Source organism: Ricinus communis, chromosome 6 (genome assembly GCF_019578655.1).
Source record: "Ricinus communis isolate WT05 ecotype wild-type chromosome 6, ASM1957865v1, whole genome shotgun sequence".
NCBI lineage: Eukaryota > Viridiplantae > Streptophyta > Magnoliopsida > Malpighiales > Euphorbiaceae > Ricinus > Ricinus communis.
This window is the reverse complement of record NC_063261.1, coordinates 18,415,669-18,487,757: the sequence shown is the minus strand read 5'-3', so window position 1 is coordinate 18,487,757 and position 72,089 is coordinate 18,415,669. Positions and strand designations below refer to the sequence as shown.

Sequence of the window (72,089 nt, the reverse complement as noted above, 5' to 3'; positions counted from 1 at the left end):
AGTTTTTCATGTTTATATCAATAATCAAACTGCTGAAGAACATGCCGATATTTTTTATTGGAGCCATGGGGCTGGAATTCCCACTTACAGAGACTACATTGTCAATCTTTCTAGACGTGCCGAAGGCATAAAGTATATACAAATTTCGTTGAGAAGTGAGAAAGAATCAACAGCACTACCCATTTTAAATGGTTTGGAGATTTTCAAGTTGTCAGACCTTTCACACAATCTTGCAGGACCACATCCTTTTGGTGTAAGAATACACCCGCATCTGAATCTTTCAGACTTTCAAGATCACCGTGTTTTGATGCTTTCAAGGACAGCCCGCTATCTCAGTCTCAGCTTTTTTGCAACATCTTTTCTCTGCTCGCTTCATTACTTAGTTTCGAAATCTGGGCTATTGAGAAAAACTTTAAAGCAAGAGCAATCATCTGACTGTTGTCGTACCTTCTCAATTGCTGAGATAAAGGCAGCAACCGACAATTTTTCAGACACTCTGCTCATTGGCACAGGCGGATTCGGGATGGTATACAAAGGATCCATTGACAGTGGCAGCACCAATGTTGCTATAAAGCGTGCCAATACAAGTTCACACCAAGGACTAAAAGAGTTTCAAACTGAAATCACAGTGCTTTCAAAGCTCAGACACTGCCATGTAGTATCTTTAATTGGCTACTCCATGAATGACAAGGAAATGATACTCGTTTACAATTACATGGCTCAAGGTACACTAAGAGATCACCTGTACAAGGCCCATAAACCTCCACTACCTTGGAAGCAAAGGCTTAAGATTTGTCTTGGAGCAGCAAGAGGACTGCACTACCTGCACACAGGAGCAAAGAATACCATCATTCACCGTGATATCAAGAGTACCAACATACTATTAGATGAAAAATTGGTAGCAAAGGTTTCAGATTTTGGGTTATCAACAAGTGCATTGAGACAGTCTAACACACATGTTTCAACTATTGTAAAGGGCACTCTTGGTTACCTAATCCTGAATATTATCGACGTCAAAAGCTGACAGCAAAGTCAGATGTGTATTCTTTTGGAGTGGTTCTGTTTGAGAGTCTATGTGCTAGGCCTGCTGTGATGGCGATGAGGGATATTGAAGAGGAAGAGTATTATGAGAAAGTGAATTTGGCAGAGTGGGCATTACACTGCTACCAAATGGGAACTCTCGATCAGATAATTGACCCATATTTGAATGGGAAGATTGCTTCTGAATGCTTCAAGACGTTCACTGACATAGCAAGGAAGTGTTTAGCAGAAAGGGGAAGTGAAAGGCCATCCATGGGAGATGTGCTATGCAATTTGGAGCTTGCACTGCAGCAGCAGAATGCTGCTGATATGGAAGAAGACAGGGCTCGAGAAGAAGCAAATGGAAGGACGAACGATGACGTCTCCATAATGATTGATGGTCATGAACAATGCATTTGCTTTGATCATTCAGACCAAACTCCAGGGCTGGAGTTTTCTGAAATCATGTTTCCCATTGGACGTTGATGAAAGTCCTTTTGCACCCATTTTCAACTAGATTCTAAGACGATAAAGCAAGTATTCCTTTATGAATTACATAGCTACAAGTTTAAAAACATACTGTGTGATTTAGCTTTTCTCCACTTTGAGGGGTTGAGGTTATTTCTGTATATTCTGATACGTCAAAAAATGTGGTGTATGTATGACATTTGACATTTCATTTTTTTTATTATTTTTACTTAAAGGATTATATAAATATTGTTAGTATATAAGTGTTATAATATAAAGGGTGATACACGATAATATGCTAATAAACTTAGAAATCATATCTCAAAGTGAGAAACCACCAAATCATAGGGATTTCTTTTGTTTATTTCCCTAGTATGGGTATTGAGTAGATAGTCTACTAGTTTTTGCTATCAATTCTTATATCAATTTGATCATCAACAAGCTACATCTAACCACCCATCTATGAAGAAATTCTAGTTAGGCAAGAATTTTAAAAATATGAAATAGACTTGGACACGTATTTTTTTACTTTAGGTCCGTTTAAGTCCAAATTCGAAAAGTCCGATTATTTTTTAGACGATTTTAAAAATATTATTTTTTGAGATTCACCCAACAAGTTAAGTTTAACCCAGAACTTATCTATTTTTTTTTTTTTTTTTATGATAGGCCGAGTTTGGTCAAAATTTTAAATCTACATAGTCGAACTAGATTCGGGCCTAGATCTAAATATTTCAAGTTCGATGCGAACTCGGTCCAACCCAAAATTTGTACGGGTCTACTAGTCATCTAAAACAACTATGAGTGGTGATTAATTGTTAAATCAAAATGGCACTAGCTTGGACTGGAAAACCATATTCTGAAAACTCATATAAACTCTATAATTGCTAAAATGTGATACGCACATCTGTATAGGAAATTTGTTTAATTAATGCTTGTTAAACCGCCCATATCATAGCATGAAATCAAATAAAACTTAGTATTATGTTACCTTATGGACATAATAGATTTTGGCCCCCTTTATGGGTTGGGTTGGCAAGGACCTGACCCTTTGCGGCTGCAATATGGGAAGTTTCATGCGTTACAATTTATTTCTCTATCTTGTGCCATGGCTTCTATAGGAACATGACCTTGAGGCGACCAAAAACCAAAAGAAAATAGCCACCACATCCTTGTTCCCAAATCACAAATAATAAGAAACTTTATCTTTTTAGCGGGTTGGAGTATGACGAGATATTATTTGTTATGTTAGAGAAAGTATCTTTTTAATCTTCTTAGACTATATTTGGTAGGATGTAATAAAACATGAAATAGAATCACCATTACATTACATGCTTCATTATTTTATTTGGTCATAATTTTTTTAGTGTAATATAATGACAAATATTTAATATAATTCATTATTCTTATTTTGATGTAATGCTTAATACACTAAAAATTTGTGTAATTATGATTACTTTTTAAATATATTTATATTTATTTTATTTTTTTATTTTTTATCCATATAATTTAAACACCTTTAACCACCATCAACCATCATTATTCGGTGACCGGGAACCAGATTCCGGCAATCGATGATTAAATTTCGATGACCGATGACTGAATTCAAGTGACCATCGATCAAATTCTAGCGATCAATGACTGAATTCTAGTGACCGATGATCACATTTTGACGTCTGGATTTCGGTGGATGATGCTTTTTAAAAAAAAGTTTTATATTATTTTTAAATGATTTATTTTAATATTTTATTTTTACACCAATTATTATAATATAAATTATAAATAAAAATAAAAATTGTGATTACATTACATTGGAACCTCCACAAATAAGCTTGAGAATCTCTTTTGAATTGCGGAACCCCAACACATTAACATGAAAACCCCAACACTTCATCTGAATACCTTCCAATAGTGAAAGCCATAATAACCTATTTATTCACTTTTGTCTCACCATAATTGCTTAACCATAATAACTTATAAGGTTTTGGATGTGGAATGAGATTTAATCTCAATTTTTCTACCATTAAAGTGCTCGCAATGTTTGTAAATTACCACTATTAATAATGACGTGGGAATGTCTTATCTTGTACATGACATCTTATGTGAAACAGGTTGTTCCTTTGTTGCTCATAGCAAACCTCCTTTTGATAATACATTGGATTGGAATTCCTTGAACTAGTAGGATTTGCATCATCAAGACTCCTTGTTGGAGTAGGATTCATTGTGCTAGTTTGGTTCGTATCACATCACATATATCTTTTTACCATAACCAAGAATGATTATTACATTACATTACAATTTTCATTAAATTACATGATTGATTATATTACATTTCATTACTTTATACTAAATATAACTGTAATGTCTTGTGAATCAGATACTATGTTGTGTTTTATGTTCTTAAAGCCAACTTTAATACTTGATTTTAGAGGTATTAATCTAGGGTGTGACTTATTCAACTATGAGTGAAAACTGAAAACTGATGGCTAAATTATTAGAAACTATTGGTTTCATTCTATTATTTTTCTAAATTTTTTAGAATTTAAATCGTGAAGAACTTACATAAGAATTTGACAAGTAATTGGATATTAAGTATTGGATCATTAATTTCTTACGTAATCTAACAAATTTTATTTACAAGTTGTAATTTGACTCATGTTTCTATCCGATTATGATCTTATGCTCGCCAATAATTGTGTGGTTTGAATAACTGTAAATTTAGCCTTATGGTTTACGACAAGTCTCTATGTCTGTCTGTCTCTCTTAATATTTGATCTTTTTGATAGATTTTATTGCTGCTAGTTGTTTAATGACTTTATCCAGCAGTTTGATTTTGCTATGATAATAATTGTTTCATCTAATGATATTTTGCATGGCATTGATTTATGCATATTGGCTAACTGCTATTATTTTTCATTGGTAGTGAAATTTATTTGTCTGTTTCTCACTTTCTCCATTTTAGTACTATCCTCATTTATTTGGAAATTGGAGACTATATTGTTGGTTATAATATATTAATCAATTATATATATTTTTATTAAGAATTGCTTGAGACTTGAATGTCTACTTGTGTTGGATGTTACTCTTTGGCTTAATGTATTTGCAGCTCGTTGAATATGATAGGATTAGTCATTTTGCCCCTTATCCTTTCATAAAAATTATTTAGCCACTTCAACTTACCAAAATTATAGCTCATTAACACTTTTTTACTTTATTGGACATATAATCCACTTATTCTTGCTTATGTGTATAAGTGAATCATCATTCTCTTCCCTTCTCTTAAATTTTTTTTCATTTACATTCTTTCAAACTTAAAAGTAACAAAATAAGATAGAATAACCCAAGCTTAATATAACACAATTACATTTTGATCTTATTTAAACTAAATAAATAAATTAAGATTTTAAAAAATACTTTTTCAATATTAAAAACTTTTCAATTTTAAATTTAAGCTAGTTTCCCTTTTATTTATTTAAATTAAATGTAATTAAAACATAATAAAGAATTATCTTTTTAAAAAAATTCTACATAAATAAATAATTTTTTTATATCTTTTCGATCTTGCCAATAAAGTAAAAATGTGCTTATAAGTTATAGTTTAGGCAAGTTCAAGTGGTTAAATGGTTTCTATGGAAGAATAAAGGGTAAAATAACTAATCATGCCAAGTTCAGAGGGCCACAAATGTATTAAGCCTACTTTTTATCTACTCTGCCTTCAAATAGTTGAATATGCTAGTGATAAGCTGCTAGATTCATGAAAATCATTTGTTTATTTCTTGTTTCAAAATCATATCCACAACAAACAAATTTAGCTGGTAGTTCTTATTATGAGCAATGATAGTAAAATGCAGGTAATAGAAGAATCTTCAAGGTAGTATAAGGAATATGTTTAATCCTTTGTTTATCGTTGATATGGACTTCTTAACATAGACAAGTACAATATTTTATATATGCTCTTCCTTGCTCTTAATAGAATCTTGAAGGGGTGTACAAGTCTCAGATATCTATCTACAACATATGTAGAAGGAAAGCATTTTTGGTATAATTCATTGTACCTAGCTAAAGGGAATTAGGTATGGATATCTTGAAAAACTTTATAAGTTACTCTTTTTGTTCTTCATAAACTTATTCTTTTTGCTGCCATAGTATATAACCACGTATGCTTCTATAAGTATATGTTGTTTTTGTATTGTCTTTTTTATGTGCATGTTTCATTTACTTCCATACAAACAAAATGTCATTCTTACAACATGAAAAATTGATATTTTTTTCTTTTCAGTTTGATTATGGAATTTCTAATATATATAAAAATTAACAATTTGATTTACTATACCTTTTTATTTGTTTACATGAAAATAGAGATTGTTATTGTACATGCTCTCTATCTTGGAACTATCATGTTTAGATAAACTATTTGCTAGGTATTGTTATGTCTTACTATGTTGCTTAAAATTATATATTTACAACATGAATAGTCTAGCTTACCCATTTGAGTAACTAGATCCTCCACCATTAGAATTGGATACCCAGTAAAAATAGGTATGCAAGAAACGGTGAGAACTCTCCAGATGGTTTTTTGTGCCCTATTGGCTCTCTTCATCATTCTCTGCTAGCTTTAGTATCGGAGTACTTTGTACCATCCATTCTGGTGTGATTGATTTTAAATATTGATTTTTGAAACTTTTATTAGATTTATTTATTTATTCATTATTTTTATTTTTTTATAAGAACTTTTCATTAAGGAAAATGAGTATATGCTTAAGCATTAATAAATTATTGATAAATATATATAAATACCATAATTCAAACAAGCTTTTGTTGATGACAATAAGTTCTTAACCAAATTAAAGTTTCCCATTATTGCTAATCCTTGTTGATAGGAGGTCTTGTCAATAAATTTACAACAGTTCTAAAATCTATTCTATGGAATGTACCTTACTAGACCCAATGTGTTTCTCTTTCTGGAAGATACTTCTGATAGTTGATGTACAAGATCTCTTAACATAAAACATTGATAATAGGGCAAGTTACTAGGATGATGACTGCTATCTGTTTATAGCCATTTACTGCTTTGTTATTGCAGTTGTAATCTGTTGAAAGAAAAAAAAAGTAAGAGACAAATTAATTAATTGCTAGAGCATATAACTTTTCAATAGTGGTAAAGAGAACTTACCCCAGTTTCATTGGTTTTGGTGGTGCTTGATTGCTATGAGGTTGTGGTTGGCTCAACTGAAGATGAATTGGAGCATGTATATCGTACCCATTGCTTAAAGTGTATGGTGGGTGAGAGCTTTTATTTGCTTCTCTCACATCCCTTTCTTCATTTACCTAGGATCAAAAACTTTTTCTTAAGCTTCTAGCTGGACTATGATGTTCACTTTATCAAGTTTCAAGGAAGATTCTACTGGTTTACTGCTTATTGATCAAGTGTGTTTTCAATAGGCTTTAGGTTTCAGGTTAGGTGTTGAATCCTCTAGACGTCACCCTTTATAAAATTGTTGTATGTAGGATCCCGTGTGTAGAAAAGACATTAAGTTTAGAGTTGAACAAGAGATGAATATTATCTATACATTGATACTTATACAATATAAATGAATACCTTCTTGCGTAATTCAACATTTTCTTGATAGATGAGCTCTACTTTCTTATGCAGTTTTAGGTTTTCTTCATAAGTGAGATTTCCCTGCAATGAGGTTGATAAAAAGAACTTTAAAATGAAGATTTCCTGACATGAAATATGAAGTTAATATTAAAGAGAACCTTTATGTTTAGTTCCCTGATTTCATCAGTTAAAATCTGGTCCTGCAAAATAAAAATAAAATATTTAAAGAATAATTTGTGTAACACACTTGCATATGAAAAAAGACATTTACTCACATAGAATAAAGTACTAATTTACTAGTAAGGATTCTATACCTTTTTCATTCGAACACCTTTCAGACTCATCTCTAGTTGATTTTCTAAATTTTGTAGATCTTTGGCACTTAGCCCAGAAAGTTCTTCTCCCATTAGTTGCCTGCATATGATATAATGGATGAGTAAAATGTGTTACCAATGTATATGAGTATTTGGCAATATTGAGTGGTTACATTTTGTGGTACTAGGTAGAAGTACTACAAATCTCGTTCAGTATTATTATCTTGTTTAATGAGGATATCTTGTCATAGTCTTGATGATTTGGCATCCATAGTGTTGGAATATGTCCTTAGTTATTGTGTGTTTTTGAAGATAATGTTTTGTGGAAGTTAGTTTTAGCTTAAATGACTTTACCATGTTATGTGCCTTTGTGGGATGGAATAAGGTATGTTCTAGCGGTATTACAATCCTAGGAGAAACAAAATTGATATTGCATTTATTTATAAGCTTACCAAATATACTTGTTCAGAGTGTCATGTAGGCATGGAAAAGTATCATCTATACCTTGTATTTGATAAAGTTGAAACTGCAATAACATTGTGGCAGTAGAATAGTGAAATATAACTAAAGTTTTAATTATGCTTTAGCTGCTAACATACATTAATACTTGACAATGTCGGGAAGGTAATTTCTTATGGTAGAAGGTAGAAGTGATACAACTCTCATTTAGTATTGTTATCTTGTTCTGTGAGGGTATGTTTATTGCATTTATGAACTATTTGTAATGCTAGAATATGTTCTAAATTAAATTCTCTGCTTTATAATTTCCTCGAGCTCTTATTGGTCCACCATCATTTAAAATAATCTAGAACTTACAAAATTGCTAAGCATTTTGGCTCTTTAACATTTTCTAAATTAGACCTTAGTCCAATTCTTAATGCTATCATATTTTGTCACCCATATATCTATGCTACCCCAAAATAAGTACAATATGTTGCACAATTGATGATTCCATTGAATATTAAATAAGTATTATAGACTACAAATCCTTAAGAGGTGTGTGATACAATTTATAAGCTAGTGACATAGATTAGTTTTGTTTTAGTAATTCAAAAATTTGGGCATAAGATGAATGTGTGAGAATGTAATGCATGATAAGGCACATACAAGCTATCACCATGTGCCTAATATTTCCCACTAACTGTCAAGGTTCTAAAACTCAAGCTTTTATTCAATTTCTCTTTCCTTATTTTTCTTACTTCATCCAATTAATAAGCTATTATCTAGTTTGAGTAGTAGAATTAACTTCAAGTTGATAAACTAATTGAAATTCACTACTTTTAGCCCATACATGCACACATCAATAGGCTATTAACTAGTTTAATTAGTAGAATTAACTCCAAGTTGATAAAGTAATTGGAATCCACTACTTTTAGCCCACATATATATATGAAAATTTGTCCAACAATTATTTATGATACTATAAACCAATAGGGTCTTCCAGGCTTAATGAAATCCTAATTTTGTTGCAAGGCTTATACTTTTCTACTTTTAGCTTATTAATTGTCTTTTAAAATCCCTAGTTTTTAATTATTGTCCAAGATGTTATTCATACTTGAATGCCTCATCACTACTTTATTTTGTCTCTTTGAATGCCTTATCACTACTTTTCTTCGTCCCTTTGATTTGTAATGCTTAGAGTCTTTAGATTTTGATATATTTGTTTCTTTAAAATTTACTTGGGAATTTCAACTCATTGATTCATTAGATTGTAGGAAATCTTTGTTTTGATATCTTGAGAAGTTTTTGTCTTGAAGGTTTGTTTACTCAGAAGCATTCTTGTCCCAAATAAGGAATTATATATTACGAACCATTATAGTAGATTATATCTTAAAAGTTGATGAAATTGGATGGTCAAATGGTAGTCCTTTTTGTAGTTTGAATAAGGCTATAAATTTAAATTTTGAGCCTACTTGTTTTGGTAGTGAAACAAATTAGGTCTTAGTTGGATTAACCAATTTCTAATTGTAAAAAGAGAAAAGGACATTGTTATGCTATAAGAGAGTTATGGCTTGGTTAAATGCATCATACTAGCAAGGGGAGAAATTGAACTTTTTTAATTACCTACTATCAAAACACATGAGTATGATTTAACAAGAAATAGTCACAATGAAAATACTTGAATAATAGTTACTAGATGGTTGAATTTTTCATGTTTAGATGAATCTTTTTAAACTATGTTAAAAAAGCAGAAAGCCTAGTGATTTGGTACCAATATCCTAAATATCGCTAATAACAAACATGATTGTCTTGGTTTTTAATTTATTATGATTTCTTGTATTTCAACACCTTAAGATAATGACGATGCATTATTAAAAATTTGATTATCATGTGATTATTTTTTGTACCTATGACTTTCTTGCAAGTACTGTAATTCCTTCCTTAAGCTTGCAGCCTCCCTCTGCCAAAACTATAGAAACAATATGGAGCACATTATATATAAGATAGCAATGATATACCTAAAAGGGAATTAAAGACATTAAAGATAAGAAATAATTGATGGAGAATTTGGGCATTGCCATAAAAATGATGGGCATTTGACACAATCATAAATTTATTTATGATGTAACTTGAATTTCTGTGTACATTTTAAAATATTTGTTGAAAATGCTCTTTACCTTGCAATGGTTGATATTTTGGAGAATGGTTGTTTAATTTAAAGGTAAAACACCTATCATGACCTAATGGAGTTTTGAGTTGATCATTTGTTGGAGTGCTTTTTATTTTATTGTATTTGGTTAAGGGGGGAATAATGGATGGAAAGAAAAAAAAGATAAATGGCGTAGGGAGGAAAATTACCTTTTTTTTTTTAGTTCGGTATAAAAGATATATATGGAGGAAGCAAACAAATAACGCCAACTTATCTTGTGGGCTCACCTTATTTGTTCTTTCCAAATTCAAAGGATTGGTGGGAAGAAGAGTGGGTTTTTAATTAATCTACCGGTATTTCCCATTATGATATAATTAAAAAAAGCACCGGTTACTCTAATCTTTAGTTCAACTAATCAGAATCTACTTCATATTTGTTGTTAATATTTTTATGGTCATAAAGTTAGAAGAGTGCTTCATACGAGTTCATTTACTAGTTTTACTGATTGATTATTCAATTTATCCCACTTTTAGTACTTCTTAATTTATGGAAGCATGAAAAGTTTTTATAATAACCACTCTTGAGCATTACCTTTCAATTGTAAAGCTTAAGCCTGCATAAATTACTAAATGAATAACTAAAGGCCGTGTTGGGCTTCCAAACCTCGCCTATGTTATTAGGTTAGTAACTCATGCAACTCAGACTTTATTAATAGTATTTGAGAAACATGCCAGTTTGGGTATGAAATTGAGTATTGTGTGGAGCTAAGTGCTATATCATGGGAAGTTGGTTAGAATTAGTTCTAGAATCCATACAAGCCACTACTAAATTTCACGACTCACCTAGTAGACTATGATTCTAGGTCATACTATAGTTTGACTCTAACAAGAATGTTAGAGCTTTGAATGGAAGAGTCTGAAAAATGATTTTGGATTTTATATATTTATAAGAGCCTAAACAAGTTAGTACTAATATTTAGGAGTTAACTTTTACGCCACATGGATAGGCCCAACCCCTCCTTTAATAGTAATTTATGTAGATTCGAGCTTTAAATAATTTAATATTTATGTACTTAGTAAAACATATTAAAAAATGAAATAAATAGAGAATTGACAGCTTTCGATTGAATTTAAGATGATTCTTTATTGCATATGACTTTAAAGGTATTTTTGCTTGCATCTCTTCTTTCATTCTTTTATGTTGCTTGTTTGGGAACTCAAACTAAAATTAGCCACTCTTACAGTCATTGGGGTTAACAAATAGTTTAAGGCTCTTTACAAATTCAGTATATAGGGTGGCAAATTGCCCTATTTAGGCACTAGCATCCTAATGAGATATACAATGGTACATTACATTCTTGATGTTGTATAATTGTTGACATTCTTTTACTTTTTCTATTGCCTTCTTGTTTTAAGTCAACTAAGAATGAAAAGAAAAGATATAGTCTTAGATCAAGTGTCTTTGATTTTCCATGGAATGGAGTCACTACTCCATTTTCGGTTTCAAGAGATTGGGATAATATGGATTTTGGGATTTTCATGAGAAGTAAAATTTTGTAGTGTTAGTTGGATTTAAAGAGTGAGGTCAAATATGTTTAGGTTCGACACACATTATAAAGACCCATTGCATTTATAAATGATGCAAGAAACCAGACTCCTGATGTTGATAGAATGGTAGATATATGATGTTTGCGTGACCTAGATTGAGTAGCCTTTTAAATTGTTTGGTCGAGCATATGGATGGCTATTGAGGATTTGATTTGGCACAAGTTGATATAGGATTGAAATTTCCCTTTTAAACACAACGATAGTGTTTTAACTTTGATAATATAGCGATTATAACAATTGATGTTAGAGGAATTGTTGATGTATAGTGAATTCTTGGCTGAACACTCTTATTTCAAAGACGTTGGAATCAGAATGCTTTAGAAACTAAAGTGGCTCTTGAAGTAGCATAATATAGGGATATTTTTGTAGAAAGGGGAGTACCTACCTTCTTTTTCAGTACTTCATCTAGGTCATTTGAGGTCCTTCTCTATCTTTTGCTCTCTAGCAACTTCAAGCCCTAAAGACTTTATGCTGATTTATGGATCTTTTAACAACGAGCTTGAAAAACTATTTGAATTGCATCTTTCTTAGCCTATCTTCACTTAACATTTTTACCTGCTTGCTAATATACTTAATTTTTATCCAACTTTGTTTCTATGTGCAGTGTCTCTATCTTTGCACTAAATTTTGTTCTTGAATAAAGTCCTAAGTAAATTATATTAATAGTCACTAAACTTTGCACTTTGTAATAAAAAGATACTAAATTTTTTTATTTGTAAATAAATGGATTTTAAATTTAATAACACCAATAAATCTTTCCGACGCATATAAATAAATGGTTACTAAATTTTATACTTTATAACAAAAAGATACCGTCTATATATTTTGTCCTTACACTTATTGCAAAAACTTATGGCATTATTAAAAATTTAAATTCAGTGACCATTTAGCTACAAATTAAAGATTTGATACCTTTTTTATTATAAAGTGCAAAATTTGATAACTAAAGTCCCTACAGTGATAGAATACTCGAATATATAAGGAGTAGTTGAATTTGTCAGTAGGAAGTATTAATAGCCTCAAGTATTCACATACTGACCTAAATGTAGTATTGAACGATGAATTTAGATGTCTAACATGATTGTCAAATTAGGTCGCAGAGCTTGTGCGCTTTCTAGATGATTGATGTGAAGTGGTATTGCAGAGATTGCCATGGGCTTGACAGAAGAGAACCTGCAGAGTGTGTTGTTAGAAACAATAGTAAGTGAAGTTGGATTCTCTGGGATTGAACTTCAAGCATTAGTTTATATATCACATATCATAAGTTTTGAGTTTCTAGAACTGTTTTGTGCCAAAGAATTTGCTTCCAAATCTTGTGAAAATGAACTGTAGGATATTCACACATATCATGTACTCAATTGACTTTGTCAGTGGTGCAAGTTTCAATGTGGAAGCTTAATGTCTTGTCATTGTTGTGGTGGGTGAATTAACTGGTACAAGTTGTCCAGCAAGCTATAATGTTTAGTAGCTTTAGGTTAATGATAGCAGTAAAGCTAACATTTCTGGTTCATCCCTTTTTTTCCGAATAGGGTTCTGATCTTTATAACCTGTGTCCATGTTCATGTTAAGAGACGGATGCCTCTCATAAATGATTTTGTATCTTTTGGTATCCTCTCTTCCAGGTAATGAGGACTGCAACATGATATGAGGTTTTCAGTGAGATCATTTGTGCAATGTTCTCCATGTGTAAATCAACTTAGGCTATATGAAGACCTATTAACCTGTGCATATATATCTGGGAAGTTTTCCAAACACCTTTACATTAAAGTTATCTTTGAACTTCTTTTATGTCTTTCTTGTTCTAGCTTCTCATTTTACTCAAGATGAACTTTTGTCGGAGATATTGAATATGAACAGGGGTATTGGAATAGGATCCTCGAATAGAAGGAAAGTTGGTGGAAAAAATAGATGTGTCCATGCTGGAACATGGATCCACTCAGTGCTAGTACTGAAGGAGATGATATAGATCTGGAATATCCAAATATACTGATTGTTGATGAGATGCATATATGGCTTGGATCTTGATAGATAGATTGTAATGTCTCTTCATAGGAATCGAGTTCTACAAGATGGACAGGGTCGATGGTTTTCCACAAGATACCCTTTTTGATTTCACTAATCATATTCAGAGGTTTCGTACGAGAGAGAGAGAGAGGAGGAGGAGGAGGAGGAGGTGGAGGAGTTTTCGTTTTTGCACTAGAAATGGGGTGTTTTACAGCTAATTAGGTGAGCTATGTACAGGACAAAACCACCCTAGGGGAGGAACCACTTCCAACATCTCAAGGGACGAGATCAAGCTATCTTCACAGCCTGTATGAGTTTAAAATGCATCATCCTCAATAGCCAAAAAATCTTCAGCACTCCGGGTATTCCTAGTTTTCCTGTTGTACTTATTGGAAAAGGTCCTCTTCTAGAAGTGTGTATGTTTTCATAATATCATATCAGAGATGATCCTGCTTCCTTCACTAACAATTAGACTACATATGATTGAATGACTAAATTCTACCTTTGCCTTTGGTGAAGTTCTGAAGTCAATGTTTCTCTTTTTCTGATTACATCTACATATTCATTAAAACCAGCCTAGCCCATGAAGATGTTTTGAGGAGAATAGGGCCTTAACCTTAAAATTCTACTCTACAATCTTTCATCCATGTGGCATATTTAGGTAAAGTTTCTCTCATCTGAGCTTGTTCTTAGAAATAAATCTTAAATGTTCTTTTATTCTTCGCCGTACAATACCAAAATGTTTCAGAAATTACATGTTCTAGTTTAACCTACTTTGCCTTAGAATATGAAAAAAGGAATCAAATCCTAAATAACCTAAATACTAAAACTTCTGCAAGCTTTCAATCAAATAAATCCCTTCTGAAAGGGTTAAACATGATTTGGTTGGTATTATAAACAGCTCAAAAAAATCCAGCATTAACAATATAGAACGAATGAAAATAAGATGTTTCCAAAACCAAACAATTGGGAATTAGATAAGGTGACTGAACAATATTATTATTCAAAATTATTTATCTAAATATAATGATGAACATTCTGTATGCTATGTGAGCTGGAGGAAACTCGACAGATAATTCCGTTTTAATGGTGAGGTATGAGAAACTGATATTTTTGGTGTTAGCCAGATGAATCTTAATATTGGTGATTTAAGTGAGAACTAAGTTTGCTGTGTTAAATGAAGGATTAGAGTTCTGATAATTGTGAAGTGGACTTTACTTCAAATATGGGCAAAAGGGCATTGCAGTGGTTACTGTTACTGTTTTTTTTGTATAGAGATTATTGGGTTGGTTCATAAAGATATTCATGTAGGACTTAAAATTTAGATGAATATGTAATCTCTTTTTGACAGTTCAAACTTTTAACTTAAAAAGTACATTTTTCTTCATTGGATGTTCAAATCTTCTACTCTAAGGTCCTGCATAAGGGAAAAAGGAACAACTGATCGTAAGACTTCTGCGAAGACATGGCTGGAGAAAAGAGGAAAAGATCTTCTCGATATTGATTAATTGAATTGTTCAAGTACGTATTGTATTTCGTAGTTGTAATGGTTTCCTTTGAGGAATGTCACCGCCACCTCTTCAATTTTGTAGCATACTCAAATTTTCACATTCACAATTAGCAATCAAAATGACTTTCTGACGACTCAGAATGACTCATCTGTGTTTTTTTCTTAACAAATTCACGCTAGACATTTTCTGGTTACCTTTTTTTTCTGTCACAACAATAACAATTTGGTGGTATTGTAGGGTTTCAATGGAAGCATTGCAAAGCTTGATAAAAAGAGGCAATGAGAAATTTTGATGTTTTATTGTCTTATTCTTTTTTCTTTTTTTGCTAAAAATAGTTCAGTACAATTTTTCATGCTTTAAGTATTAGCATTTGTTTGCGGGATGTGTTAAGAGATATAAAGATGTTGTCAAGAGCTCACCTAATAGCTTAAACTTTCGGACGAATTTTAAGCTAATGGTTTCTGATAGATGCTGGTAACTTTTCAAAATAAAAGGGGAGCGACTTGTTATTGCTTGTTAAATTAGAAATCACTGCACTTGTGCTGGAAACTTCAATATATCTTTTTCCGTCCAATATTCTCTTCTTCTGTTACTTAAAGGGTGCATTTCTTTTCATATCATTTTTTATTTTCTGGCTGTTGATTCCCAATTTCAAAGTAAATCAATGGAACTAATGTCAAATGACATGGCTTTTATGGATGCCAGAAAACTTAGAGCAGCAGCAAGTTGGAGCATTATTTTGATGAATGGTTTACCTTGATTTCTGAAGCAGGATTCATCAGTTGCTGTTGTTCCTCTTTCAGCTTGTTGTAACGCTCAATGACAGAGTTCATACTGAAAGTGAAGAAGCAGGGAGTCAAGAAAATCACCGAGGAGCACAGACCAAACAAGTGGACAAGCATTTATAAGTAGACATATACACTTAAAAAATTCAGAGACCAAACCCTTTGAGAAAAAAGAAACAAGAAAAAGAAAAAGAGGAACACTGATTAGAAAGAATGAGAGGTCATTAAAGCTTATTTAGTTTCAAATATTATCAAGCCAAATTATAGGTCAAATACCAGTACTTCATCCAATTAATTTATGAAGATGTTTTTTTAACCTGATCATATTGTACACTGCTATACTTATTTCTTTAGTTCAACTTGTCCATATTGTAGAATACCGTATTTTCATACAAAAACTAATTTGTGGTATCATGGTGTTAATTAATCACCTGAAGATTCTTGACTACCTAAAATCAAATTTGAAAACTAATGAGCTCTAAACTATCAAGAGATATAAGTACAAGCTAATATAACGCAATAAATTTAAATGAATTTTATTTTAAATAGTGTAACGGTAATTCTATTATGTGTTTCATTACATCCTAAAAATATGATTAATAATGAAAAAAACACCTCTAAAAAAAATAAATAATAAAAAGAAACAAGTGTTGTCCAAATGTTAGAAGGCTATAATTTCAATTCAAAGACCATTTTTCTTTCTAGTTTCTTTTTCCTCCAACCATATAAAAAATAATGCATTTTGTAATCCTTCCCTCTTATTTTATTTTTTTCCTTCCTCCTTATCCATCCTTCCAATCAAACATACCGTAAGGTTAGGTTAATTTCTAGTCGACTATTCTCCAAATTAACAATTAATGGGTTTTAAATCAGTTGTATATAAAACATACACCTTATCTATATAGAAGTTCATCTTCTCCACAAATGACAAGCCATCTCACACATGCATAAGGAAATTTAATATCATGTATATTAAGTAAAGTATAAAGTAAAAAAAAAATTAACATTTATTTTAACAAGTAATTATTCTTCATTTTAGAATTTAATTATTGATATTAATTGGGCATAATTCAATTGATACTAAAAGTATTTTGAGGTTCAGAAGTAATATATACAACCTATTGTAATAAACTATTTGTGTTGTGAAAGTCCGATATAAGAAATCACAACTAGCCCAAATAGAACAATTATTATTTCCTAAAGTATATATGCAGATTGATTAAAGATTCATGTGTTCATGAACAAGTTGCACATGCTGATACAAAAGATTATCCATTTAAGGTTAAGTTCAAAACAATATAACACATCGGTTCATGATAAATTATACTTTATATAAAACTAGATCAATATATGCAAATTAGGCAAACAAGAGTTCATTCAAACTACTCATTATCAACAAGGAACCTAGCATTTCAAAATCAAAATCAATTAATTACAATTTAAATTGATTCTAAGATTCTATTAACATATAGTTTAGCAATCTTGAACAAACAAAACGACCAATCATAGAAAAGGAAAATAAAAAGAGAGTTGGTTGTACACTGAATCGATTTTCCATGTGAATATCGATATAGAGTGACAATCTAATTAATAAAAAGCTAACATGTAAAAGAATAAAATAAGAAAATAGGCAAAACAAACTACTAACAAAAAGAGAACAATTTGTTTCTATCACTTAGTTAAATTCCATTCACTTTTTTTTACATGTTAGTCTCTTATTAGATTATCACTCTATATCAGATACTGACATGAAAAATTCGATAAATGTATAATTTTAGAAAATGATAGCCAAAGAAAGAGTACCACCACACAACCTGAATAAGAGTCCTCCTAAACCCCAAGTGGCAAATATATAGTGGAATTGAAGCTCACAAGAGCTAGCAAAAGCAGCTAAATATATCCTAAGTGGAGATGACCAAAACACAATTTGCAGATGAAGGGTAAGCTGGCAAAGATCCCTAAGTTACCTTAGAGAAAGAGTTTTCTTTTTCTAAGAAAAAAAGAATAAGAATTGTACATGCTACTTCCAAACAGCACAGCAACTTCAAATAATCATAGTTATAAATCGAGTAGAATTATAGAAAAGTTATAGAATCAAGGAGATATCAACTTCAAACTCTTATTATTTTCTGTATAGTTGGATGCTAATTTATTAATCATTACGGAATAATTTGGTAGTTTATAGATATTGCTAATAGAGTTTTCAACTCATTAATTTGGCAATTTATTTTATTTATAGTAAGAGCTTGTTTAAAAATAAAATAAAATTTGTACATAGAGTATATATGTAAAGATGTTTTAATTATTAATGACTGTTTTACTTGTGAATTTCAAGAGACAAATAAATAAAGAATGAAGAATTTGTACTAAATAGAGGAAACTTAAGTTGAAATTCCAATGCTTACAAATTGAAAAGCTGAAATATTAGTTAATCGCTCTGATTTTGAGTTAAATTGTTTAGGTTTAGGTTGAAGAAATATATTTTTAAACTGAATCTAACAGTTCGACTGTTCTATTAACTGAACCATGAGCAATTCAAGTATAGTACATTTGAAGTTCTGATGCACCAAAACTATGTATTCAACATATTTGCTTGATTAGCATATAGGAGGTTGTAATATCATACTTTGATCATATGTTCCATAATTATTATAGTATTAAAGAGGGAATAAGATTGTGTGATGTATGAGGGCGGATGGTATTATCACAAAGCTTGCTTTCTTTATTCTATTTTAGGTTTTGGTATCTAGGAAAATAAAAGATATAGATTTAGAGATAACTATTTTAACTTAGAGCCACTTAAGATTTTTAGATCATCAAAATATAATGATCATTTAGATGAAGTTAGTTTGTTTATGATTTCGTTTGGATATGGCAATAATTTTGAGTGCTAATGGGGATCAGGGTTTATACATGGTGCCTTAGGATTTATTTTAGGGTAAAGTTTCAGTGTATACACTGAAATGAATAGGTAAGTTACATATGATATAAGTATTTAAATGTGTATATTGAATGAGTGACACATATTTAATCATTTAATACTAATAATTATATAGTACTTATGTATCGATTGCACTATTTTATTATGAAGAAAGATAGATATTACCGTGGGCTCCGTATATAAAGAGATGACCTTCCTCAAAGTAGCATAATTCTCATCATAAAAGTAATATACTTCATTAGTGAAAATTAATAGATTGCAGATTGAATATGGAAAACTCCCCATTGCCCCACACTATTGAAAGATCAACTAGACTAACCCTAATAAGGAGAGCTTTAAATAGTCGTTCCATGATATGTAACATTGGATTCGAGAGTAACTTTTTTTTTTTTTTTTTACTTGTATTCTCCATGGCTTCCAGACAGTTCCTTTTCCTTTTTCCAGTTCATCAGTAAAATTTATTGTTATCCATGTTTTCTAGATGCTATCTAACTTGGTTTTCCTTAGGTATACCAAATGCTTGTATATTAATCGGGCTAAGTATCTAGAAATGATTATTATACATTTAGTTTCAATCTGACCATTAATTTTTAATTTATTCATTCACATTTTGTTATGTTATAATTCAGTCATTTTTGTTTTATACTAATTAAAAGAAGTGATTAGAAGAGAATAATGAGATGTGTCAATCTCTCTATGACAGAAATGATTAAAGTGTACAAAAATAGAAGTTGAATAACTAAAACAATATAAACTAAAATTCAATGACTAAATTGAAACTAAATGAAATGTTTAGCGACGGTTAGTATAATTACATCAAGAGGAGGGGGAGGGGAAAAAGAGAGAGAGAATTTTTTTTTTTTTTTTTAAATAGTCGTTTGATTATTGTCTTCTGATGAAGTTATTATTGAGAAATGACTCACAATTCTAGGACTTGAAAAAGGTAATTACCTAGTTTAAGTGGCAAAAAATATTCCTTAAATTTATGAAGGTTTATTTTCCATATTGTCAGAACTCTTGTTATATTGTTATATCCTAATCGAGCACGAAATTTTAATAGTGGAGGACCAAATGCAATTATCCCTATCAATTGAAGTATCGAGAAAGAGATTATTCAGCTCTAGCCCAACGTTGAGGGTTATTATTAGTTGTAATTTAGTAGTGTGGTTGATATAATAAATAACTTAGTTATATCTAAAGGAAATTGAGATTACATGCTATTCTCTTAAGACCATAGTCCTAATTAGAGGATAAATTATGTAAATATTGTGTTAATTTTATTTATTTATTATTTATTATTTAATGCTCTTGATATAGTAGATCGATCTATAACATATACCCATTTGAACAATAAGAAATTATACTAAAGTTTATACTTCATATGACAGAAGTATATATTCACATCTGAAGTGTTAATTTTACCTTTTTCTTTTGTTCTTATTAATAATTGCCTTTTCATTTTAACTAAATGTATTTCTTTATTTTCGTTTTTACTTCTAAAGTAGCAATTAATAAAGTAAAAAAATGTGTAACTATCCTAATTAAACCATATTTAGCTTTCCTGAAAAAAGAAACCGTATGCATTGTTGTAAATTATAGTGAAGAAGATTTCTTGAAAAAGAAAAAATCCGGACAAAACACTCAAAACAGATTAGACCTAGTAAAAGAGCTGCAGACTCGCATGTTCATTCATACATAGTAACATGGATGCTTTTCGAACCCTTCTTCCAGGTTTCAGAGAATAATATATATACATGTACATTATTTCCTAATTGACAGGATTTGTTCTTTGAGAAATAAATGGTATAAATTGATAGGAGTTGTTCTTGTCCTAATTACAGTGCTTCTTGTTGGAAACTACTTAAGGAATACTTTCATTGACAAGGTTCTCTGAAGGAAATAAATCTCTACTATGCTTCTTAGCTAATATCGGCTAACTCATCACATGGTCTAGCAAAAAAAAGACTTAATAATTATCATATTCATGGATCTTTTGAATATCTTTGGAACTCTTAGACTAGATCAATCAATTTATACGAGAATGATCAACATGCATAATATAATAATCTACCTGCAGGCTATCAGATCAGCAAGCTAAGAAAAAGAAAATTTCCTTGGATGAATAAAGAGGCAGCTTTATTTTATGTCATGACACAAACCCTATATATATATATACATGTATATACAGTCTTAGCTAAAAACCATAAAACTATACATAATAGCATACAAGAAAACATATATACATATATTTATGTGATCCATTTTTCTTAAAAACAAAGAAAGTGTATCACCCATCAAAACAAGTGAATGATTAGAGAGAGAGAAAGAAAACAACTTTTTTTTTCTTTCCTGGTTTTATCTTTATCTTTTTTCCTTCAGTATCATGAGTAATGCGCTCCTCTATGGCTTATTTTTAGGTAAGGGAATTTTTCATCATCTGATGCGCTTATTAGAAAAAATTCGAAAAGAAAAGAAAAGGTAGAAGAGAAAGGGAGAGAGAATCTGACCTAGTGCTTGCATAATCATAAAGCTTGGAAGTGCTGGAGAAGATGATAACACCAACTTCTGCATCGCAAAGAATTGACAACTCTCTAGCTTTCTTTAGCAACCCATTTCTTCTCTTTGAGAAAGTCACTTGCCTACTCGTTGAATTATCAATCCTACGGATCACAATTTTCCCTCTTCCCATCTTATTCTTTTCTTTCTCAATCTTGGCCTCCTTTTCTTTTCTTTTCTTTTCCTCCTTTGCTAGATCCAACAAATCCAACATCAATTTCAACTGTAAGTAGTGCAATATATCACCTAAAAGTATTTATTATATCACAAAATATATACCAAAACTAGAAGGCTAGAGAAAATAAAAGTCACAAATAGAAGAAAATAAGGTCAAACCCTTACAAATTCAAGAGAAAAAAATAAAAAGAAAAACCTTTTTTCTAGAGGAAAGGCGAATTAACATAGATAGAACAATTGTAACAAACCCAAATTTTGTTTTTAAAAAAGAAAAAAAAAAAAGAAGAAAGAAAGAAAGAAGAGAGAAGCTTACTTGTTGGAGTAGGAGCAAAGGCTGAGAAATCAATCAACTCTTTTTCAGAAGAAAAAAATGTTTTTATGGATACATAGTCTTTATGCTTTATAAGGAAAGATGAAAGTGGTTTCTTTACAAAACCAAAAACCACTCAGTTGTTTTATTCTATAGCTTAGATACCCACTTCCGAGAGTATATAAAATATGCTATACTCGCCCTGCTAGACAGACAAATGTAATGGCGAATCAAAACTTACATGCATTGACCATAGTTAGAGAATCGAGGAGTGGAAGATAGGGAACGATATGGACAAACGTCGACTGGAGAAAGAGATTAAGTGAAAATGGTACTCGAGAGAGCGATGGAAATGCTTTCCTCGTACCCGGATTCGTGGGTTGTGTGGTGATAGCAGAAATGATTTTGTGTATCTGGCTTATGGGCTGTTGCCACGTGTCTCTACCCAAACCAGAGGGCGGTCTGGATTATTTTATTTGCTATTATTGGGTTGTTTATCATCATCATTTATATTATATAAGAGGAAAGTTATTTTTTCCGTTAAAGAATGTGGGAATAGTTTGCACCTTTTTCAATAAAATATTTATTAAAGAACTCTTGATAAAAGGTATTATGATTTTTCTTGGATATTCTGAAAAATTTAAATAATAAAGTATTTAATATTTTTATCAAAATTGAAATAAATAACACATACTTAATTTTTAAATTTTTAAGCGCAATACAACTTAAATCTCGATAATTTTTAAAGTAAATTTATTTTATCACTCGACTATGCATCAAAATACATAACTTATAATTAGTTCAATTAGTTAACCAAGTTTTTATGAAATTGACAAAGATTACGGATCATATAGTTCTATTACTAAACTTTGAGATGAAATGAAACTTTTGGTTTTTGAATTTTAGAGGGTTTTTTTTTTTAATTCTGATAGAGGATATTATAAAAATGTGTATCACAATTGTTTTGGATAAGTATTTGGATTGAGTTTGCTATTTTGTAGTTATGTTGCCATTGGACTTGTTGATTTACTCCTATTTTCTTAATTCAATAGCAAAATTTCCCTCATCTAGACAAGCCTATAAATCCTCAATAAAAAATGCTTTAATTAGTTTGCAAGAATTCACTGAGAACTCAAAATATTTAGAGGCATATTTTTAGGTGTGATTATTAAATTTAATTAAATTAAACATATTGTATTGTGCATTCATTATTTTCTTATGATAAATTAAAATAATAATAAAATTGACAGCTAATCTAATGATTCTGACCTACCATTTTTTATCGATTAGTGTAATCGCTGATTAAATATAGAAATTTCTATGTGCATATCTATAAAGGTGAATTATTTATATTTATCACTCGTAATCAAAATTTTCTATCGATCTAGGACTTTTCATCAACTAGGATCAAGAGTGGGTGTCTATTATGAAGAATTTGCTAGTTTTTCCAAAACTTTCACCTTTTTATGCTCTTGAATTTCATATTAAGATAAATTGTTGTTACATTTCCAATAGTCATAGAGCTTGCTAAACAAGTACACCAAAAGCAAACAAAGAATATATCAATTTGCAAGTTGGTACTCCAACACTGATATTATGAAGTAGTTATTTTGGGAAAACTCTGATTTGATAATGAGCAAGTGGAAGGAAAGATCAAAGTTTTGGCAGTCAATTTAGGTAAGGCTTCCAAAACAGGTAAAAATGAATTATTATAATGGGAAATCGATAATAATAATTATAAGGCAAACAAAAGCAACATCTCATGCTAATTCTTGTTTCTAGGTCGTTGGTTGGAAGTTGCAACTGTCAGCCATCAACTCCCTCTTGTAAAATTTAAAAGAAGAAAAGGACAGAAAAAGAGAAAAACAAATAAATTAATTAATTAATTGCTGCATAGTACTGTAAGATACTTACTTCATTTAAACAAAATCCACTAGTTTGTGTTTTCTTTTTTTCTTTCTGATTTTTCGTTTTAAAAATTATTTTGTATTATATCAATTTGATTCTATTCAAATCAAATAAAGACAACATAACATTTTCTACACGCATATGTTTTTGCTTGTCTTTCAAAATTCTCAGGGTGTTGGCGATATTAAATTCTATATATTTAATAATATAATATTTGCCTTTTACTAGAAATTCTTTTTTGATACTGATAAATTTTAGCTCGATCATACCGAAATTGAATTTTTAGCTGAAAAGTAAATTTAAATTCAAGTGAAGTCCGATTAATTAATTTAAAGGAAAAAAAAGCTTTGCTTGAGAATTTTTGAAAGTCAAATATGAGATTAAGTTTAAGGATAAAGATTAATTACTTTGGATTCACAATCAGTTGCAAAAACTGATAATTTAAATTCTCTCATATGGAAAAGCTTCTTTTAAAGTCAATTTCATTGCTTAAGTAATCTTTGTAATTCTGGGATAACCTAATTCATTGTCTTTTAGTGTGAATTGTAAAAATTTCAGTTGTTTCATTTTCATGATAAGTTAATCATTTTAGACTAAAAATTAACTGGACTGTGACGGTTGATAGCAGAGCTACTCTAAATAGCATCGTATAGAAATGGTGGGTCAAACCAGTCGTGGAATGAGGTAAAACCACCCTAGGCACCAATTGACCATAAGACACAAGACTTAGAATGCGACTCCTAGCCAAGGGACCTTAGTAATGCCAAGGCTTCACCATAATAAGACTTCTAATCTTGTTGTCAAGCCAACAACAGTTTGTTTAAATATTAGGCTTCTTGTTTCTTATGGTTGGTCACTTTGCCAGTTGGATGTTAATAATGCAATTGCATGGCATGCTTAATGAAGACCTTTACATGATTCAACCTTTCGGGTTTATCGATAAACAAATTCTACTCCGTGTTTTCAACTTTCACTACAAAAAAATCTGTTTTAGCAACCGACAAATCCGTAGGTATTTTGTCGCTAAATCAAAATAGCGATAGATTCCTTCTGTATCTATTTTACTTATTTTTTTTTTACAAAAAAAAAAATCTGTTGCTAAGGTTAGCTACAAAAGATCCGTAACTAAATTTAGCTACCACTGAAATCCATAGCTAAATTTGGCGACAAATATTAATCTGTCGCTAAATTAATAAAATGATTCATTTTTATTTTTAAAATCCGTCGCTAAAAATAGTATATCTTTAAAATATTATTAGTTAGATTATTTTGTATAACTTTTATCTTAATGTATAATTGTTTTATAAATTAATTTTTTGGTATTTTAAATTTTAATATCCAATTAATTTATAATAATAATAATAATAATATGAAAGAAGAAGAAAAGAAGAGAAAAAAATGAAGAAAAGGTAAATAAGAGGAGAAGAAATAATTAAATAGACTATCAAAATAATGGTAAATGAAAAAAATAAATGAAGAGAAAAATCAATACAAAAGATAAAGAAAAATAATAAAGAGAGAAAAGATAGTAAACAAATCATAAAGAAAATAGAAGAAAAGTGAATAAAGAAATTTGAAGGAGAAAAATAAAATAAAATAAAAAAGAAAGAGGAAAAAAAAAGAGAAAAAAGTAAGAAATAGAAGAAATGAAAAAAGAAAAAGAAAGATAGTGAAAGAAAATATAGAGAGAGTAAGAATGAAAAAAAAAAGGAAAAAAAAAGAGAAAAATGTATTGAAAGAATATATACATAGAGAATAAGAAAGAAGAAAAAAAGAAAAGAAGAATACCAGATATAGTGATAGTAAGTAAGGAGAGATGGAAAGAAATAGAGAATATGTAGTAAAGATAAAATGAAAGGATAAAGGGAGAAGTTAAAATTTATAATGGCTCAAAAATAGCGATGGACTTTTCTGTCTCTAAATCTATCGCTAAATTCAATAAAAATAGCAAGAATAACAAAAAGTGCAGTTATTAAAAAAATTTAGAAATTCGTCGCTAATTCATCGTTAAAGTTATAAAAAATAAGCGAAAAATAGAGAAACTGCGAGAAATTAAAAATTTTAAAAATCCGTCACTAAAACTGAAAAAAGAGAGCAAGAAATAGCAAAAGTGCGGGAAACCAAAAAAATTTGCTAATCCGTCTGTAAATCCATAAATAAATCTAATTCGCTAAAATTGGCCAAAAAATCAAGTAGCCATATTTTAGCTATGGATTTCAAATCCGTCGGTAAAATCCGTCGCTAAAGCTGGCACCAAATCTAATGTCAATTTAGCTATGGATTTTGGTCGTCGTTAAAGCTTGGATGTCTTTTTTGTTTTCTTCTATCATTATATTGCCATTATTTTGTTGGTATTTAGCGATGGATGCTACTCGTTGCTAATTAAATACAGAATTTATGATAGTGTTTATAAAATTCTTTGTAACCTTAAACAATTTCCATGAGCTTGATACAATTAATATGAGTTGTTTAGTGTCTATCTATTTAATTAATAGACTAGTTTAGAATGTATTGAATAGGAAATACTATTTGAAGAGTTTTATTACAGCTATATAATAAAACAGCTAATTAGGTTAAACAACTAATTAGGAAACTCGAGACCTTATAGTTAATCTATTAGGTTAAACAGCTAATTTAGTATGATTTCGAGCACATTCAGGATAGAGGTGGAGTCATCAAACCCGAATTAAATAAAATTACATACATAAAAGATAAACTCCAGTGACCATCACCATACGACCCAATGCCAAGGGACCAAGCAATACGCTTATTAAAGATGATTTAATTAAGTGTTAATTTATGAACATAAAATTCTCATTGGTCAAGTACCACGTGATCAAGATTCCTCTGTCCAATGAAGATAGGATGTTTCCTTAATCACCAATCAGATTCTCGGATTAAACACCATAAACATTTGATGTAAGTTGCAAGTTTCAATGCCAAAGTAAGACTATTAGCCAAGTGTCAATCTACAACAAGTCATATTTATATATATATATATTGACCAAGTACAAAAGTTGGCTTAAATAATTCTATATTGCTTCCGGGTAACCTCAAAAATAGAAAATGATACTTTACCTTGGATATGTAATCCAATATATATTGTTTTATACGAGGGTCAGTTCTTTTTCTTTTGGTAGGAATTAAGAAAATAACTAGAAAAGGCTTTTGTTTTTAAGAAAAAATAAATAAATTAAAAATTACATTTATGCAAGTTAACTTTAATTAAGCATTTGAATTTTGTTTATAAACCAAAACAACTCAACATTAAAATAGGATTGTCCTCGAAGCCTAATATAATGAGCCATAAATTCAGGCAAATCTAAAATTTAAATAATATTTAAACTGTGAAGTCTATATAGAGATCTGATCATGTTCGATTCACTAGACTCACTTAAACCTTTAAATTAAGATTTATTGATAGATTATATGATATAAATAATATTTAAACTATGAAGTCTATATAGAGATCTGATATTAATTTACCGATAGATTTTGTCCTTTATGAACAAAAATTTAAAAAAAATTTAAAAATTTACCCATAGTTTTAGAATTAGGAGGAGAAAAGAATTTGAATGAGGATCGGACAGAATGCCACCATTCAACCTAAACCGAAAATGCAGTCCAGAATAATTACGATTACTCAAATACAAATTTAGAAAATTTAAATTGCTATAGCCATGAGAGCCGCATATATGATGGTAAAAAAGGTATATGGGAGAACTCTAGTTTTCATTGTATTCTAGCATATTAATTATACATAAGTTCATAACTTGAAAGAGAACATGTAATAGAGCTACTCATGCTATGGCTCAATGGGCACTTTCTTTGGAAGAGGATCATATAATGATGGAGGATGTTCCTTCTCATGTTGGTCCCATTGTTCTTGATGAATTTTTCTATATGCTAATGAAGCTTTCTTCTTTCTCAAAATTATATATAAAAGTTCATAAATTGAAAGATTCGTTTTTCAATTGGGTGAAGAAATAATAGTATTATTATGAGACAAATAGTAATGGTCCAATGCTATTTTAGCTAAAATAATGAATTTTCATGCAAAAGTATTAACCTCCCTTGAATTTTAGAGATAAAGAAGACAAAACAAGTAATTAATTGAGGGAAGAAAGAGAAAATCTACCTCTGCACAGGTAAACATAACTTTTCGATTGTGCACAGAGTTCTGAGCTAATCTATTCTATTTGTACTTGCTCAACCACTGAAATAGAAAGCATTCACACAGGGAACCGTATTAAATAATCAAAGATGGATTGAGTTTAGAAACTGGAATTAATTATAGCTCAATTAAAGATACGAGGATCCTTGGAAATGTTTTTATAATACAAATTTTTAGCTGTAAAGGTACTTATGCAGTTGCTAATCTCACAATTCTTGATGATAATGGAGCCTCAAACATGCTTGTGTATACTTAATTGCCTCATTGCTTGCGTTTAAAAATCTTTTGGACAGGAGCCAGCAGGGTTTGCACACTTCTATCTCTTCAGTACTCAGACAAGGCAGACCAATTAAGGAGCCCAAATATAATAAAAACACAAGATTCAAAATATTTGATGCTAAAATCTTCAAGATTCCATATATAGTTTCTCTCAGTAAATGGGTTCGGAAGATAATATATTTGTCGTTTGAGCCATTGATTAACATATTGCTTCAGGTATATTTCCAGTTTAATTACAAAATTTGAAGATTCAAGAAATAGCTCAGATCTCAAGTTTTGACGAAAAATATTAGGGCAAAGAACTCTTTCTTTCAGAATTTTAACCATAACGATACTTTCGTTTCTCTTGTTTGAAAACTGAATCACTATAATTTTTTTTTTACTTTTATTATTAATATCAATCCTTTAGTAAAAAAAAGTATGTATTTTTAGTCTCAAATTCTTTAAATAACATCTTTCTCCTTATATTTTATAGAATAATGTTTTAGTCCTTAAAATTGACAAATAGAGAACTAAACTATATAATTTTGTTCTGAATGTGAGGAAAAAAATACAAGTTTTATTTTAGAAATGGAGGACTAATTGAAATATAATATGAAGAGTTAGAATGTAAAGGTTTTTTTTTTAAAAAAAAATTAAGGACTATTTGTTTAGTTGTCACGCAAAAAAGGGATGAAAGTGTAACTAAAGTTACAATTCAATGGGAAATAGTAATTTACCCTAATAATTGGAACCAAACAACTCTACATTTGAAGAGTGATATGTGATATCAAATACTTTAGCATTTAAAATTATATTAATGGAAATGGGGTTTGCTTTAACTCTATAGCTAGGGTACATTCCCATTTCCATAGCTATATAGCTAGACTCATTTGGAGCACTAATTAAAAGAAATTATATAATTAAATGCCTATCTTGTTTTTAAAGAAAATTTAAGAAGTATATTTTGTCTTCCTTAAATAAGCCTATCTTATTTTTATAAATAAATGCCATTGTAGGCCAACTATGTCAAGCAAATGTCACCCCATTAAACTATTTCTGCATTTTATTATTGGCTGCAGGAATCTTTAAAGAAATATAAATTATAAAAAATAATTACATGTCCAAGAACTTGAAAGTGATTCTAACATTAAAATAGGAAGTGTTCATACTAGCAATAATATATAAATTGAAAAAATGTAGAAAATTTAAGTATAGTGCTGAAATGGACTTCTGTACGAGGATATAAGTAGGGCAACCTTTCATATTGTCTTTCATACAAATCGAATAATGAAGAAGGAAGCTGACATGGAGATTCTTTTTGTGGAATAATCTATTAAAAATTATATTTTATAGTATGTATTAGTTCAGGATTAGCTTTCATATATACAATTTTCTTTTCTTTTGGTTTTAAATAGTTTATTAAGATGAATCTAATATTTCTTATTTCGTTATTATCTTTATCAATAGATTGATGTATCTCTCTTTGTATCTGGTCTTATTATGGCGAGTAGCTATAACGTCTATGTATATGTCATATTCTGAATGTTTTATAATTAATTTATATATATATATATATATATATATATATAATGCGTATATATATAAAATTAATCTAGAGTGTGTCAGACATGATTTTTACAGGTGATAAAACACTTTTTCAAAAAATTTAAACATATTACTATTATACTTTTCTCTCGGTTAAGTTAAGTTTCTCACTTGAAACTTAATTAATTCTGATAGAAATTTAATTATCTTTGTGAGATTTATTGCATGTCAATGTCCTTTTTTTTGTTATACACTGCTTCATAAGCCATCACTATGCACAACTATTAAGTGGTGCCCTACTCTTTAGTACTTAGAATAATTGCTTTTACTTTTATGCGGTGACCTCTTATTTTATGACGAGGAGAAATTAAGGTGAATTCTCAAGTGATGTGGAGCTGAAATGGCTTTTGATGCAACGAATATTTGATGCATATTCTCTCTAGAAGCGACGTCCTCAAGATCATATCAGAATGTGTGAGGTGATACTTTTAAGCAATGAGAATAGAAGTTAAATACCAAAAAGAAATAAATTAAAATCTAATAACCAATTTGAAATAAAATTCGACAGTCGCTCACATAATTTATCTCATTTTATGTAGTAAATAATATAAAAATTGATATGATTATTCATGAAATTTATTCTATATTCTGTCCTGGAGGGTTAAAATCAAACTAGAGAAAATCAAGGTGTGAAGTTTGATCAACACCGGTGCACTTGACCCTAGAGCTTTAGAAATCTGCTATATTCCCAAAAAGAAAACCCATAGCTTTAGACATTGTAGGCCTGAGAGTAGTTGATGGTTGATGCACGTAATTGCTAAGTTAAGCATAGTGATGGCTTCCTTCCTATTCTAATTGGGCACTTTCTTTATCAACCGAATCCAAAATCCTTCCCTTGCTATATAAAGCCCAAACCTCTTAATTTACGTAATACTATTCATTTTATACCGCCATTATTATTATTTTAATTATAAAATTTAGTTAATATAAATAATTTAATAAAATTTTAATATTTAATATTAATTTATAATATTTTAAAATAATAATAAATTAACTATTTTTTTTTTTTGATATTTTTAAAATTTTAAGATTTTATTAGTGCAATAAATAAAAATTATTTATTAATTAATTTTAGTATTATATAACGTAATACTATAATTGATATTACTATTTTTAGGATTAAATATTTATTATATAATTTGAAAAATTAATTTATTATTGTATATAATATAAAAATATAATTTAAGATGTTATTTTTTAGAATTAGAATTAATTAAAAGACTAATTTATTAGTTAATATAATATTAAAATATAATTAATATATTATTTTTATGATCGAATTAGTATCATTATTTGATTAGAAAACTATTTATTATTTAATATAATATTAAAATATAATTAATATATTATTTTTTAGGATTTTATAGTGAGTTTCTTAATTAGGAATGTAACTTATTATCAATAAATTAATAGAAAGAATTATAAAATTACACATAAATATAAAGTTTATGTGTTAAAAATAGTACATATGTCAAAATAAAAATTTTATGTGTTAAAAATTAAATACACATATCAAAATAATTTTAGAACTCAGAAATTAATATATATATATATATATATATATATTATGATTTTAAATAACTGAGTATGTGTTAGTCATCTAATGTCAAAATATAAAATACTCCTACATACATTATATTCGTTGAAGTATATACACATAGTTGCATAAGAATTGGTCGAGGTACCATAAATATTTTATAGTTTGTACTAATATTGTTGTATGTATTAAGCCCGAGAGATAACAAAATATCGTAAAGACAAAAGTTGGAATGCGAGGATCTTAGAACTTAGTTAATAAAATTGGACTTGAATCCAATCAATATCAAAATGACTAGAACTAGTATTTTAATTGATTCGATTTTTACTCTTATTTTTTAATTTCTCTAGCATAACTCACAACTTTTCTGAAATGCTCTCCAATTGTCCTATATTGATTAAATCAAATTGCACGGTTGCACTAAGTTGGTTGAATAGCGATTTGCAAAACTCTCTGCGGCAATCATGGGATGTGATGCACCGCAATGAAGTGCTTATTCCTAAACAACCTCTTAATTCACTTCCTCATATCTTAAGGGAAGCAAACTCTGTGGGAGATGGCCTGGCTAAAAAATGAGTTACAAGGAGCTCCGGCTGGATTCTATGGCTGTATAATGTAATATTTTCTAGTGAGAAACTGCTTTTCAGGTTGCTGTGCCTTGTCGTCCTGTCAGTGTCTTGTAAATTTGGGTCTGATAAATATGTTTTCTGGCACTTGGTGCGAAATCTTTTGTGGTCGGACATATGACATCTCTTGTCCTACTTTTCTGTCTGTTATATGCTATTTAAGCAAGTTATCCTTGTAGTGTTTTTTTCAGGTTTTTAATGTAATATTATAATGCTTATATTGTTAGATTATATAAGAATGAATAGATAAGTGATAATATATATTTATTAATTTTAAATAATAAAATATATATTAATTATTTAATATTATAAATATTTATATGTATGTCTCATGATTATAGTATATGAATTAGATTTAAGTAAAAAAAATTTCTATTAGAATGTATTTAGAAAAATATATTGGCTTCAGTGTTAAATTATTTTTCTATTTTAGTTAAATAAAAATGATTTGTTTATCATAAAAAAGTAGGACTTATTTAAGACTTTAAGGTTATTATTAATTATTAAAAAAGCAATTTTAGATTCTATGGATTCCATAATTAATGAACTATATATATATTATATTATATTCTGTATGACTGTACCTGTATGCTATGTTATTGTTGGCAATTCTAGTTTATGTTTGTATGAAATTGACGACTATCAAACGGCATGGTAGTTACTTTATTATAGGCAATCTTATTATTTATTCTTTGTATTTTTTAATATTTTTCTTAAATTGCTCAATCAATTCATTGAATACTTTAATTGTATGTACAAAATTAAAATAAAAACAACATAGAAAGATATTAAGAAGTCATCTTACGAAAAATAATTATTAATAAAAGAGACTTGTCCAGTTTTGTAAATCCATCACAAATTTAAATTCAAGAAATAACAATTGCGAAATTCTAAAATAGTAAAATTAAAAAAAATATTATGAGGAGAATAAGATTAAGAGGTTAATGATAGTTAAAAAGAATCAAATTAATGAATTTAGATTCTTGAAGGAATTAGACAAAATACTTTAAAAGGTGTAATTTTCTAAAAGAAAATAAGAAAGAACATTGGACATAGAGGAATGCCCTGCACCTGTGTCCACGTTTGCTGTGTGGTCCCGAGGCAAGGCTACACGTATGGGACTGTGTCCCAATGTTTTAGTTTTTTTTTTTTTTTTTTTCTAAATTTAAAATTATAATAAAATAAATTATAAAGCTAATATTGTATAATTCAGAATTATATATTAAACAAATTTTTTTATATTTATAAAAATTAATTTTTTACTGTGTTGTATAATTGTCATAATTATTTTAATTTTGAATAATAATATAAATTGAGTTTATAAATAAAATTAAATAGAATTTTCAACATTTTAACATTTTATATAATATTTTTATAAATAATAATAAATTAATTATTATATATAAATTTAAATTTAATGTGTTAAAAATGACTATATATCAAAATATAGTACCATAAGTTAACAATTTTTATATTTTAAAATTTAATATATTTATATTATAGATAAATATAATTTAAAATTTAATATAATTGGTAACATATATTTTTATATTTTTTCAATTAGTCATACTTCCAAGAATTAAAAATTAATATACTTACGGTAAATAATGAAATAAATTATCAATTAAAACTAATATAATATAATTTTTAGTAAGTCGTTATATACTAAAATTCTATATTATTAGTGAATATATTTTCTTTTACATATTTAAAAATTTAATAATTTCATCAATATATAATTTATAATTATATAATCAAAACTTTTACATTTTTATAATGGACATCAATATTCATCATTCTTCATAAGATAATATTTATTGTTTATTGCAACGATGTTCATTTTGTATTTCATCAATTCTTAAATAATCATTATTTTAATGAAAGATATTCATCATTTATAATTCACATATTCATTAATTTATTTTTTTCAATCTAATAGTTATAAAAATCAGTGAAAAATTTATTTTCAGATAAAAATGATATTGATTTTTTTATGAAAGTTATATTTATTGTTTTGTGATGCATATTTTAAATATTTTTGTGATTAATATAAGCATTTATCATTTATGAGTATAATATTTATTAATTTGTTAATGGATATTCATTATGAATGAATACCATATTTATTAATTTATTCAAATAAATATATATATAACTTAAATATATAATAAGTCGTCTTTACAATTAATAAAGAAAAAAATCAAGCTAGTTATCCTATAAATATTTAAATTTATGGTATAAATTCTTTTTAATAAATTAAAATTAATAAACAATGAATAATTAATGTTTAAATAATAAACGTTCAGTATATGTTTAATAATATCTAATATTAATTTAATGAATATAAATTCGAAAAAATACGTGTTAGAATTTTGACACATATCTTGTATATGACCGAACCATATTACAATGTGATGCAAGATGTACGACAGAAGGGTGCGAGGAAGAGAGAAAGGATTATTATACTAGATCTTCACTAAGGCCAAACTTCAAAGTGGGTCGGTATATTGAGTTAGATTTGGTTAAACATGTAAGCCCTAACAGTCAGATTGGGCAAGATTCAAATCCAAATCTTTTTTCTTTTGAACTGAATGAATAACTTCAATGAAATCAAGGATAAGACATCCTGCAAGAGCAGTTTCTCAGGTTCAGCTGAAATCAGAAATCCAGCCAGAGTTATACAACAAAATAATTAACTTTAGAAAGCCAATGAGCAGCTCTATTACAGATTGTAGGAATCAATCTAAAAGTGCACAATATAAATTCCTTGTAAGTATCCTCAATTGTCGGTCTAAACTCTTAAGAGAAAATTATAAATTGTTCTTTATTTTAGGTTCTTAAAATTCTTATATACATATAAAATATAATTAAATTATCTTTCAATAGCACCAAATTAAGGTCGCACAATAAATTGGATAGTCAAATTGAATTTTATTCCATAAAAATAAGTATTTATATCACATTATCTCTTACCTGACTAAAGTAAAACCTGAGGAAATTGAATCGATTTGCAAATTGAATTTGATTTATAAAATAAATAATAAAGTCAAGATGTTGCCTAGTTCAATCCAATGCTCAATTAATTAAATATAGGGATTATAAACATAGTTATATACATATATTACTTCGAGCCAAACCAAAATCTTGTTAATAATTTTTGGATGTAACTAAGAGGAAAAAAGAAATATTGCAAATGGCATCATTAACTAAGCGTAAACTTTAAAAGATAGCTGAGGTTGGCAGAAGATTGAAACAGTCATAGCATTTCTTTGTTGGTATATTTTATTTTTGGAATTCAAAAAAGAAAAGCATTAACTCTATAGCTTGTTACATGAATTCAAGAAATGCCGACCTTGATACCAAAGCAGAATCCATTTGGTAGCAAAACTGTTCACTTTGGTGAGTATAACAATTTAATTAGTTGTCTTTGTCCAAATCTGAGGATTTTATGGAAGAACTAACTGTAATTTACAAGCCTCCAGGCTCCAGGAAATTCTCCTTCTTTCCGTTGCCATGTCTGTTCTGTCGTCCTCGAATTCTCATCATCAATCATCAATTATTTGTTTTCTTCTTCTCAGTCTCTTCACGACCAGTTTCCTGTTTCATGTAACGTTGGAGGTATATGCTACTCCAATAAGCTTTAACTTTTCTGGTTTTGATTCAAATCATCCTGAAATTTTTACTGAAAGAGATGCTTGTGTGAGCATTGAAGGAATTGACCTCACCACTAACACGCGTGGTACAGATCAAGGTAAGAGAGTTGGTCGAGCCACATATACAAACCCACTGCACCTCTGGGATAAAGTGTCAGGGAATCTCACCAACTTCACTACTCATTTCTCCTTCATCATCAACTCAAACGGTGAATCCAACTATGGCGATGGGCTAACATTTTTTCTTGCTCTGAATGGTTCTAGAGTTCCTCAAAATATGGAAGCTGGTGGTGGTCTTGGTCTTGCCATCAATGACAATGTTAGTCATGCATTGAACTACGCAGAAAATCAGTTTGTTGCGATTGAGTTTGATACCTATAAAAATCCCTGGGATCCTTTAAATGATCATGTAGGTATAAATATCAGGTCCATGAAATCTGTTGAGCATGTTTCTTGGCTGAGTGAAGTAAGACAAGGGATCACAACAGATGCTTGGATTAGATATGATTCAAGCCAGAAAGTTTTGAGCGTCAAATTTGCTCATATTGATCGTTATAGCAACTCAATTGTAGAGGGAAAGGTATCAGCTGTGGTTGATTTGGCCAAGCATTTACCTGAATGGGTTACTTTTGGCTTCTCTGCCAGCACTGGACTTTCCAAAGAGATGAACAGAATCACATCATGGGAGTTCAATTCAAGCTCCGACATTGTAGAACTGAATACCACTCAGTCTGATCCAGCAGGCACTGCGAATATCACACCTGCAGCTAATACTGGCTTACTTTCAAAAAAAAGCAAAAGTAAAATTATAGGATTGGTGGCAGGATTAAGTGTTGGAGCTTGTGTTTCGATTGTTGGAGCAGGTTTTGCTTCATATCTCTTAAGGAGAAAAAAACAACTTAAGACGGATGATCCTGTCTTTGATTTTGCATTTAGTGATGATTTCAAAAATGGGACAGGACCAAGAAAATTATCTTACAATGAATTAGCAGATGCAACGGATAATTTCTCAGAGGTAAAAAAGCTTGGTGAAGGTGGATTTGGAGCAGTTTATAGAGGTTTTTTGAAGGAAATAAATTCCTATGTGGCTGTTAAGAGGGTGTCAAAGGAGTCTAAACAAGGTATCAAAGAGTACGCGGCAGAAGTGAAGATCATTAGCCGAATGAGGCATAGGAATTTGGTCAAGCTCATGGGTTGGTGCCATGAAAGAGAACTACTACTTGCATACGAGTTCATGCCCGGTGGCAGCCTAGATGCTCACCTTTTTAAAGGCAAAAGCCTATTGAAATGGGAGGTGAGGTACAAAATTGCACAGGGATTGGCATCCGCATTACTATACCTACACGAAGAAAGTGATCAGTGCGTGCTGCATAGAGATATTAAATCAAGCAACATTATGTTGGATTCCAGTTTCGATGCTAAACTTGGGGATTTCGGGTTAGCTAGGCTTGTTGATCATGCAAAAGGGTCTCAAACCACAGTTTTAGCAGGAACAATGGGATACATGGCTCCTGAATGTTTCACTACAGGAAAGGCAAGCAAGGAATCAGATATATATAGTTTTGGAGTTGTTGCATTGGAAATGGCATGTGGGAGAAGAGTGCTCGAACCAGGAATCGAAGAAAACCAAACAAGACTAATGGAATGGGTTTGGGAACTGTATGGAATTGGAAAACTTCTGCAAGCAGCTGACCCCAAACTTAGTGGAGATTTTAATGAACAAGAAATGGAGAGACTGATGATTGTTGGACTCTGCTGCGCGCATCCTGACCACGCTTTTCGGCCTTCCATAAGGCAAGTTATCAATTTATTGATTAGTTCTGAGGTTCCCTTGCCTGTCCTGCCACCAGAAATGCCTGTGCCAGCTTATCTTGCTCCTCCAGTTAAACTATCCATGTCATCATCTTATAGTAGTGCCAGCAGCATCAGGTCAATCCACAATTCAAGTATGCGGCTGATTCATTAAAATCTATATCACCTTCTGGAGCATCTTCTTCTGTATCACTTTTGTCGAACATAACATAAGTTCATTATCAATGTATACATTACAATGAATAGTTGGATGATATATAGTACTAATGTTTTACACTTGAGTATCAAATAATTGACATATATCTCAATTAAATAGAAATATGTCACTTATATTTCTACAAATTGAATGTTCAATTTTAGAAATTCTATTAGAAAAATTTATTTAATAAAATTGAATGATATCTCGGAGAAGTATATATTAAGCAGATGTCAATTCCTGTAAAATTTGATAGATAATATGGTTAGGGTTTTGTCCATAATTATATGAATGTGATATCTATAGTAAAAGTATTATTTTATAGAGATGACAAAGTGTTATATAAACTCAGAAATAAGATTCGACTGGCCTGAAACTTGATCTATCCAAACCCGAATTTCAATATAAAACTAAAGATCCAAACTCGAGATGATCCAAAACCAAAATTGCTCGAACCTGAAATAACTCAAACCTGAAGCAACTCGAGATCGAAGTGATAAGAAATTCGAGTGACATGAGCTCAAAATAGTAAAAGACTGCAAATAACTCGAACCCAAAATAATTCAACTCCAAGACTGACACGATCCTACACTCAATAATACCCAAATTAATAATCGCCACAATCCGATTCAAAATCTAAAATAATTAGAAATATAACTTTTTATTAAAATTAAAGTAGGATTTTGGTAACATATAATTATCATGTATACCTAATTTTAATACTAATTTTCTTAATATATTTTATTTCTAATTAGAATTTTTAAAAAATATCTTTTGTAATATAATTTTCAAATTCTTAATCTCTTAAAATTATTGCATTATAAATTGTTAATCGTTAAATAAAATAATTAGCTTGAGTTTATAAATATATATATATATATATATATATATAATTAAAAAATAAAATAATTAAAAGGTGATCCAATAAAATAATTAAAGTTAAGAATCTTGTAATTTAGTTTAATTTCTATTCTTCTTTAAGAGAAAGGTGAAATTATTTTATGCTATATTTATGAAAAAAATAATATTTAAGACTAAAATAAAATTAAGCTTTGAGTAAAAATTAAATTAATAATATTAAGCCGTAGTCTAATGAAATTCAAGAAATTTAATTGATAAAAATTAATTAAATAATTTTTTAATATTGACACTATTTTGAATTTAAACTCTTTTAATTTACATCACTTTTAAAAGTAAACTAAATAATTAAATTAATTATTCTTAAAATTAATAAAATTAATAATTTTTTATTTTGTTCTATAGTTTTTAAAGAAAAATATAAAGTAAATAAAAATAATAGTTCAACAAAGAGACAACCATGCAGATATAAAGTAAAAAATGGTCCATCATAATATAAAAATTTAAACTTTGAATTTTCAACTAGAAAATTTTTAAGAAATTAAATATATAAAATTTTATTGGATAAAATTTCTGTGATAAAAAAATAAAATCAGATAAATTAATCTAAAAATTAACCCGAACGATAAGTTAATTTGAAACTCAATCCGAAATTCGAGACAATCTGAACTAAATTTTATCTAAATACAACTCAAATTGAACTCGTAATGGTCCAGATCCGAAAAAGAAGCAAAACCAAGGCTCAGTCCAAACCCCACCAACTCGAACTTGAAATTAACAGAACCCGAAATTCTCTAAACTCGAGAAGACCCAAATCTGAAATGACCAAATCATAAATAATCTAAAATTCAAAACGATTTTATCCAAACCGGACTTGATGCATGTGAAAGTCTTAGACAAATTCCAGGAATTTTTTGATAAATATTTGGAAGGAGATGTGATCTTAGTGCTAAGGGAATGTTATGCACTGCCTTATCTCCTTTATCAAACAACTTTATATAAAAAAAACTTCAAACACTTCAGTTCATCTAATTAAAGACAAAGACGTCGATTGTGGAAAATGTTCTCTATTTACCAATATGTCTCCATTTAAAAGATTAAAAAATTTCAGCAAATTTTGGTGGATAAATGCACTATTTGCTCAATTCGTTAAAAAATAGCAAGCAATTATAGGTTAGGTTCCCTTATTTCTTTATTTGTTCTTTTTCCGTTTTGCTTTTCTTCATAATTCTGAAACCATCATAAACTGCCTTAATTGTCTTCTTCAGTTTTCAGGACTCCACTAATGTCAGGAATTGTCGTAAGAAACTATGTATTTTTGTCATATATAATTTTTCTTCTACAAGTACTCGAATTGCAGGACATATTTAATTCTTTCATTGCAGTCTGCCATCTCTATAAAATGTTCAAGTCCCCTTCAAACAAACTCATCTGCCTTCAATCATTTGTCAAGATTGGATATGAACAAAGTCCTTGACCAATCAACATTTTATCTTCCCTTAATATTTTACTAGATTGTTCCATGAACAGGGAATTCAGAACCGGAGTTGATCAGTCCAAGGATGTAATATCCTGTAAAATTTTTAGGTTGAAGCAAGAGACAAAGGAAGCCTGCCACGTCTCTGTCAAAATGAAATCAATATTATGTAACGAGAGTTTTTACAGTCCTAAACAATCCTTCCTTCCCTTTCTAGTTGTAATCCATGATTGTTCATTTATACTTGAAAAATCGTTCCATGTCACTAATTATTTATTTTATTCAGTCTCTCTTCATTAACATTTTCGTATTTCTCACTCTCAAAGCTTATGCAACTCAATTGAACTTCAGCTACTCCAGCTTTGATTCAAACCATCCTGAGATTTTCACAGAAAGAGATACAAGTGTGAGCCAACAAGGTATTGAACTCATCATAAACCTGAGTGATTTGAAAAGGGAAGGGAGTGTTGGTCGAGCCACGTATAGAAAACCATTGCACCTTTGGGACAAGGCATCAGGAAACTTGACAAACTTTACTACCCATTTCTCCTTTATTATCAACTCGAGCAATAAATCTCCCTTCGGAGATGGGCTAGCATTTTTCCTGGCTCCGAATGATTCAGGAATCCACCCTGATGTGAAATCTGGTGGCGGTCTTGCTCTAGCCATGAATGACGATGTCAATCATGCATTGAACTATGAAGAAAACCAGTTCGTTGCTGTGGAGTTCGATACCTTTCAAAATCCCTGGGATCCAGTAGGTACACATGTTGGCATCAATATCAGGTCCATGAAATCTGTTGTTAATGTGTCTTGGCCTAGCAATGTGATGGAAGGGAGCAGAACAGATGCTTGGATTACATATGATTCTAGCCACAAGACTTTGAATGTCAGTTTCGTTTACGTTGATTGTATGAACAACTCAAAAATGCATGGTAACATATCTGCTGTAGTTGATCTTGCCAAGTGTTTACCTGAATGGGTTACTTTTGGGTTCTCCGCCAGTACAGGAGCTTTATATGAGGTGAACAGAATTACATCGTGGGAGTTTAAATCAAGTTCAAAAATTGTAGATCTTGTGAACATCCCGAATGCTAATTCTGCAGCTAATCCTGTATTTCCGAACGACAATAAAAGTAACACAGGAATTGTAGCAGGCTTGAGTGGAGGAGCATGTGCTTTAATTGCCGCAGCAGGTCTCATTTTCTATAGTTTAAGGAGAAAGGGGAAGAAAGAAGTAGAAATGAATGATGATTCTGTCTTAGAAGTTTCTTTCGGTGATGATTTCAAGAATGGGACAGGACCAAGAAAATTTTCTTATGATGAATTGGTTGATGTAACAAAGAATTTTTCCGAGGGAGAGAAGCTTGGCGAAGGAGGATTTGGTGCGGTTTATAGAGGCTTCTTGAAGGATCTCAACTGCTATGTTGCTGTTAAGAGGGTATCAAGGGAGTCTAAGCAAGGAATCAAAGAGTATGCCGCAGAAGTGAAAATCATTAGCCGAATGCGGCATAGGAATTTGGTCAAGCTCATTGGTTGGTGCCATGAAAAAGAACTACTGCTCGCATATGAATTCATGCCTAATGGAAGCCTTGATACCCACCTTTTCAAAGGAAGGACCTTGTTGACATGGGAAATTAGGTACAAAATTGCACAAGGATTGGCATCTGCATTGTTGTATCTACACGAAGAAGGCGATCAATGCGTGCTGCATAGAGATATCAAATCTAGTAACATCATGTTGGATTCCAGTTTTGATGCTAAACTTGGGGATTTTGGGTTAGCTAGGCTTGTTGATCATGCAAAAGGAGCTCAAACCACAGTTTTAGCAGGAACAATGGGATACATGGCTCCTGAATGTTTCACATCTGGAAAGGTAAGCAAAGAATCCGATATATACAGTTTTGGAGTTGTTGCTTTGGAAATAGCCTGTGGAAGAAGAGTTGTAGAACCGAAACTGCAAGAAAAACAAGCAAGAATAGTGGAGTGGGTTTGGGAATTGTATGGAACAGGAAAACTTCTTGAAGCAGCTGACCCCAAACTTTGTGGAGATTTTCAAGAACAAGAAATGGTGCGATTAATTATTGTTGGACTCTGGTGCGTGCATCCTGACAGAACATTTCGTCCGTCTATAAGGCAAGTGATCAATGTTCTGCTTAGTCCCGAAGCTCCGCTGCCTGATCTTCCATCAGAAATGCCTGTGCCGGCTTATCTTGCTCCTCCAATGAAAATATCTATAACATCCCTCATTTCATCTTATAATTCTGCTAGCAGTAACGGAAGGCCAACCCAGAATTCAACTTACAAAGTCATAACTGATTCATCAAAAGTCACGTCATCTTCTGGAGCATCATCTCCTTCTGTATCACTCTTGTTAAATTCTAGATAATCTCAATTTCAGTAATTCCTTGGAGATTTCCATGTATCCTAAGTGTTATTCATGTGGTATTTCGAAGAATACATAAAGCTACATATCCTCCACTTTCTAATTAATCTAGTTAACAATATTTCAATTGGTTCATTACAAATGTTTCTTAGTGATGAATAAGGCTACTGAAGCCTAAAAGCAGGAGCTATGTCTGTTTGGTGTAATTGTGTCTATAAAACTTGAGGCAGTGGCGAGTGTGTTTGTAATCTTGGCAACTGCAGAATGGCCAACATTGATCTCAGGAAAGATGATGTATGCCAAACAAAGTACGACAAAAAAGATAGGAGATATCTGGTTGAAATATAATCTAATTGAACATTTTCCTGTAATAAGAAAATGGTGAAGAAAAGAGCAATATAACCAAAGAGAAGTTGGAAAAGCTGAGTCAATTAGGCATTTCTAAATTCACATACAGTTGCATTCAGCTGTATGATAAGGAAACAAAAATTTTATATTAGAGATTGTCGGTTTCCTTTTATCACCTTCTCTTCGGCTGTGGCCATTATCTTTTTATGTGAATGTGTATTCAAATTAATCTCTAACAGGAGTATCTGCTTTGTAATAAGCATCCTTTGCTTGGAATTATCTCGAAAGCTCCCATCATTATTCATCCCTCCAAGTCCAAACTACAAATAAATATTAAATCAATTTATATACACATTCATATATCATATTAGTCCTTTTTCTTTTGTCAAAATTAGGCTAGTAGCTCAGGAATTGAATGACTGCCTGGTAATGCAGGAGGTCAGGAACTTAAATCTGACATCAAATATACGATCATGTAATTACTCATAATTTTGTTGGGATTTTAATCTTTGAATTTCAAACTTCTCTATCCGTGTAACATAAGTGCGGAAATGATGACGTATAAAGAAGAAACGGGTATAGATCATTAATGGGGCTTACAAATGCTTGTGTTTCTGCTTCATGCTGAACCAGGTTCCTTCAAGAATTTTTCCTGCAGAATGCATGGAAAACAGTGGAGTTTGGTGTCAGCAACATCCAAGATTGGTTCCTTAGCTTCCCTCGGAATTGGTATAGCCTAGAGGGAATGTCAATGAGCATTGACCGCAGGAGAGAAATATGTGGGCACAGGAATCTTTGAAGGGAGAACAGGCAATGCAGCTTCAAAATTAAGAACTTGAATTACTTGCTTAATAGAAGGTCTGAACTTTGGATCAGGATGAGCACACGAAAGCCCAACCATAATCAATCTTCCCAATTGCTGCTCATCAACTGTTGCTTCAAGTATCTTTCCTCCTCCAATAAAAGTCCCAAACCCATTTCACCAAATAAGATTGATCTTCAACGGCCATGACACTGATGGGTTTTCTTCCACAAGCTATTTCCAAAGCAACAATTCCAAAACTGTAGATATCTGATTCCTTGTTAGCCTTGCCTGTAATGACACATTCCGGAGCCATATAGCCTAAGGTTCCTGCCAAAACTGTCGTTTGTGAACCTTTGCCATGGTCTACAAGTCTTGCCAAACCAAAATCTCCAAGTTTGGCATTGAAATTGGAATCCAACATAACATTGCTTGATTTTATATCTCTATGCACCACTAGTTGCTCACATTCTTCTTGTAAGTACAGCAATCGTGAGGCCAATCCTTGAGCAATATTATACCTAACTTCCCATGTCAATAATCTATCTTTGCGGAAAAGATGGGAGTCCAAGCTACCATTAGGCATGAGCTCATAAACAAGTATTAGTTCCCCCTTTTCATGGCACCAACCTAAGAGCTGTACTAAGTTTCGATGCCTTAGTCGACAATGATCTTTATATTAATATATAAGTTTAAATTATATAATATTAATTTTTATAATTTATATTATAATAATATCAAATGTAAAAAAAAAAAAATCCAAAACAACTAAAGTGCGGGACTCCGCATGTGTTTTGACATATAGAATTCAAGCTTACTTATAATATTATAGTTCTTCTATTAAATTATTGATTAATGAATTATATTCCTAATTAAATACTGACTCTAATCTTAAAAATAATATATTAATTATATTTTAATATTATACTAACTAATAAATAATTTCTTAGTCAGATAATGATATTAATTCTATCATTAAAAATAATATATTTTAATATTATATTAATTAATAAATAGTTCTCTAATTATATAATACTAATTATATCCTAAAAATAGTATATCAATTATATTTTAATATTATATTTAATTAATAAAATAGTTTTTAATTAGATAATAATTCTAATAATAAAAGATAATATTTTTAATAATAAATTAATGCTTAATTATATAACAATTTTTTAATTTAAAAATAAAAATATCTATTATAATATTAATTTTTAAAGATATCTAAAAATATATAATTTAATTTTATATTTATTAATATTAAAAAATCTATTAAGTCTTATCTATAAACTCAATCTATTTTATTATTTATAATAAAAATAATATCAATAATTGTGCGTAATGCATAAATATACTAATAGTTATTATGAAAAAAAAAAGAGAGAAACAGCATAATGGGAAAAATCATGAGTTGGACTATTATTAAAAATATCTAAATTATACTAATTGAGTGAATTTTAGAATACCGCAGTCAACTTTTCAATATCTTTATATATTTATTTAAAATAATTATAAATTTTGAGTTAAATTGACATAAAATATTTTAATATATAATTTTTATATAAAATTACATATTAAAATATTTTTATATAAATTTCTCAAAAAAGATTTTTATGTAAATTAATCTAAAATTTTATAATTTTTATTAAATGAATACATAAAGATATTAAAAAGTTACCGTAATTACGGCATTCTAGAATTCACATATTTGTATCTATTTCTAAAAATATTCAAAACCAGCTTAATATGTTGTACCATTTTCTATCGTCATGTTTAAACCATTATTGCTATCCACAGTCGTTCCTTTTCATCTCTAACCACGAACAGTGGATTTATTATTGGCTCTAAAATTAGGTGTGAATATAACGGTGAATATGAACTTTTCAACCATATGACAGTGTTAGCCATTAAATAACATTTTCCAAGTAAACTTCCATGACCTGATTTGACGCCTTTTGATGCTATCCGTGTATACTACGGTTTAATTTAATGGCCAGAAAATGGAAATTCATGTCCCTGGCCAAGTCAGGCCTTCTCTATTTTACTTAGACTGGTTCATATATTATGGTTGACTATAAAGCAATAGGTCATTGTGGTAAGTACATAGAACATGCGTGCTAAGTGTGCGATCTAAATCTCTAGTGACCCAATTGCTAAGTCTTCACCATTGAAAGTGACTCATTTACCATTCATTTAATTTTGTTTGAGGACAATAAATTCGCCTGAATCAAATGTATTGCCGGAAATAAATTCGCCTGAATCGAATGTCTTGCTGGGAAATGTCCTTTGGCTTAAACCCATCGTAAGGAACTTATTTAATTACGATATTAGCGGACGTTCCTCCATTAGCAAGTTTCTAGTAAATTTTGCTAAAGATTTTATGAAGTTATCGTATCAGTAAACAGTATGGAACTCCCTTCCATAACCCCAAACCAGCCTATACTAATGAAGACAGAACAAACATGCTTGGAACAGAACGAAATTACATTTAACAATACAAATAAAATCTTAGAAAGGAAATTCAAAAAGAAGATAATAGCAATATTGAGTACAACAGAAACGACCAAGTAAATAAACATATCGAACTAAACAGGCACTGATGGTGTGGGGTACAAGTTTAACGAGTGTGCATCAGCAACGCAGATGTAGAGGAGCCTGAAGAAGATACAGTGCTTATCGAAGAATTAGTTGTGTAGCTACAGCTTGAAGATTGGTTTTGGCTTCCAGTAGCTTCCCAGGACAAAGACACTGATGAAGGAGGTTGAGGGGGAGGAGAATACGTGGGCACAGGCATTTTTGCTGGAAGAATGGGCAACGGGGCTTCAAACTTAAGGACTTGAATTGCCTGTCGAATTGAAGCTCTACATTTTTCATCTGGATGAACACACCAAAGCCCGACTATTATCAGACATTTCATTTGCTGCTCATCAAAATCTCCATTTAGTCTCGGATCAGCGGCTTCAAGCAACTTTGAAGGTCCTCCACCATAAAGATTCCAAACCCATTGTATCAGATAAACTTGATCTTCACCAGCCTTATAGTTGATGGGTTTTCTTCCGCAAGCTATTTCCAAAGCGACAACACCAAAACTATAGACATCTGATTCCCTGCTAGCCTTGCCTGTAATGGCACATTCTGGAGCCATGTAGCCCATTGTCCCAGCCAAAATTGTGGTTTCTGGACCTTTGCCATGATCTACTAGTCTTGCCAAACCAAAATCACCAAGTTTGGCATTAAAATTTGAATCTAACATGATATTGCTGGACTTTATATCTCTATGCAATACACATTGCTCCCATTCTTCTTGTAAATACAGCAACCCTGAAGCCAATCCTTGAGCAATTTTGTACCTTATATCCCATGTCAACAAGCTGTCTTGTTTAAAAAGATGGGAATCCAAGCTTCCATTAGGCATGAACTCATAAACAAGTAAGAGTTTCTTTTCTTCGTGGCACCAACCTATGAGTTGGACTAAATTCCTGTGCCTCAATCTACTAATGATCTTAACTTCCGATGCATACTCCTTCATTCCTTGTTTGGAACCTTTTGATATTCTCTTCACCGCTACATAGGAGTTCATGAATTCCCTCAAGAATCCTTTATACACTGCACCAAAACCTCCCTCCCCAAGTTTTTCTTGCTCCGAAAAGTTATTTGTGGCCCTAACCAAGTCGTTGTAGGAAAACTTTCTTGGCCCAGTACCCTTTTCAAAATCTTCATCCATTGACATATCAAAATGATCAACAACTTCTTCATCATCAACATTTGTCTCTCCTCTGCTTCTTTTCCACATGAAAAGGCAAATTAGACTAATAAAGATTACAAATCCAGATACACTTAACCCAACCACAAGTCCCACCTCTTTCTTTGATCTCTTTGTTGGTGGAACCTCCTCAATCATTGGGGCACTGACTGTTGGCGGTATTGGCTTGTCAATGAATTGCAAGTCGGAAGTGAAATACCATGAGTGAAGAGTATGCATCTCAAATGATGCTCCTGTGGTAGCTGAGAAACCAATTGCAACCCATTCAGGCAAACAGTCCCTTAGATCAACTTGATAAGAAAGATTTTGCTCGAACATCTCATTGCTACTGGAATTAAAGCTGGTGAATGTAACGCTTAAAACTTTCGAACTAGAGTCGTAGCTAATTGAAGCATCATTTCTTCTACCATCCTCTATATCAGTGTACCACTTAGTATGATTCTTAGATACCGTCAAGTTGATATCGATACCTACATGTTCGCCATTACCACTATCAAAAGGTGGATCCCAACCTTTGTTTCCGTAAGTATCAAATTCGACTGCAACAAATGGATATGCAGACGTTTCGTTGTCTTTAGAAAGACCAAAACCGCCACCGGCCATGTCCGGAAATGGGAAATCAGTTGGTGCAAGGAAGAAAGCCATCCCATCTCCGTAGTTGGTACTGTTTAAAGAATCAATAGTGAAGGAAAAATTGGTAAAGAAGTTGGTGAGGTTTTTGGACTCCTTGTCCCAAAGGTATAAAGGGCTAGCATAGATGATACGACCCATGCTGGCAGACATATCCTTCTCTCTCTGGTTTGTTGTGAGGGAGATTTCCTGGCTAGTGACAGAGGCATTTCCTGCGTAACGTATATTGCGATCATTCTGATTGAAACTGGGAAAATCAAAACTCAGGGAAGTGACAGAAGGCACTTTGAAGCAGATGAATAAGATCACCACCGCCACCATAAGAAGAGATAGCTGTCCTGGTGAATGGCTGCGAGTTTTGTTGAACTTGCTGAAGGCCATAGCTCGGAGAAAGATTTGACAGCTACAGATGTGGCAAGTCTGAAGGATGTCTCTGTTTAAGTGAACATGAAATCGTTGGAACATCAATGGCATGTATAATTCCATGGAAAAGAAAAATCAATGGAAAATTATTCTCCAATTACAAAAAAAAAAAAAAACATTGCTATGATGGAAACATAATTCATTTACCAATTATTTTTAAATATTTTATGATTTAAATATTGAAGATATTATATTACTTATTTGATGTATTCAAATTTACTATATTTATAAGTAGTCTAACAACAATGATTTAACTAATAGCCAATAAGTGGTATAAGATGCAATTTGGTCTGAACTTGTTGGCTAGATCCAAATCGCTCCAAAATTAACTTTTGATAAATTGATATATTTGTTCTAAATTTAAGAATATGAATTTCACGCTCATATATAGGCAAGTGAGCTATATTTAAAAGTATAAAAATATAATTTTAATTATTTTTTTTCTATCAAATAAACATTTTCATTTTTCTTTTATACTTTTTCCTACCTTTTTCCTTTAATTTGTTCTTTCATGCTTTGGTGCTTTTCTTTCTCACATAAATATAAAATTAAGATGGTTCAAATATTTGATAAAAATGAAAACCCATAAATCAAGGATAAAAAATTTGATTCATTCATTTAAATAATACATAAGAAAAATATATTTCTTTTTGGGTTTGCATTTTTATCAAGAGATCTAGCAAGAAATAAAGTAAGAAGATATTTTGTATGTGCATGATTTTTTTTATTTTTATTATATCCACTCTTTTTAGAGAGTGTGTATCACTGTCTCATTTTTATAAAATAAATTTGAGTTAAATATATAAAATTTTAGTTAAAATATTAATAAATTTAAAAAATAGTTCAATTAAAATCAAATAATATAATTAGTGACCAAGTTCAATTTTATTCCAAAGCAGTAATATAAAAGCATTTCTTAAATTAAAAAAGGGAATTTAAAATTGTTGAGTATCAACATGTAATTAAAGAAAAGACTTTGACAACATCATTTGTAATTTATATTATATTGAAAATAAAATAATCTAAATTCCGTCATTTGTATAAGTAAATAATATAATCTAAAATGAAATTACAAAAATCCAAGCAAACGTTAATTAATTCTTTTTATTGGTTTAAATTTTATTATATCTTGCATAGATTGCGGAATTATGCTCGACTAGTTGAGAATATCTATATAAGCATAGTTGATTTGAGTTTATACATAAATTAAAAAATGTATTATCATTATTCTTTTAAATATCTTTTATTAAATTTTTTTATAAAATTATAATTTTTGGATATATAAAAAATAAAATGAATTACACATGATAATATTTATATTAATTAATAAAAAATATTTCCGATAACTACCAAGATGCATGAATTGTTATATAAGTGGTATCTCAGAAAAAGAAAAGAAAAAATGGCTTGGATGGTTTATTATAATAATCCAATACATGATTTGATATTTTTAATTTGATGGTAATGTGAGTCTATTTTGACAATAATGTAATTTCGATTTAAGTTCGCTTGACAAATAAAAGAATATATAATGACCCATTTCATAAATAATATTATAATAACTAATTAAAGAATTATTAATTATTAAACTTTACACTAGTGCTTAAATATTTTATTATAATATATTCTACGCTTACTTCTCTAATATAATAATACACCCAACACTTCAGTCACTTTATTTACATTTTATAAACCTTTAATGCTATTTATTTAATAAGTCATTATATACAAATTGTTTTGAAAATGATAATAACAATAAGCATTTATTTATAAACAAAAGTCGTATTCTATGTGCAATGGATGGCAGTTAAGACCGACGACTTTGACAGCTTCTAACACAGCGGCTGAAAATCACAAACTGAAAGCTTCCAAAAAAGTGGTTAATTAAACTACTACTTAATTAAGCTTCACAGTTGCGATGGTGCATCTCTGAAATATCATTAGGATTAAAGAGTTAAGTAATCTAATTCCAAATTTTATTATAATTTTATATGTAATTAGTTTAATTTAATACATTTTAAATTCTATTAGAACTAATAGGTGATTAATTTGATTTTGAAAGTTTATGTTATATACTAATGTTTCATTATAAAATAATTATGATAAAAGTTGGTAATTTATCAAAGTATCATAAAAATGAGAGCATACACCATTAAAAATAATATTTTGCTTATCTAAATAAATAAAAGAATTTTTCTTCCATTCATGACTCTGTCCATAATTAAATAAAATATGTAATTGTCAATTCTTACCGAACTATCTTATTTATAAATGATTAAATTCAATAACTTGTCTATTAGATTCTGAATCTAATCTTATACGAAAATAGACTCTTAAAATGTTAAAAATTTAAAATTTAAGTCCTCCTTTAACATAAATTTTAGATGTTGTTAATTGTTGTTTATGTGTATAATAGATGGTCCCACCAATTGAATAAAATTAATTTTAATAATTATTTTATTATTTAAATTTTGTAAAGTGTTAATTAAAATCACTTTCTTTTGTCAAGAATGGTCCTCTATTCATTTTTTAACCATCAGAAGAACACCCCTCCAGATTTATCCTCTCCCTTTAGTTCCCACGCCACTTCAACCCACCACCAATCTGTGCCGTCTCCCACCGCCTTACTGGTCTCATGACAACACTGTTCAGTCATAAGCATCACCGACGTTACTCGTCGATGCTGTCGATATGTATCGTCGTCGATGTCGTTTCTCATCCTTGTCGCTGATGTCATTTCTCATCCTTGCTGCCGATATGTATAGTCGCTGGTTTCGTTTCTCGTTGATGCCCCACCGGAATTGCAAAAGCGACACCGAACAGATTGAGATCTATTGCAATCTATGCACGTTTCGAGCTCCTCTTCATTTCTTGATTTCTTTCTTTCTTTCGTAAAAAGCTACGTGCAATGTTGAAGTGTATTTATTAAATATAGAGCAGAGAGTGAAATTTGACTCTCTACATTATATTTAAAAAATAAAAAATATATTAAAGTGTCATTTTATATTATTACTTATTAAAATAAAAAAAATTACATATAAAAGAGTAGTTCGGGTGTTTTGTTTTTAAGTTGAAAGCTAGTAAGAAGATCAAGAAGTACGTGATGATTGTGGTGGAGATAGGGAATGGTATGGTGGTGGTGATGGGCAACGATGGTGATAGAGGTTGAAAGTTGCGTGCTTTATTTCTTCAAATGTGTTAATGGATTATTAGCCAATTTTATTGCCACATCATCATTTTGGTCTTGTAAAGAAAACTGCCATGTCAGCTAGGGTTAATGTCAGTTTGATTCTCTGTTAAGAGGAGGACTGAAATTATAGGTTCTTATTGCTTTAAAGGTTTAATTGAATCTAATCTTTCTCGCACCAGACGTTAAGAGCAAAAATGCATATTTTCCCTAAAATCAAAGCATCTTTGGTCCGACTCATGACTCACTCCAGAATTGAATAGAAATGTATTGAAACAATAATTCTCCAAAAAGACCACTAATGTTGTACGCTTGTTCTAATTATGTTGACTTTTACACAAACTAATTAAGAAGTAGATTTTGTTTGCAGACAGGAGAAACGGTAATATTACAAGTAATAGCATTTGATTTTACCTTCAACCCATCAATAAAGCATCAAAAGAGAAATAACATTATCATGATCTTTGAACATTTACCAATCCGAGCTGGCCGTTTATTCAAATTGATACTCCAAATGATGCCAAGAAGTTGTTAAACTGATTCCTATAATATGTTTTCTTTCTCTTTTTTTTACCCCAAAAGGGGTCATTCACATAGAACTAATCCTATTAATGTTTTTAAAGAAACAATAAAACTCTTATAGAAACCAATTTCAGAATGGTGCTGCTATCCTCCAGCCTTCCGATAATGATATGGTGGGTATGTATGCCCATTAGCCTTTTGGTAGAATATATTTTTGGGTGTTTAGTACTTTTCGACTTTATGTTACGACAATCGATTGCATTTTAGTTAGACCTGTTCATGGGCCCGGCCCGGGATCCAATTTAATTAAGAAAAAAAAATGTCATACTTAGGAATTGAACCTATGACCTTCAGTATATAATTAAGTGTTATAAACCACTTAACTACCTATCATTCCTATTTATAATTTTCATGTTATTAATAATATCAAATGCTAAACAACTTTGTTGTACATTGCAGAACCGGGTCAAGCCTGACCGAACCCGCCCCGGCCCGACCTTTTATACAGGTTTAACAATTGGCCGGGCCGGGCCGAGCCGGGCTTTTCAAAAGATTTCAGGCTCGGGCTTGGGCTCAGAGATATTAAAAAATTCTCGGACCTGGGCAGACTCGGGCTTGTCTAAAATCAAGTCATGCCTAGCCCATGAACAGGTCTAGTTTTAGTGAATCTTTGTATTTCTTTTTTATCATCATTAAGTCCTTCTGTTAGAAACGTGTATATAAACACATTAAACATGCCAACAAAATATTTAATTTTAGTTCATTAAGTCCCTAAATATTTATTTTGCTTTAAAATATGTATGTACTTTTATTATTTTTAATTTTTTAAATTCTTACATAAATATTTATTAATTTTGAAAGCTTCTCTCCAAGAGAAGAATTTAAGAATAAACAATAAAATAATAAAAATTAATGCAAATGAGAGAAAAAATGAGAGTGATATAAATAATCAAGTCGAGAAAATTAAAGAGTAATTTAGCAACATAAAATGAATATTTCTCATATTGAAATTCAATAAAAAAAAATTAGGGTGCATTGTGATAAAGAGAAAACAATTAAAAAATAAAATATAAATTTAACGAATCATCTCGCATTGAAATTCAATAAAAAGAAATTAGGATGCATTGTGATAAAGAGAAAACAATTAAAAAATAAAATAAAAATTTAACGAATCATCTCGCATTGAAATTCTAAGAAAATCATTTTTCATATTAAATAAAAAAGATAAAATAATGAAAATAAACATTATATAAATTTAAGATTTTTTTATATTAAATCTAATGGCATATGGCGAATTAAGATCTAAATAGTGTATGAATGTGAGAAAATACAACAAGATATTTTATAAATATTTAGGGACCTAATAAAACAAAATTAAAAAGTTCAAAGATTTTTTATAACAACAAAAGGATTTTTAGGGACCCAATAAGCAAAAGTTCGTCAAACTTGCATACAAACTAAAAATAAATTAAATTGTAATAGAAAAAAATATTGAAGCAAAATTGATAAACTTGACAATCACAGGACAGGTTTTGTTCCTTGAGGGAGGCCATGCCCTGAAACAGTGGGAGCATCGGTGCCACCTCCGCCTTGATTGGGGTTGACTGGTTTGTGTCCTTCGGCACCATAGCCTTGGCGCTTGTAGTCCTCCAAGGTGTTATATTGTACGTAAGGACTGGTCTTTACAGGCAACCTTACTTCTACTTCTTTATTTCCCTCATTTTCTGTCTTCTTTACCATCTGCTCACTGCTATTCTCCATCTTACTTTTTTTTTTTTTTTTTTTATGTTTATTAATATTTTTATTGTCTTTCCATGTTCCTTGCCATCCTATGCTACTTATACACATGCATGCACAGGAATAAACAAATGGTGTCCAAGAGCTTATTGTCACAATTTAATTAGTTGGAGATCCATAATTTTCGAAATCTTTTTGACTTGATCATTCAACTTGCTTGTCTCATGGATCACCATGTACTAAACTAAACTTAAGACTTCTCAAACCTGTCTTTAAAATGATATATATATATATAGTAGGAAATATAAAAGACATCTTTCTCTCATATATATAAATCAGCAAATGCAAATATTTATCAACTTAGCACAAGGTCCAACTGATCGCCACGCCTGTATTGTAAATATGCAGTTATGAATAATACGGTCTTTCTGTATCAATTTTATTTGTTTGCCCCTTCTTTTTAACAAAAAGGAAATGCATTCCATTTGCTAAGGAAATTATAGATCAAATAAATAAACTTTGCAATTTTTGGCACATTTGGCCTAAACTTAAAGAGTAGATTTTTATTTTTTTAACTTAAAAGAGTAGAATTAGTAGAAGCTGTAATAGAGATTCTTGAGGAAAATTAGCCACATTAATCCTTCAGTATATTACATCCTGTCATGCTAATTTTCATGATATGATCAATAAAGAAAAGATAAAAAAGTTATATGTATTTACTTGCATATTTTTATACAACAGAAACTAATTATTCCAGTAGTGCTTCTTCAATCCAGATTGCGGAATCGCTCCAACCATGAGAAATGGTGCCTGTTTGCATGTCATATATCCACCAGCCATCATTAATCTTGCTAGTAAAGCAGATACAGTTTCTCCTGCATCCGACTCTGCTTGCTGAGACAGACATACAACAATTAGTACCCAAAAACAATGTTACATCCCCAATACTTTCTTTCTTAATCCATGTAAGTTTAGTAGTGTTAAGTTGGTAAACTTCCACATAATCCACTATCTTAATTGAATTTCTGGATATGAGGAAGACTAGCAAAACCTTCCCTTCTGATTCAATCAAACATTCTCTAAAATGCATCGACGAAACAGACGGAACAGCTCTTTTCTTACTCAAAGTTGTGATTCTGACATCGGAATCGATGTCTTCTTCTATAACTGCCAAAGTTCCTTGCAAGCTCAAAGCGAATAACTTTTCCTTGAACCAAATGCCATTGGTAAATCGCAAGAGATTACTTCTACCATTCGGGTCAGAACAACGGGGATCAACAATGGCGCTATCCTTTTTCATCCATTCTCTTGTTTCACCCCACATTCTGTAGAAAGCGAAAGCTGGACTAGTGATGCCTGTCAAAACAATCACAACGCATTTATTTTGGTAACTGGGCTTGGAAGATGAAGAAGTGTATATTAATGGGTGTTTGATATCCCATAATGGTAAATACCATCCTCCATCATCGGTTGCATCTCGTAGTACATAATTCGGAGCTGGATTGAAGTAATTTGGAACTTGTTTAGACACTATTATGCCATGGCTGCATCCAAGAACATGGAGTTTCTCAGGCGGACGCGAATCGCGGTACCAATACCATATACAATCCCTTTTAAACGTGATGTTGAAGGTGTGAGGCTGCTTGTTATAATTATTAGCAATTTCATGATCATCAATGGCGAGCTGAAGCCATGGAAGTGTAGAATTTGAATTACACTTGTTTGGTTTTATTTTCCAGGACTTCGTCACGCCCCTGGAAAAGATTGCTTGACATAGCGAAGGCTGCCTTTCTATCAGGTAGATAAGTTTCTTTGGAAGATCTGGCCATAGTTTTGAACTGTTGGCTTCTGTGTTAGATGATGTGGGCTGCTTTTTGTTTTTCTTCTTTTCCTTTCTCGCTGCTGACATTGCTGCAAGAAATGTGTTTTGGAGGTATGGGTCTGAGGTTTGCGATCTGAAAGAGGAGATTAAATAAACATTAACATGAGTAGCTTTCAAGGTCTGTAATGCTTTAAATGTTGAAATTGCATACTGATTGAACACCTTGGGCAACAAGTTCCTATTAATCACCTTGGGGAAGAGGCTTTCTTGTCTTAACAACCTTCAATATAATATAAATACATTGTTGATTAACAGTGAAAGAGTAATATAAATCTGTGATGATTTTATTGATGAATCATTTCTTGGATTATAAGCATGAGAGATCTTGTTATATACATCATTATTTGCAACGGCTCTATAATCCTATTCTAACGTTCCTTTTTCAAATTGGAAAGGGTAGAAGTGACCTTTCTTCCTTAAGGAAGAAAAGGTTGCTCCTTTTCCCTATTTTGATGCCTGTGATGATCTGGTTTCCTGTGATGATCCAGTCTGAGGCCCTTGTTTCTCAACACTCCCCCTCAAGGTGGGTTCAAATAAGTTAATGGAACTCATCTTGGTGAGCAGCCTATGATGATGAGATTTATCTAGAGCTTTAGTAAAGATGTCTGCCAGTTGTTCATTGCTTCTGATGAATGGAGTTTCAATTTCTCCAGATTGAACCTTTTCCCTTATAAAGTGACAATCCACTTCGATGTGTTTGGTGCGCTCGTGAAAAACGGGATTTGAAGCAATATGTCTTGCTGCTTGATTATCACAATACATTTTTATTGGTTCTTTGACTTTAATTCCCATATCTGTTAGCGCTTGCTTGATCCATGTTAGTTCACTGGCTGTTGATGCCATTGCTCTATATTCTGCCTCTGCACTGGACCTGGCAGTTACAGTTTGTTTCTTGCTTTTCCAAGTTACTAGATTGCCACCCACAAATGTGCAGAAGCCAGAAGTTGATTTCCTGTCACAGCTTCCGGCCCAATCTGCATCAGAGAAACCAACAATATCATTTGAACTGTTATCTTTCATCCAAATTCCTTGACTAGGAGTCCCCTTGAGATACCTAAGAATCCTATTGATGGCATCTAAATGACTGGTGCGAGGTGCATGCATAAACTGACTTACCACACTTACAGCATAAGTGATGTCAGGTCTGGTTACCGTGAGATAGATTAGTTTTCCTACCAGTCGTTGATAATTCCCTATATTGTCTAATGGATTGCCATCTTCAAGGTTAAGTTTAACTTTAGTCTCCATTGGTGAATCTACAGGTTTTACTCCTAGTTTTCCTGTTTCTTTTAATAGATCAAGGACGTACTTTCTTTGAGATAGAAATAGACCTTTATGGGATTTGGCTATTTCTATTCCAAGGAAGTAGGACAATTGTCCGAGATCTTTAATGTCAAATTCCTCTTTTAATTTTTGTTTTACTTCCTCAATTTTTTCATTATTGGTGCCTGTTATGATAATATCGTCAACATAAATGAGAATAATGATGGTGCAAGTATGAGTGTGTTTAACAAACATAGAAGAATCGGATGTACTTTTAATGAAATTGAGTTTTAAAAGGAAAAAGCTTAGCTTGGCATACCATGCTCTCAGAGATTGTTTTAGTCCATAGATAGCCTTTTTCAGTTTACATACCATGGATTGATTGGTGGTGATGACCTCATAACCTGGGGGAGGAGTCATATATACCTCTTCTTCGAGATTCCCTTGGAGAAAGGCATTTTTAACGTCCATTTGATATAGGCTCCATCATGAGTTAGTAGCAACAGACAATAATATGCGAACAGTGCTCATTTTTGCTACGGGCGCAAAGGTTTCCTGATAGTCTACCCCATATATTTAAGTAAACCCTTTTGCTACCAATCTAGCCTTATATCTTTCAATTCTTCCATCATGTTTATATTTAATTTTATATACCCATTTGCACCCAACAGCTTTTTTGTTTTGTGGAAGAGGAACTAATGTCCAGGTGTCATTTTTTTCAAGGGCTTGAAGCTCTTCCTTCATGGCCTGACACCATTTAGGATCGGTATTAGCCTCATTGAAGGAGGATGGCTCAGTATGGGAGATGAGTTTGTCTAGGTAGTTCCTATATGAGTTGGATATGTTATGGTAGCTAATAAAGTTTTGAATAGGATACATTACCTTGTGGGACACATAGTCCCTAAGTCTGATTGGTGGTCTAGAGGGTCTGGATGATCTGCGTGGAGCAACTTCTTCAACTAGTGATCTATCTCCCCCTGAAGAAGTGTCATCGAAAATTGTATTGACTTCCCCTGAAGATTGGGCCTCGGGATTTGGTGCGGAAGCTATTTCCTCGTGTGGTGGATGAGGAAGGATTGAGTTGTCAAAAAATAAAGAATTATCTGGAAATAACAATGAGGACCTATGAGAAGGGTGCGGGTTAGTAAAATAAGGTATACATTCATCAAAGAACACATCCCTCGAGATATAGATTTTGTGGGTGCACGGGTCATAGCACTTATATCCTTTTTTGGTTGTGGAATACCCTAAGAATACTGTTTTGACAGAACTAGGTTCCAGTTTATGAGAGCGTTTGACATGAACAAAGACGATGCACCCAAAAACTCTAATATGCCCTAGTTCAATTTTTCTACCCTTTAGAGTTTCAAGAGGACTCCGATTGTTGAGTTTTGAACTAGGGAGGCGGTTAATGAGATAGGCAGCAGTTTGGAGAGCATCAGACCAAAAAATTGTAGGAACATGATTTTGAAAAAGTAAGCATCTAGTGACTTCAAGAAGATGACGGTTTTCCTTTTACAGACTCCATTTTGCTCAGGGGTGTAAATGCAGGTAGTTTGGTGCAAGATGCCTGTAGTGGAAAAAAATCAGAAAATTGTTTATTGATATATTCAGTACCGTTATCAGACCTGAAGATTTTAATGTTGGTATTATATTGGTTTTGAATGAAGTTGTAGAAATTTTGAAAACACGCGAAGACTTCATTTTTTCCTTTTAGCAAATAGACCCACGTAAGGCGAGAGAAATCATCAATAAATGTAACAAAGTAATGAAAATGATTGTAGGAGATACAGGGTGCAGGTCCCCAAACATCAGAGTGTATTAAGTCAAACATTTTGGTTGAAGTGGTAGAGGATATAGGAAAAGGCAATCTAGTATGTTTTGAAAATTTACAAGTGTCACAACAACTAGAATTAATTTTGAGACAAAATAATTGATTTAAAATTTTATCAGACGGATGCCCAAAACGCCTATGAAGTAGTATGCTTTGGTCGAGAGATTTGGAGATAAGACAGTGATTGATAGGGTCAGTAAGGTAATACAATCCATTTTCAAGATATCCCTCACCAATCGTCTTCCCGGTAGTGCGATCCTGAAATATTACAGAAGATGGTGAGAAAATTACATTGCAATTTAAGGAACGAGTTATTTTACCAACAGATAATAAATTGGTGGTAAATTTAGGTAATAAAAGAATGTTATGAACTGAATTAGTGTTATGTAATATTTTTGAGGAGCCAAAACCAGAGATTTCAGCTTGACCTCCATTTGCAACGATCACATGTTGAGAGTCGGTAGGGACAAAATTGTGTAATTTTGTTGAGTCCCAAGTCATGTGATCGGTTGCACCGGAGTCAATAATCCATTTAGAAGATTTATAATTTTGAGATACTAAACCTGTCCCACGGGACTGCTGAAGCTGTAAAATAGACTGGAGTTGGGACAGAATTTGAGAAACTTGATGATTCTCTATTGGGCCTGAAGGTGGTTGGGCCAGCAGGTTGGGCCTGAAGTCTGAATTAGCCCATGAATTATACAAATTTGTCTGGCCGGATGGCTCGGGGATGTGTGGCTTCAAGAAGGACAAGGTTAGGCCCATGGGTCGGACTGAATGTGAGTAGTTGAACCGGGTCGGGAGTCGGGTCGGGTGCCAAACGGGTCGGATCTATCGTGGGTAGCTGAGTCGGGTCGGGTAGGATTAAATAACCTGTTTCCTATACCTGACCCGCTGAACACATCATAACCCGTAGGGTTATATGCGTTCAGCATACCCACACCACCAAAGAAGCCATTCTCTCGTCCTTCTCTTCCCTCTCGTTTGTCTCTCCTTTCTCTCCCTCGTTCTCCTCGGCTAAACGTCGGCCGGAGCTGTGGGTGTCGATGCCAGCAGCGCTCGGAGGTGTGGCCTTGCTTTTTGCAATGGTCACACCTCTCGACGCTGCTTGGTGTCCCTCGCACCCAAGCCGGCTCTCGTGAGTGAGAAGCGAACGCCCTGTTCTCTGTGTTGCCGTGACTTGTTATTGCTGCTCCCATGGTGGCTCGCCTTGTCTCCTCTTGTTGAACAAGAGCGATAACTGTGTCGAGGCTCGGAAGCTTGCTGGACAACAATACTTGTAACTGAACTGCTTCGTAGCTCGAATCGAGCTCGCCGAGGTAAGTAAATACAAGGTCCTGCTCGGCCCTCTGTCTTATTTCTTCGAGATCTGTAGTGGGCGGAAGGTAGCTTTGTAGCTCCTCCCACCGAGTCAGAATCTCAGTTGCGTAATGTGCACAGGACCGAGTCCCTTGTTTTGCTTGTGATAATTCCTGTTTCAAGTTGAATATGTGCGCATAGTTTTGTTCTTGACCGTATAATTTCTTTAATCTTTCCCATATGGCATGTGATGATGCCAGTAGCATGCACAGCCTGGCAATCTGAGGCTCAATTGTGTTGGTCAGAAGCGACATAACCATATGGTCAGTCGTCTGCCAATCTTCGATTGCCTCCATTTCCTCTTTTGTGGGTTGATTGGGGTTGATTTGCTGTGGCTTCTTTCGGGTCCCTGTAATAAACCCTAATTTCTTTCTGCCACTGAGACCGATGTATACTGCTCTTGACCATTGAAAGTAATTCTGATTGCCTGTTAATGTGATGTTGGTGAGTTTGGTAAGGTCGTTTTGAGACATGATAAGAATTTTGATCGGTTGGATTTGAGATTGTGTTGGTAGATGATGACAGGATTACACCTGCTCTGATACCATGTTGAGTAACAGTGAAAGAGTAATATAAATCTGTGATGATTTTATTGATGAATCATTTCTTGGATTATAAGCATGAGAGATCTTGTTATATACATCATTATTTGCAACGGCTCTATAATCCTATTCTAACGTTTCTTTTTCAAATTGGGAAGGGTAGAAGTGATCTTTCTTCCTTAAGGAAGAAAATGTTGCTCCTTTTCCCTGTTTTGATGCCTGTGATGATCTGGTTTCCTGTGATGATCCAGTCTGAGGCCCTTGTTTCTCAACATACATAAAGAAAAGAGAGCTACGGTTGTGCTATGAATTTAATATGACAAAGTATTACAGGATGCTCCATAAATCATGGTCTATAATGATATCATGCTAGTTATTTATTTGACTATGCTATATGACATAACCAGTGCCTGCTCTTACAGATGAGATTACCCTATAAAATACTAGTTTTCCCAAGTCCAAAAGCTTACTGAATGTTTAATAATCGTTACATAGAACCAGAAATTTAATTTTCAGATTTCTCTTTTCTTCTTTTTTTTTTTTTTTTTGAAAATGTTTCACATTTGACTTCTCATTTTCATATATTATCAACAAATATTTAGTCTAGACAAACAACAATTGATTTGCAAAGTAATTCTAACATATGTTCTGGACTTGTACTTAGTAGCTAATACAGCAGATGTTAGCCCTTCGCATACACAACATAAGTATGCACAAAGCTTTACCAGTCAGATTAGAGCTTTATGATCGTCATTGGTTTGGATTGTATAAGGATTCTCTTTACTGTATTCGTGTCTTTGTTTTTGTCTGTTGTGAGTTAGTTCATGTTGACGACTTAGCAAGTGTTTTGCAACTCTTCCAGAAAGAGTTTATTAGCTAACACAACAACATAATATAGTTGAAATGGTAAGAGTTTCTTCTAACTTAATTAAGGTATTAAATTCGAGCATTGAGTACGCAAGTGCGTCGAAAATCTTCAAATATCACTTTGTCACCCATGAAAGTACTGTCCGACACACTCTAAATTAACTCTAGATGCGTGTGCACAAAAAAAAAAAGAGTGGATTAGCTCATTCTGTTCCTGGATAGAAAGAGGTTCAGTTATCTTGTAGTAGTCACCATTGTTCACTGCCACGGAATAAAGGTTGTACCTCCCTACTTGCCTTTGCACTTTTCTAATAAAAGAGGAACTGATATTATAGAACGCCTACTGCAAATACAAAGCACCAAAGTTTTTGGGTAAAGTCGAGTGCTGGATGGACCAACATCCGTTTTCTTTTTCCTCTGTCTTTTGTCTGTCGTGAAAAGATACCGTAGAATTGGAAAGAAAATACTAAGAAACGTCACATATAGATTTCAGTAAATAGTGCAAATAGTTAAGAAGAAAATACTCCAAAACTGTAAGTGATATAAACTTACTATATAAATAATGTTGGTCCAAATGTGTAGGATTAATTATTAAATCAAATGTGTTCTGATTCCAAATCATACACTTACAATACAGAGTAACATCATAATTCACAAGTTTAGAATTTTCTGACACACAACCTAATCCTCTACTGTTGGTTCAACCCAAACTGCAGATAAGTTTGAAGCATTGATGCTAGTAATGGTGCATGTGTCCATTTCATAAACCCACCAACCCTGAGTACTCCCACGACTAAAATAAACACAATTTCCCCTGCATCCAACTTTGCTTGCAGAGACAGACATACAACAATTAGAACCCAGAAATAATGTTCTTTCTCCCAGGCTCTCCTTCTTAATCCATCCGAGTTTAGCAGTATTAAGCTGATAAACTTCCACATAATCAACCGTGTTAATAGAATTTCTTGAGATAAGAAAAACTAGCAAAACCATCCCTTCTGATTCAACCAAGAACTCTTTGAAATGCATGGACGAAACAGAGGGGACAGCTCTTTTCTTACCCAAAGCTGTGATTCTGAGATCAAAATCAATGTCTTCTATCACTACCAGAGTTCCCTGTGCACTCAAAGCGTAGAACTTTTCCTTGCACCAGATACCATTAGTCAATTGCAAAAGATGGTCACGTCTATTCGGGTCAGAACAATTGGGATCAACAATGTTGCTATCCTTTCTTATCCATTCTCCTCCTTCCCATATTCTATAATAGGCAAAAGCAGGATGCGCAACACCTGTCAAAACCATGACAGTACATTTATTTTTATTCTTATGACGACTTATCCAAGGCAGCGGTGAGGACAAAGCAGCGCGTATAAATGGAATACCAGCATCCCATCTCGGAATACACCAATATCCATCAATTACAGGATCCCACAAATTGTAATCTGAAGCTGAAGCTCCTTTCGCCACTATTAGACCATGTGAGCATCCAATAATATTGTATACTGGAGGTGTAGGCTTATGTCTCCTCCAGTACCAGATAAAGCCCCTTCTAATTGGCAAGTGAAAGACGTGAGACTGCCTATTATGATCACTCTCACGATTACCTGATAGTTCAAGCCATGGTGTTGCAGGATTTGACCTGCACTTGCTTGCTTGTGCTCGCCATGACTTTGTCACACCTTTAGAACAAATATGTTCCAGTAGAGATGAATTTCTTGCTATCAGATGGATAAGCTGTTGGGGAAGATCCGGCCATAACTCTAGATTATTGGCTTCTTTGTCTATTTTGCTGCTCTTCTTTTCTTTACCCTCCATTGTTTTTTGGCGAGCAAATGTGTATCTTAGATGAGATTGGGTTGGATTAAAGTCATGTAGTCTGAAAGAAGTTATAAATAAACATCTGTATGAGTATCCTCCAAGAATCAATAATCATTAGGCGACAAAGATGACATGTGGACATGTTTTGTTCTTGTTTTGACTTTGGTTTAGTAGATAAACCCTTAAGCAACAAGTTACTCCCCTCGTCAGCCGCAAACTTCCGTGCAAAGGAAAGTCGATATTCCCCCACCGTTTCAGTGGTAAATATATATTCCAACTTTGGGGTCATTTTGGAAATTGATAATATCAAATTTGAATTTATTTCAAATTTGGTTCATTTCATAATCGGCTTGAATTGAATCTGAATTTAAATAGGTACATTTATATTTAAATTGCATCTTTTTCAAGTTCAAATCATAGCAAGATTATGTTGAATTGAGTCTGATTCGGATTGCCTTAAATTCTGAATCGAATTTCAAATTAATTTATCAAATTTTGGGTAGATTTTCATATTAATTTATTGAATTTTACTTTTGGACTAATTAATTTATTGATTAATGGATAATCTATTAACTTTAACATATGAAAATAATTATAAACTTAATTAATTATTAATATCAATCTCATACTTCTAATTAATTTGTTAATGAATATGTAATCAAATGGAGTCATTATTTTAGAAATATATACTTATTACTTGATGCCTGCTAAATTTTAAGTTTTTTTCTTAATTTTTAAACATAAATTTAATTGTTTATTTGTTAATAACATTATCATATTCAAACTGAATATTTGGTTTTAAAATTTGCAAAGCAATATTTTTAAGAGATTTGATGCTTGGAGACGCAAGAACAATAAATTTTTCTTAACATTTTAATTAGAAATTGAGTAAATTAAGAAAATTAGTACTTTGTTACTATATATATGATAATTAAATTTCACAAAAATGTTAGTTTGTTTTACTAAATAAACATATTTATAATATTTCCAATTATTTTGGATTTTAATTCAAATTTGTATTGATTATAAAATTGGATAACATCAAATCTGGGGTCGAGTTGGTCTCATAGTTAGGTCATCTGACTATTTTAATTTTAATTCACTTTTTTATTTCGGATAATTTCAAATATGAGTCATTTTAGGTTCGAACAGTTTCAATCTCGAGTCATTTTGAATTTATATATTTATTTTTTATAAAAATTCAAAGTTAGATATTAAACGAGTTGAACCAGTTTCCAAGTTCAGATTAGGCTCTAGCAGCTATACCTTTCTTCATTTGTAATAAACTCGTAATACTTTTATTGCAAAAACTTCTAAATTCTTAAACAATTGCAATGAATTTGAACCCTTAACATTTTATTTTATAATAAACTCAGAAGGGTAAATAAGTAATCCAGCTGATTGAAATTGAATAGGAGAAACATTGTTACTACTGTTTCTATTTTATAATATTACTATTGATTGAGCCTCTTACTCTATAATCAGCTCCTAAAGAATTGTAGACTTCTAACCAGATTTTCATATTTAATATATCATGTTTTGTTGGAAGAAATTAAATATATTTTAGATATAAATTCAAATTTTTACAATTAAAATAAAATTTTCAAGAACATAAACATTTTTGTTTTCTATAACACTTTTTGAGAAAGATAAAAGAAAAGTAAATTAAATTATGTAGTGATTTCATGAGAACAACATTGATGTTTCCTCCATTCACTTTGTTTCAGTCGGTATTTGATCTAATCTGCTAACTATGCAAATTTCATTTAATTTCATATGTTCAATGATATTTATTTTGAGAGATTCTTACATAATCTTGGTGTATGTATTATAATTAATAGGAGAGTGGCAGGTATATATGAATGTTTTATACTTTAGTATTAGATGATTGACGCATACTTCATCATTTAAAGTTAATAAAAATATGTCAATTATTTATCAATTTGATACATAGATGGAATTTTCGGTCTAACTTATCATCTTTTTCTGATTTCTAGAGCCGAAACCGGGCTGAAACTGGAAAAATGTATGTATCACAATGTTTGTACCCACTATCAACATGGCAGAAAACAAGATAATGAAGTATTAAATTCTAAATATCTTGTAAAGCTTTTTATATTTAAATTATGTTAATTTAACTTTCCAAAGTTACCAAGTTATTCCAATCCATGGTATATCAAAGAAAGGTACAAGAAATCCTAGGAGCTATCAAATATGTCAAAGTCAGAACATTTTGATTTCAATTCATACAAAATACATCACTAATTAACCTCATAATACAACTTTAGTATTTTCTAACACAACTTATTCCTCTACTGTTGGTTCACCCAAATATGAGATATGTTTAATGTTAGACATGGTGCATGTATCCATTTCATAAACCCACCAACCATGAATACTTCCACGACTAAAATAAACACAATTTCCCCTGCATCCAACTCTGCTTGGGGAGACAGACATACAACAATTAGAACCCAAAAATAATGTTCTTGCAGCCGCGAGGACGAAGCAGCACATAAAAATGGAAACCTAGCATCCCATGATGGGATGCACCAGTGTCCTTCCATCACTGGATCCCACAAGGTGTAACCTTTCTCTACTAACACACCATGTGTGCATCCTATAAAATGGTACGCTAGAGGCGGAGGCTTACGTCTCTTTTGGTACCAGATGAAGCCCCTTCTAGTTGGCAAGTTAAAGATGTGAGACTGCTTATAATCACTTCCATATCGAAAAATATATAATAAAATGTCACGTGCAAGTCACGCTCCTTCGAATCTAACTAACCATTCACACGCAGCCCGCCCCCTGATGACACTGCTTTGCTAAATCGTCATCCTTATAACCGAAACACCCCCACCTCTCATTTTGTTCTAGGGTTCTTCCTATTCGTAGGTCATTTATGTGTTGCAGGGATTGATCTGCACTTGCTTGCTTCTGCTCTCCATGACTTTGTCACTTTAGAACAAATATGTGCCATTAGAGATGGATTTTTTGCTATTAGGTAGATGAGTTGTTGGGGAAGATCCGGCCATAACTCCAGATTATCGGCTGCTCCTTCTCTTTTGCTCTTCTTCTTTTCTTTACCCTCCATTACTAGTTTCTTGGCAGGCAAGAAGTTTTAAATAAACATCTGCACTGAGTACCCTCCAAGAATCAATAATCATCAAGAAAACAAAACTATATGTTAAACATGTCTTAATTTGTTTGAGCAACAAGTTTGTTCCTTGTCATTTTGCAAGCAAAGAAAAAGTCTATATATTACTTGTTAATTGCCAAAGTCCCAAAGTGGTCTTTACACTTATTAATACCTAATTTTTTATTAGTACTTCTGCTTCTAAATTTTCAAATTTTTTAGTCTGAGCCATTACAATCTTTCGGGAGTGGAAAGGTGCCCCAGGCTCCTGGTCACCATGCTACTGTGGTAGTTTTTCTAGACTTCTAATTAATTGCAATTAATTGAGCCCTTTCATTTATATATATATGACCAATTTATCATCCAATTCTTGATATTTAATTTCCTCAAATACCATATACCTTGCAGAAGAGACTGTTGGGTTTTTTTTTTTTCTTTGTTTTTTTTGACCCATGAGGAAAGCACAACCATTGAGCATATTAAAGTCTTATTTAGACTTTCTATTTTGGGAGCATATTATTATAAAAACGTCTAGGGCTAGGGTTTTTTTTTACCAAGACTTCATATATTAAAAGAAAAGAAAGAGGTGAAGAGAGGAGAATATACAGCAGCAGAAAAGTTCCGTTTCCCGTAGATTGAACCGTTGGATCGTCGTGATTTTTGGACAGCAGCTACACAGCATCTGGTCCAATATTTTGGACGGTGGAGATCGGTTTTTGAGGTCCGGAGGTCGGGTTTCGTTGGTCTGGACAGTAGCTAATTTTCTGGTGATATATTTCTTATCTTGGCTCTATTTTGATTCCATACACCTTGATGTGCTTACTTCCAAGGATATGATGATTTTGTATGCCTCTAGTATTATCTAGAGAAGACTTTGTATTGCTCCTTTGATGATGATAGTGGATTTAAGCGGCCAAAATGGTCCCGTGGTTTTTCCCTAGTTTATAGGTTTTCCACGCTAAAATTTCGGTGTCTTTGTGTTGTTGTGTGCTTACTGTTTTAGCTCAATATCTTGGTGCATAGCAGTGATATTGTGTGTGTTCTATTTGCATTAAGAACATCCTATTTGTTTGCATCCCTCGGGGTTCATTCAAGTTGGGAAAGTTTAGACAAACAGAGATTAATTCCGCATTTATTTGTTTACCGTTTGTGGCTGTTTTTTCCCATCAAATTGGTATCAGAGCCTGGTTCTTCTATATTGGGTTAAACTTGTTTGAATGATGGAAGCTAACACAAGTAGGATGATTAATTTGAATGGTTCTAATTATCATATTTGGAAAGGCAAGATGGAAGACCTACTTTATGTGAAGGATTATTATTTACTGTGTTTAATCGATAAACCTGAGAGTAAAACAGATGCGAGTGGAATATTTTGCATAGACAGTTTGTGGGTATATTCGTCAATGGGTTGATGATAATGTTTTGAACCATATCAGCGGAGAGACTCATGCTCGCACTTTGTGGAACAAGCTTGAACAGTTGTATGCTAGAAAGACCGGAAACAATAAATTGTTCTTAATAAAACAGACGATGAGCTTGAAATACCATGATGGAACTCCACATCGCGATCATTTGAATTCTTTTCAGGGAATCATAAATCAACTTGCAGGAATGGGTATCAAGTTTGAAGATGAGATACAAGGCTTGTGGCTCCTGGGCACTTTACTCTGGGACTCATGGGAAACTTTTAGGACATCATTGTCCAACTCTGCAGCAGATGGTATTATCACCATGGAATTAGCTAAAGGCGTTGTTTTAAATGAAGAGATGAGAAGAAAGTCACAAGGTTCCTCTTCACATTCCGATGTCTTAGTTATGAAAGCGTTGGGAGAAGTCGGAGTAGAGGTCCGTAACAAAGGGAAGCATCAAGTAAATCCAAAGGAAAGTTTGCTGATTTTGAATGCTATCATTGTGGTAGAAAAGGGCACACAATCACGGTTCTACGGTGCAATTGAAAAGGAGAAGAAGAAGAGCGATTACAAAGAATCAAAAGAACCATAAGAAAGACGAGGATGGTAATGGCAATGCCGAAGTTAACATTACTACCGATGAGTTCCTTATTTGTTCTGATCTTGATATGATCAATGTTGCACATGATGATTCGAGCTGGGTTGTTGATAGTGGTGCTACATGTCATGTAACATCACAGAGGGATTTTTATTCATCTTATACTCCAGGTAACTTTGGTAATGTTAGGATGGGTAATAATGGACTATCAAAGATTGCAGGCATCGGAGATATTTGTTTGAAGTTTGACACTGGGATAGAGTTGGTTTTACATAATGTAAAACATGTTCCAGATATGAGACTTAATTTGATCTCCGCGGGCCTACTTGATGACGATGGTTACAGCAACAACTTTGGTAATGGAATATGGAAACTCACTTGTGGTTCTTTGATCGTGGCTAGAGGTAAAAGATGCTCAAAGTTGTACATGACACATCCGAAGATCTTCAAGGATAGGGTCAATGCTGTGGTGAATACCGACATGACTGATTTATGGCATAAGAGACTTTGTCACATGAGTGAAAAGGGATGTCTCTTTTGTTGAAGAGAAATGTGTTACCGGGTGTGCATGATATTCATCTAAAGAAGTGTTCTCACTGTTTGGCGGAGTAAAGCAGGCAGGGTTTCCTTTAAGAGCCATCCTCCTTCCAGGAAGGAGAGTATACTTGATCTGGTGCACTCTGATGTTTGTGGTCCTATGAAGACTAGGACACTTGGTGGTTGCTCCTACTTTGTCACATTCATTGATGATCACTCCAGAAAGGTATGGGTTTATACCTTGAAATCTAAAGATCAAGTATTTGAAGTGTTTAAGCAGTTTCATGCCTCGGTTGAGACCGGAAAGAAGCTTAAGTGTATTCGGACAGATAATGGAGGTGAATACATTGGCCCATTTGATGCTTATTGTAGAGATCATGGTATTCGACATCAAAAGAGTCCTCCCAAGACACCACAGTTGAACGGATTAGCAGAGCGGATGAACAGAACTTTGATGGAGCGTGTCAGATGTTTGTTGTCACATGCAGGGCTGCCAAGTTCATTCTGGGGAGAAGCTTTGAATACAGCGGTACATGTTATTAATCTAACTCCTTGTGTTCCTTTGTCTTTTGATGTACCTGACAGGGTTTGGAGTGGCAAAGATGTTTCTTACGGTCACTTAAGGGTCTTTGGATGCAAAGCTTTTGTGCACATTCCTAAAGATGAAAGATCAAAGCTTGATGTGAAGTCAAAACCATGTATTTTCTTGGGTTATGGCCAAGATGAGTTTGGTTACAGATTATATGATCCTGTCCACAAGAAACTTATTCGAAGCCGAGATGTTGTGTTTGTTGAAGATCAGACCTTGAAAGATGTTGAGAAGAAAGAGACAGTTCCTCAACATAATGATGATATTACTGATTTGGATCCAGTGCCTCCTCAGCATGTAGAACCACCTCTTGACGATGATGTTCAGAATGATGAACAACATGATACTGATGATATTGATGCTCCAGAACAGCCAGAGGTGGATGAAGAATTTCATTCAGAGATACCGGTACCAGACGTGCCACCATTTGTCCCACTTAGGCGGTCTACAAGAGATCGTCATCCTTCCACTCGTTTTTCAGCCTAATGAGTATGTCTTACTCGATGGGGAGAGCCCGAGTGTTATGCAGAGGCCATGGAAGATGAGCACAAAAGGGAGTGGGTTGAAGCCATGCAAGATGAGATGAATTCCTTACATGAGAATAATACTTTTGAGTTGGTGAAGTTGCCTAAAGGCAAGAGAGCTTTGAAGAACAAGTGGGTCTACAAAGTGAAGACTGAAGAGCACACCGCACAACCTAGGTACAAGGCTAGATTGGTGGTCAAAGGGTTCAGTCAGAGAAAGGGTATTGACTTTGATGAGATTTTCTCTCCGGTCGTGAAGATGGGATCTATTCGTGTTGTTCTTGGTTTGGCAGCCAGCCTTGATCTTGAGGTTGAACAGATGGATGTCAAAACAGCTTTTCTTCATGGTGACTTGGATAAAGAAATCTACATGGAGCAACCTGAAGGTTTTCAGGTTAAGGGAAAAGAAAGCTATGTGTGTAGACTTCAAAAGAGTCTTTATGGGTTGAAGCAAGCACCAAGACAGTGGTACAAGAAGTTTGAGTCGAGTTATGGGGAGCAAAATTACCGAAAGACTACTTTAGACCATTGTGTTTTCTTCCAGAGGTTTGGTGATGATGATTTCATCATTTTATTGTTATATGTTGATGACATGTTAATTGTTGGCAAGAATGCAGAAAGAATTACTCAGCTGAAGATACAATTGAGCAAGTCTTTTGCTATGAAAGACTTGGGGCCAGCAAAACATATTCTTGGCATTCGGATCACTCGAGATAGAGCTTTGAAAAAGCTACACATGTCACAGGAGCAATACATCGAGAAGGTGCTTCGCAGATTCAACATGGATAAAGCTAAAGAGGTTAGTTCTCCTCTTACTACTAACTTCCAGTTGACAGATAAAGATTGTCCATCTTCTGAGAAGAAGATTGAAGAGATGGATAGAGTCCCTTATGCCTCAACTGTAGGGAGCTTGATGTATGCTATGGTGTGCACACGACCTGATATTGCTCATGCAGTAGGTGTTGTTAGTCGTTTTCTGTCAAATCCAGGTAAGAAGCATTGGGAAGCAGTGAAGTGGATTCTCAGATATCTACGTGGTACTTCCAAATTAGGTATAACATTTGAAAATGGAAAGCCGATACTTGTTGGTTATACTGATTCTGATATGGTAGGAAATAAGGACAACATGAAATCCACTTCTGGATATTTGATGACTTTTGCAGGGGGAGCTGTGTCATGGCAATCGAGACTGCAAAAGTGTGTGGTTTTATCCACCACCGAGGCTGAGTATGTGGCTGCAACAGAAGCGTGTAAGGAGCTATTATGGCTCAAAAGATTTATGCAAGAGATTGGCTTTGTGCAACAGCGCTACGTGGTTCTTTGTGATAATCAAAGTACTATTCACCTTGCTAAAAATTCTATGTTTCACAAACGAACCAAGCATATTGATGTGAGGTATCATTGGATTAGAGATGCACTTGAAGACAAACTATTTGAACTTGATAAAGTTCATACTGATGATAATGGTGCCGATATGTTGACAAAGGTTCTAGCAAGGGAAAAGTTGAAGGTATGTTGCTCCATCGCCGGTATGGCGAACTCTTCCTCATAAGTCAAAAAGGGGGAGATTTGTTGGGTTTTTTTTTTTTCTTTGTTTTTTTTGACCCATGAGGAAAGCCCAACCATTGAGCATATTAAAGTCTTATTTAGACTTTCTATTTTGGGAGCATATTATTATAAAAACGTCTAGGGCTAGGGCTTTTTTTTACCAAGACTTCATATATTAAAAGAAAAGAGAGAGGTGAAGAGAGAAGAATACACAGCAGCAGAAAAGTTCCGTTTCCCGTAGATTGAACCGTTGGATCGTCGTGATTTTTGGACAGCAGCTACACAGCATCTGGTCCAATATTTTGGACGGTGGAGATCGGTTTTTGAGGTCCGGAGGTCGGGTTTCGTTGGTCTGGACAGTAGCTAATTTTCTGGTGATATATTTCTTATCTT

General features: G+C 32.1%; 9 protein-coding genes and 1 pseudogene across 11 annotated transcripts in view; 3 read left to right on the top strand and 7 right to left on the bottom strand.

Moving 5' to 3' along the window:
- The window catches only part of LOC8279199 (receptor-like protein kinase FERONIA), a 3,291-nt gene extending 1,547 nt beyond the window's left edge, over window positions 1-1,744 (top strand). Inside the window, 2 exon segments of the mRNA XM_002518284.4 lie at window positions 1-989; window positions 992-1,744. The exon segment at window positions 1-989 is cut by the window's left edge and continues 1,547 nt beyond it. Coding sequence (XP_002518330.3) covers window positions 1-989; window positions 992-1,506 — 1,504 coding nt within the window. The 3' untranslated portion in view covers window positions 1,507-1,744.
- A 4,506-nt stretch (window positions 1,745-6,250) lies between these two features.
- LOC8279200 (MADS-box transcription factor 23) lies at window positions 6,251-22,220 on the bottom strand. Of its 3 annotated transcripts, none has more exons than XM_025157185.2 (9): window positions 21,886-22,220; window positions 21,347-21,618; window positions 15,869-15,947; window positions 9,750-9,811; window positions 7,402-7,501; window positions 7,246-7,287; window positions 7,085-7,168; window positions 6,659-6,813; window positions 6,251-6,575 (listed from the first exon to the last, which is right to left on the bottom strand). In XM_025157185.2, the coding sequence occupies exons 2-9, from the start codon at window positions 21,607-21,609 to the stop codon at window positions 6,560-6,562; spliced, it is 801 nt and encodes a 266-aa protein (XP_025012953.2). In that variant the 5' UTR covers window positions 21,610-21,618; window positions 21,886-22,220; the 3' UTR covers window positions 6,251-6,559. The 3 variants fall into 3 exon arrangements, with proteins under 3 accessions (XP_025012953.2, XP_048231359.1, XP_002518331.3); XM_048375402.1 differs by having other exon boundaries at window positions 21,347-21,587; XM_002518285.4 differs by having other exon boundaries at window positions 21,347-21,582.
- Window positions 22,221-35,506: 13,286 nt separating this feature from the next.
- LOC8279201 (L-type lectin-domain containing receptor kinase IX.1) lies at window positions 35,507-37,639 on the top strand. The gene has a single exon (XM_002518286.3). The coding sequence runs from the start codon at window positions 35,507-35,509 to the stop codon at window positions 37,610-37,612; it is 2,106 nt and encodes a 701-aa protein (XP_002518332.3). The 3' UTR covers window positions 37,613-37,639.
- Window positions 37,640-40,248: 2,609 nt separating this feature from the next.
- LOC8279202 (L-type lectin-domain containing receptor kinase IX.1) lies at window positions 40,249-42,586 on the top strand. Its single transcript, XM_048375329.1, has one exon. The coding sequence runs from the start codon at window positions 40,249-40,251 to the stop codon at window positions 42,376-42,378; it is 2,130 nt and encodes a 709-aa protein (XP_048231286.1). The 3' UTR covers window positions 42,379-42,586.
- A 2-nt stretch (window positions 42,587-42,588) lies between these two features.
- LOC8279204 lies at window positions 42,589-44,350 on the bottom strand (annotated as a pseudogene).
- A 1,429-nt stretch (window positions 44,351-45,779) lies between these two features.
- Window positions 45,780-48,656, bottom strand: LOC8279205 (L-type lectin-domain containing receptor kinase IX.1). The gene has a single exon (XM_002518290.4). It carries the CDS (start codon window positions 48,405-48,407, stop codon window positions 46,146-46,148), a length of 2,262 nt encoding a protein of 753 aa, XP_002518336.2. The 5' UTR covers window positions 48,408-48,656; the 3' UTR covers window positions 45,780-46,145.
- A 5,735-nt stretch (window positions 48,657-54,391) lies between these two features.
- LOC125370452 lies at window positions 54,392-55,901 on the bottom strand. Its single transcript, XM_048375966.1, has one exon. The coding sequence runs from the start codon at window positions 55,697-55,699 to the stop codon at window positions 54,539-54,541; it is 1,161 nt and encodes a 386-aa protein (XP_048231923.1). The 5' UTR covers window positions 55,700-55,901; the 3' UTR covers window positions 54,392-54,538.
- Window positions 55,902-56,116: 215 nt separating this feature from the next.
- Window positions 56,117-57,406, bottom strand: LOC125370308 (uncharacterized mitochondrial protein AtMg00810-like). Its single transcript, XM_048375328.1, has one exon. The coding sequence runs from the start codon at window positions 57,404-57,406 to the stop codon at window positions 56,117-56,119; it is 1,290 nt and encodes a 429-aa protein (XP_048231285.1).
- A 4,696-nt stretch (window positions 57,407-62,102) lies between these two features.
- LOC125370486 lies at window positions 62,103-63,438 on the bottom strand. The gene has a single exon (XM_048376226.1). It carries the CDS (start codon window positions 63,350-63,352, stop codon window positions 62,219-62,221), a length of 1,134 nt encoding a protein of 377 aa, XP_048232183.1. The 5' UTR covers window positions 63,353-63,438; the 3' UTR covers window positions 62,103-62,218.
- A 2,132-nt stretch (window positions 63,439-65,570) lies between these two features.
- LOC125370307 lies at window positions 65,571-66,780 on the bottom strand. Its single transcript, XM_048375327.1, has 2 exons — window positions 66,258-66,780; window positions 65,571-66,117 (listed from the first exon to the last, which is right to left on the bottom strand). Exons 1-2 carry the CDS (start codon window positions 66,447-66,449, stop codon window positions 65,668-65,670), a joined length of 642 nt encoding a protein of 213 aa, XP_048231284.1. The 5' UTR covers window positions 66,450-66,780; the 3' UTR covers window positions 65,571-65,667.
- Between the last annotated feature and the right edge of the window lie 5,309 nt (window positions 66,781-72,089).

What these genes read in the sequence shown, in the direction of transcription:
- LOC8279200 (XM_025157185.2), bottom strand. Translation starts at nt 21,609, where the DNA reads ATGTTGGATTTGTTGGATCTAGCAAAGGAGGAAAAGAAAAGAAAAGAA. An exon ending in TACTTGCAAGAAAGTCATAG is followed by an intron (nt 7,502 to 9,749) that starts GTACAAAAAATA and finishes TATCATATGCAG; the next exon opens with GCAACTAATGGGAGAAGAAC. An exon ending in ATGTTGAATTACGCAAGAAG is followed by an intron (nt 6,814 to 7,084) that starts GTATTCATTTAT and finishes TTTTGATCCTAG; the next exon opens with GTAAATGAAGAAAGGGATGT.
- LOC8279201 (XM_002518286.3), top strand. Translation starts at nt 35,507, where the DNA reads ATGTCTGTTCTGTCGTCCTCGAATTCTCATCATCAATCATCAATTATT.
- LOC8279202 (XM_048375329.1), top strand. Translation starts at nt 40,249, where the DNA reads ATGTCACTAATTATTTATTTTATTCAGTCTCTCTTCATTAACATTTTC.
- LOC8279205 (XM_002518290.4), bottom strand. Translation starts at nt 48,407, where the DNA reads ATGGAATTATACATGCCATTGATGTTCCAACGATTTCATGTTCACTTA.
- LOC125370452 (XM_048375966.1), bottom strand. Translation starts at nt 55,699, where the DNA reads ATGTCAGCAGCGAGAAAGGAAAAGAAGAAAAACAAAAAGCAGCCCACA.
- LOC125370308 (XM_048375328.1), bottom strand. Translation starts at nt 57,406, where the DNA reads ATGGACGTTAAAAATGCCTTTCTCCAAGGGAATCTCGAAGAAGAGGTA.
- LOC125370486 (XM_048376226.1), bottom strand. Translation starts at nt 63,352, where the DNA reads ATGGAGGGTAAAGAAAAGAAGAGCAGCAAAATAGACAAAGAAGCCAAT.
- LOC125370307 (XM_048375327.1), bottom strand. Translation starts at nt 66,449, where the DNA reads ATGGAGGGTAAAGAAAAGAAGAAGAGCAAAAGAGAAGGAGCAGCCGAT. An exon ending in GATCAATCCCTGCAACACAT is followed by an intron (nt 66,118 to 66,257) that starts AAATGACCTACG and finishes GAAGGAGCGTGA; the next exon opens with CTTGCACGTGACATTTTATT.